At 39.4% G+C, this 72,089-nt stretch overlaps 2 protein-coding genes and 1 pseudogene across 2 annotated transcripts; 2 read left to right on the top strand and 1 right to left on the bottom strand.

Moving 5' to 3' along the window:
- Positions 1-15,847: 15,847 nt before the first annotated feature.
- Positions 15,848-21,246, bottom strand: LOC128224542 (interferon-induced protein 44-like; annotated as a pseudogene).
- Positions 21,206-31,479, top strand: LOC128223520 (interferon-induced protein 44-like). The gene is made up of 7 exons (XM_052932798.1): positions 21,206-21,333; positions 22,843-23,421; positions 23,790-23,878; positions 24,156-24,353; positions 25,783-25,895; positions 27,075-27,304; positions 28,645-31,479. Exons 2-7 carry the CDS (start codon positions 22,887-22,889, stop codon positions 29,022-29,024), a joined length of 1,545 nt encoding a protein of 514 aa, XP_052788758.1. The 5' UTR covers positions 21,206-21,333; positions 22,843-22,886; the 3' UTR covers positions 29,025-31,479.
- A 4,269-nt stretch (positions 31,480-35,748) lies between these two features.
- On the top strand, positions 35,749-65,375 carry LOC128223519 (interferon-induced protein 44-like). The gene is made up of 7 exons (XM_052932797.1): positions 35,749-35,754; positions 38,694-38,724; positions 62,031-62,125; positions 62,521-62,718; positions 63,051-63,194; positions 63,867-64,038; positions 64,283-65,375. The coding sequence occupies exons 1-7, from the start codon at positions 35,749-35,751 to the stop codon at positions 64,618-64,620; spliced, it is 984 nt and encodes a 327-aa protein (XP_052788757.1). The 3' UTR covers positions 64,621-65,375.
- Positions 65,376-72,089: the final 6,714 nt, after the last annotated feature.

The following is a 72,089-nucleotide window of genomic DNA, read 5'->3' as shown; positions in this document are numbered from 1 at the left end:
CCCAAATAGGGGGTCCTGGACGTTGGGGGTCAATTTTGGTCAAGCTCACCCCAAGATGGAAGTTATTGGGCGGTGCTAGGTGATAGCCCTGGATGTCCCCTACATGCCAGTACCCGGTCTTGGGGCGTCACATCGCCTCCTTCTGGTCGTAGCAGCCACCCAAAGTAGGTCCATGTGCTTGTTTTACCCAAATAGGGGGTCCTGGACGTTGGGGGTCAATTTTGGTCAAGCTCACCCCAAGATGGAAGTTATTGGGCGGTGCTAGGTGATAGCCCTGGATGTCCCCTACATGCCAGTACCCGGTCTTGGGGCGTCACATCGCCTCCTTCTGGTCGTAACAGCCACCCAAAGTAGGTCCATGTGCTTGTTTTACCCAAATAGGGGGTCCTGGACGTTGGGGGTCAATTTTGGTCAAGCTCACCCCAAGATGGAAGTTATTGGGCGGTGCTAGGTGATAGCCCTGGATGTCCCCTACATGCCAGTACCCGGTCTTGGGGCGTCACATCGCCTCCTTCTGGTCGTAACAGCCACCCAAAGTAGGTCCATGTGCTTGTTTTACCCAAATAGGGGGTCCTGGACGTTGGGGGTCAATTTTGGTCAAGCTCACCCCAAGATGGAAGTTATTGGGCGGTGCTAGGTGATAGCCCTGGATGTCCCCTACATGCCAGTACCCGGTCTTGGGGCGTCACATCGCCTCCTTCTGGTCGTAACAGCCACCCAAAGTAGGTCCATGTGCTTGTTTTACCCAAATAGGGGGTCCTGGACGTTGGGGGTCAATTTTGGTCAAGCTCACCCCAAGATGGAAGTTATTGGGCGGTGCTAGGTGATAGCCCTGGATGTCCCCTACATGCCAGTACCCGGTCTTGGGGCGTCACATCGCCTCCTTCTGGTCGTAACAGCCACCCAAAGTAGGTCCATGTGCTTGTTTTACCCAAATAGGGGGTCCTGGACGTTGGGGGTCAATTTTGGTCAAGCTCACCCCAAGATGGAAGTTATTGGGCGGTGCTAGGTGATAGCCCTGGATGTCCCCTACATGCCAGTACCCGGTCTTGGGGCGTCACATCGCCTCCTTCTGGTCGTAACAGCCACCCAAAGTAGGTCCATGAGCTTGTTTTACCCAAATAGGGGGTCCTGGACGTTGGGGGTCAATTTTGGTCAAGCTCACCCCAAGATGGAAGTTATTGGGCGGTGCTAGGTGATAGCCCTGGATGTCCCCTACATGCCAGTACCCGGTCTTGGGGCGTCACATCGCCTTCTTCTGGTCGTAACAGCCACCCAAAGTAGGTCCATGTGCTTGTTTTACCCAAATAGGGGGTCCTGGACGTTGGGGGTCAATTTTGGTCAAGCTCACCCCAAGATGGAAGTTATTGGGCGGTGCTAGGTGATAGCCCTGGATGTCCCCTACATGCCAGTACCCGGTCTTGGGGCGTCACATCGCCTCCTTCTGGTCGTAACAGCCACCCAAAGTAGGTCCATGTGCTTGTTTTACCCAAATAGGGGGTCCTGGACGTTGGGGGTCAATTTTGGTCAAGCTCACCCCAAGATGGAAGTTATTGGGCGGTGCTAGGTGATAGCCCTGGATGTCCCCTACATGCCAGTACCCGGTCTTGGGGCGTCACATCGCCTCCTTCTGGTCGTAACAGCCACCCAAAGTAGGTCCATGTGCTTGTTTTACCCAAATAGGGGGTCCTGGACGTTGGGGGTCAATTTTGGTCAAGCTCACCCCAAGATGGAAGTTATTGGGCGGTGCTAGGTGATAGCCCTGGATGTCCCCTACATGCCAGTACCCGGTCTTGGGGCGTCACATCGCCTCCTTCTGGTCGTAACAGCCACCCAAAGTAGGTCCATGTGCTTGTTTTACCCAAATAGGGGGTCCTGGACGTTGGGGGTCAATTTTGGTCAAGCTCACCCCAAGATGGAAGTTATTGGGCGGTGCTAGGTGATAGCCCTGGATGTCCCCTACATGCCAGTACCCGGTCTTGGGGCGTCACATCGCCTCCTTCTGGTCGTAACAGCCACCCAAAGTAGGTCCATGTGCTTGTTTTACCCAAATAGGGGGTCCTGGACGTTGGGGGTCAATTTTGGTCAAGCTCACCCCAAGATGGAAGTTATTGGGCGGTGCTAGGTGATAGCCCTGGATGTCCCCTACATGCCAGTACCCGGTCTTGGGGCGTCACATCGCCTCCTTCTGGTCGTAACAGCCACCCAAAGTAGGTCCATGTGCTTGTTTTACCCAAATAGGGGGTCCTGGACGTTGGGGGTCAATTTTGGTCAAGCTCACCCCAAGATGGAAGTTATTGGGCGGTGCTAGGTGATAGCCCTGGATGTCCCCTACATGCCAGTACCCGGTCTTGGGGCGTCACATCGCCTCCTTCTGGTCGTAACAGCCACCCAAAGTAGGTCCATGTGCTTGTTTTACCCAAATAGGGGGTCCTGGACGTTGGGGGTCAATTTTGGTCAAGCTCACCCCAAGATGGAAGTTATTGGGCGGTGCTAGGTGATAGCCCTGGATGTCCCCTACATGCCAGTACCGGTCTTGGGGCGTCACATCGCCTCCTTCTGGTCGTAACAGCCACCCAAAGTAGGTCCATGTGCTTGTTTTACCCAAATAGGGGGTCCTGGACGTTGGGGGTCAATTTTGGTCAAGCTCACCCCAAGATGGAAGTTATTGGGCGGTGCTAGGTGATAGCCCTGGATGTCCCCTACATGCCAGTACCCGGTCTTGGGGCGTCACATCGCCTCCTTCTGGTCGTAACAGCCACCCAAAGTAGGTCCATGTGCTTGTTTTACCCAAATAGGGGTCCTGGACGTTGGGGTCAATTTTGGTCAAGCTCACCCCAAGATGGAAGTTATTGGGCGGTGCTAGGTGATAGCCCTGGATGTCCCCTACATGCCAGTACCCGGTCTTGGGGCGTCACATCGCCTCCTTCTGGTCGTAACAGCCACCCAAAGTAGGTCCATGTGCTTGTTTTACCCAAATAGGGGGTCCTGGACGTTGGGGGTCAATTTTGGTCAAGCTCACCCCAAGATGGAAGTTATTGGGCGGTGCTAGGTGATAGCCCTGGATGTCCCCTACATGCCAGTACCCGGTCTTGGGGCGTCACATCGCCTCCTTCTGGTCGTAACAGCCACCCAAAGTAGGTCCATGTGCTTGTTTTACCCAAATAGGGGGTCCTGGACGTTGGGGGTCAATTTTGGTCAAGCTCACCCCAAGATGGAAGTTATTGGGCGGTGCTAGGTGATAGCCCTGGATGTCCCCTACATGCCAGTACCCGGTCTTGGGGCGTCACATCGCCTCCTTCTGGTCGTAACAGCCACCCAAAGTAGGTCCATGTGCTTGTTTTACCCAAATAGGGGGTCCTGGACGTTGGGGTCAATTTTGGTCAAGCTCACCCCAGATGGAAGTTATTGGGCGGTGCTAGGTGATAGCCCTGGATGTCCCCTACATGCCAGTACCCGGTCTTGGGGCGTCACATCGCCTCCTTCTGGTCGTAACAGCCACCCAAAGTAGGTCCATGTGCTTGTTTTACCCAAATAGGGGGTCCTGGACGTTGGGGGTCAATTTTGGTCAAGCTCACCCCAAGATGGAAGTTATTGGGCGGTGCTAGGTGATAGCCCTGGATGTCCCCTACATGCCAGTACCCGGTCTTGGGGCGTCACATCGCCTCCTTCTGGTCGTAACAGCCACCCAAAGTAGGTCCATGTGCTTGTTTTACCCAAATAGGGGGTCCTGGACGTTGGGGGTCAATTTTGGTCAAGCTCACCCAAGATGGAAGTTATTGGGCGGTGCTAGGTGATAGCCCTGGATGTCCCCTACATGCCAGTACCCGGTCTTGGGGCGTCACATCGCCTCCTTCTGGTCGTAACAGCCACCCAAAGTAGGTCCATGTGCTTGTTTTACCCAAATAGGGGTCCTGGACGTTGGGGGTCAATTTTGGTCAAGCTCACCCCAAGATGGAAGTTATTGGGCGGTGCTAGGTGATAGCCCTGGATGTCCCCTACATGCCAGTACCCGGTCTTGGGGCGTCACATCGCCTCCTTCTGGTCGTAACAGCCACCCAAAGTAGGTCCATGTGCTTGTTTTACCCAAATAGGGGGTCCTGGACGTTGGGGGTCAATTTTGGTCAAGCTCACCCCAAGATGGAAGTTATTGGGCGGTGCTAGGTGATAGCCCTGGATGTCCCCTACATGCCAGTACCCGGTCTTGGGGCGTCACATCGCCTCCTTCTGGTCGTAACAGCCACCCAAAGTAGGTCCATGTGCTTGTTTTACCCAAATAGGGGGCCTGGACGTTGGGGGTCAATTTTGGTCAAGCTCACCCCAAGATGGAAGTTATTGGGCGGTGCTAGGTGATAGCCCTGGATGTCCCCTACATGCCAGTACCCGTCTTGGGGCGTCACATCGCCTCCTTCTGGTCGTAACAGCCACCCAAAGTAGGTCCATGTGCTTGTTTTACCCAAATAGGGGGTCCTGGACGTTGGGGTCAATTTTGGTCAAGCTCACCCCAAGATGGAAGTTATTGGGCGGTGCTAGGTGATAGCCCTGGATGTCCCCTACATGCCAGTACCCGGTCTTGGGGCGTCACATCGCCTCCTTCTGGTCGTAACAGCCACCCAAAGTAGGTCCATGTGCTTGTTTTACCCAAATAGGGGGTCCTGGACGTTGGGGGTCAATTTTGGTCAAGCTCACCCCAAGATGGAAGTTATTGGGCGGTGCTAGGTGATAGCCCTGGATGTCCCCTACATGCCAGTACCCGGTCTTGGGGCGTCACATCGCCTCCTTCTGGTCGTAACAGCCACCCAAAGTAGGTCCATGTGCTTGTTTTACCCAAATAGGGGGTCCTGGACGTTGGGGGTCAATTTTGGTCAAGCTCACCCCAAGATGGAAGTTATTGGGCGGTGCTAGGTGATAGCCCTGGATGTCCCCTACATGCCAGTACCCGTCTTGGGGCGTCACATCGCCTCCTTCTGGTCGTAACAGCCACCCAAAGTAGGTCCATGTGCTTGTTTTACCCAAATAGGGGGTCCTGGACGTTGGGGGTCAATTTTGGTCAAGCTCACCCCAAGATGGAAGTTATTGGGCGGTGCTAGGTGATAGCCCTGGATGTCCCCTACATGCCAGTACCCGGTCTTGGGGCGTCACATCGCCTCCTTCTGGTCGTAACAGCCACCCAAAGTAGGTCCATGTGCTTGTTTTACCCAAATAGGGGGTCCTGGACGTTGGGGGTCAATTTTGGTCAAGCTCACCCCAAGATGGAAGTTATTGGGCGGTGCTAGGTGATAGCCCTGGATGTCCCCTACATGCCAGTACCCGGTCTTGGGGCGTCACATCGCCTCCTTCTGGTCGTAACAGCCACCCAAAGTAGGTCCATGTGCTTGTTTTACCCAAATAGGGGTCCTGGACGTTGGGGGTCAATTTTGGTCAAGCTCACCCCAAGATGGAAGTTATTGGGCGGTGCTAGGTGATAGCCCTGGATGTCCCCTACATGCCAGTACCCGGTCTTGGGGCGTCACATCGCCTCCTTCTGGTCGTAACAGCCACCCAAAGTAGGTCCATGTGCTTGTTTTACCCAAATAGGGGGTCCTGGACGTTGGGGGTCAATTTTGGTCAAGCTCACCCCAAGATGGAAGTTATTGGGCGGTGCTAGGTGATAGCCCTGGATGTCCCCTACATGCCAGTACCCGGTCTTGGGGCGTCACATCGCCTCCTTCTGGTCGTAACAGCCACCCAAAGTAGGTCCATGTGCTTGTTTTACCCAAATAGGGGGTCCTGGACGTTGGGGGTCAATTTTGGTCAAGCTCACCCCAAGATGGAAGTTATTGGGCGGTGCTAGGTGATAGCCCTGGATGTCCCCTACATGCCAGTACCCGGTCTTGGGGCGTCACATCGCCTCCTTCTGGTCGTAACAGCCACCCAAAGTAGGTCCATGTGCTTGTTTTACCCAAATAGGGGGTCCTGGACGTTGGGGGTCAATTTTGGTCAAGCTCACCCCAAGATGGAAGTTATTGGGCGGTGCTAGGTGATAGCCCTGGATGTCCCCTACATGCCAGTACCCGGTCTTGGGGCGTCACATCGCCTCCTTCTGGTCGTAACAGCCACCCAAAGTAGGTCCATGTGCTTGTTTTACCCAAATAGGGGGTCCTGGACGTTGGGGGTCAATTTTGGTCAAGCTCACCCCAAGATGGAAGTTATTGGGCGGTGCTAGGTGATAGCCCTGGATGTCCCCTACATGCCAGTACCCGGTCTTGGGGCGTCACATCGCCTCCTTCTGGTCGTAACAGCCACCCAAAGTAGGTCCATGTGCTTGTTTTACCCAAATAGGGGGTCCTGGACGTTGGGGGTCAATTTTGGTCAAGCTCACCCCAAGATGGAAGTTATTGGGCGGTGCTAGGTGATAGCCCTGGATGTCCCCTACATGCCAGTACCCGGTCTTGGGGCGTCACATCGCCTCCTTCTGGTCGTAACAGCCACCCAAAGTAGGTCCATGTGCTTGTTTTACCCAAATAGGGGGTCCTGGACGTTGGGGGTCAATTTTGGTCAAGCTCACCCCAAGATGGAAGTTATTGGGCGGTGCTAGGTGATAGCCCTGGATGTCCCCTACATGCCAGTACCCGGTCTTGGGGCGTCACATCGCCTCCTTCTGGTCGTAACAGCCACCCAAAGTAGGTCCATGTGCTTGTTTTACCCAAATAGGGGGTCCTGGACGTTGGGGGTCAATTTTGGTCAAGCTCACCCCAAGATGGAAGTTATTGGGCGGTGCTAGGTGATAGCCCTGGATGTCCCCTACATGCCAGTACCCGGTCTTGGGGCGTCACATCGCCTCCTTCTGGTCGTAACAGCCACCCAAAGTAGGTCCATGTGCTTGTTTTACCCAAATAGGGGGTCCTGGACGTTGGGGGTCAATTTTGGTCAAGCTCACCCCAAGATGGAAGTTATTGGGCGGTGCTAGGTGATAGCCCTGGATGTCCCCTACATGCCAGTACCCGGTCTTGGGGCGTCACATCGCCTCCTTCTGGTCGTAACAGCCACCCAAAGTAGGTCCATGTGCTTGTTTTACCCAAATAGGGGGTCCTGGACGTTGGGGGTCAATTTTGGTCAAGCTCACCCCAAGATGGAAGTTATTGGGCGGTGCTAGGTGATAGCCCTGGATGTCCCCTACATGCCAGTACCCGGTCTTGGGGCGTCACATCGCCTCCTTCTGGTCGTAACAGCCACCCAAAGTAGGTCCATGTGCTTGTTTTACCCAAATAGGGGGTCCTGGACGTTGGGGGTCAATTTTGGTCAAGCTCACCCCAAGATGGAAGTTATTGGGCGGTGCTAGGTGATAGCCCTGGATGTCCCCTACATGCCAGTACCCGGTCTTGGGGCGTCACATCGCCTCCTTCTGGTCGTAACAGCCACCCAAAGTAGGTCCATGTGCTTGTTTTACCCAAATAGGGGGTCCTGGACGTTGGGGGTCAATTTTGGTCAAGCTCACCCCAAGATGGAAGTTATTGGGCGGTGCTAGGTGATAGCCCTGGATGTCCCCTACATGCCAGTACCCGGTCTTGGGGCGTCACATCGCCTCCTTCTGGTCGTAACAGCCACCCAAAGTAGGTCCATGTGCTTGTTTTACCCAAATAGGGGGTCCTGGACGTTGGGGGTCAATTTTGGTCAAGCTCACCCCAAGATGGAAGTTATTGGGCGGTGCTAGGTGATAGCCCTGGATGTCCCCTACATGCCAGTACCCGGTCTTGGGGCGTCACATCGCCTCCTTCTGGTCGTAACAGCCACCCAAAGTAGGTCCATGTGCTTGTTTTACCCAAATAGGGGGTCCTGGACGTTGGGGGTCAATTTTGGTCAAGCTCACCCCAAGATGGAAGTTATTGGGCGGTGCTAGGTGATAGCCCTGGATGTCCCCTACATGCCAGTACCCGGTCTTGGGGCGTCACATCGCCTCCTTCTGGTCGTAACAGCCACCCAAAGTAGGTCCATGTGCTTGTTTTACCCAAATAGGGGGTCCTGGACGTTGGGGGTCAATTTTGGTCAAGCTCACCCCAAGATGGAAGTTATTGGGCGGTGCTAGGTGATAGCCCTGGATGTCCCCTACATGCCAGTACCCGGTCTTGGGGCGTCACATCGCCTCCTTCTGGTCGTAACAGCCACCCAAAGTAGGTCCATGTGCTTGTTTTACCCAAATAGGGGGTCCTGGACGTTGGGGGTCAATTTTGGTCAAGCTCACCCCAAGATGGAAGTTATTGGGCGGTGCTAGGTGATAGCCCTGGATGTCCCCTACATGCCAGTACCCGGTCTTGGGGCGTCACATCGCCTCCTTCTGGTCGTAACAGCCACCCAAAGTAGGTCCATGTGCTTGTTTTACCCAAATAGGGGGTCCTGGACGTTGGGGGTCAATTTTGGTCAAGCTCACCCCAAGATGGAAGTTATTGGGCGGTGCTAGGTGATAGCCCTGGATGTCCCCTACATGCCAGTACCCGGTCTTGGGGCGTCACATCGCCTCCTTCTGGTCGTAACAGCCACCCAAAGTAGGTCCATGTGCTTGTTTTACCCAAATAGGGGGTCCTGGACGTTGGGGGTCAATTTTGGTCAAGCTCACCCCAAGATGGAAGTTATTGGGCGGTGCTAGGTGATAGCCCTGGATGTCCCCTACATGCCAGTACCCGGTCTTGGGGCGTCACATCGCCTCCTTCTGGTCGTAACAGCCACCCAAAGTAGGTCCATGTGCTTGTTTTACCCAAATAGGGGGTCCTGGACGTTGGGGGTCAATTTTGGTCAAGCTCACCCCAAGATGGAAGTTATTGGGCGGTGCTAGGTGATAGCCCTGGATGTCCCCTACATGCCAGTACCCGGTCTTGGGGCGTCACATCGCCTCCTTCTGGTCGTAGCAGCCACCCAAAGTAGGTCCATGTGCTTGTTTTACCCAAATAGGGGGTCCTGGACGTTGGGGGTCAATTTTGGTCAAGCTCACCCCAAGATGGAAGTTATTGGGCGGTGCTAGGTGATAGCCCTGGATGTCCCCTACATGCCAGTACCCGGTCTTGGGGCGTCACATCGCCTCCTTCTGGTCGTAACAGCCACCCAAAGTAGGTCCATGTGCTTGTTTTACCCAAATAGGGGGCATGGACGTTGGGGGTCAATTTTGGTCAAGCTCACCCCAAGATGGAAGTTATTGGGCGGTGCTAGGTGATAGCCCTGGATGTCCCCTACATGCCAGTACCCGGTCTTGGGGCGTCACATCGCCTCCTTCTGGTCGTAACAGCCACCCAAAGTAGGTCCATGTGCTTGTTTTACCCAAATAGGGGGTCCTGGACGTTGGGGGTCAATTTTGGTCAAGCTCACCCCAAGATGGAAGTTATTGGGCGGTGCTAGGTGATAGCCCTGGATGTCCCCTACATGCCAGTACCCGGTCTTGGGGCGTCACATCGCCTCCTTCTGGTCGTAACAGCCACCCAAAGTAGGTCCATGTGCTTGTTTTACCCAAATAGGGGGTCCTGGACGTTGGGGGTCAATTTTGGTCAAGCTCACCCCAAGATGGAAGTTATTGGGCGGTGCTAGGTGATAGCCCTGGATGTCCCCTACATGCCAGTACCCGGTCTTGGGGCGTCACATCGCCTCCTTCTGGTCGTAACAGCCACCCAAAGTAGGTCCATGTGCTTGTTTTACCCAAATAGGGGGTCCTGGACGTTGGGGGTCAATTTTGGTCAAGCTCACCCCAAGATGGAAGTTATTGGGCGGTGCTAGGTGATAGCCCTGGATGTCCCCTACATGCCAGTACCCGGTCTTGGGGCGTCACATCGCCTCCTTCTGGTCGTAACAGCCACCCAAAGTAGGTCCATGTGCTTGTTTTACCCAAATAGGGGGTCCTGGACGTTGGGGGTCAATTTTGGTCAAGCTCACCCCAAGATGGAAGTTATTGGGCGGTGCTAGGTGATAGCCCTGGATGTCCCCTACATGCCAGTACCCGGTCTTGGGGCGTCACATCGCCTCCTTCTGGTCGTAACAGCCACCCAAAGTAGGTCCATGTGCTTGTTTTACCCAAATAGGGGGTCCTGGACGTTGGGGGTCAATTTTGGTCAAGCTCACCCCAAGATGGAAGTTATTGGGCGGTGCTAGGTGATAGCCCTGGATGTCCCCTACATGCCAGTACCCGGTCTTGGGGCGTCACATCGCCTCCTTCTGGTCGTAACAGCCACCCAAAGTAGGTCCATGTGCTTGTTTTACCCAAATAGGGGGTCCTGGACGTTGGGGGTCAATTTTGGTCAAGCTCACCCCAAGATGGAAGTTATTGGGCGGTGCTAGGTGATAGCCCTGGATGTCCCCTACATGCCAGTACCCGGTCTTGGGGCGTCACATCGCCTCCTTCTGGTCGTAACAGCCACCCAAAGTAGGTCCATGTGCTTGTTTTACCCAAATAGGGGGTCCTGGACGTTGGGGGTCAATTTTGGTCAAGCTCACCCCAAGATGGAAGTTATTGGGCGGTGCTAGGTGATAGCCCTGGATGTCCCCTACATGCCAGTACCCGGTCTTGGGGCGTCACATCGCCTCCTTCTGGTCGTAACAGCCACCCAAAGTAGGTCCATGTGCTTGTTTTACCCAAATAGGGGGTCATGGACGTTGGGGGTCAATTTTGGTCAAGCTCACCCCAAGATGGAAGTTATTGGGGGGTGCTAGGTGATAGCCCTGGATGTCCCCTACATGCCAGTACCCGGTCTTGGGGCGTCACATCGCCTCCTTCTGGTCGTAACAGCCACCCAAAGTAGGTCCATGTGCTTGTTTTACCCAAATAGGGGGTCCTGGACGTTGGGGGTCAATTTTGGTCAAGCTCACCCCAAGATGGAAGTTATTGGGCGGTGCTAGGTGATAGCCCTGGATGTCCCCTACATGCCAGTACCCGGTCTTGGGGCGTCACATCGCCTCCTTCTGGTCGTAACAGCCACCCAAAGTAGGTCCATGTGCTTGTTTTACCCAAATAGGGGGTCCTGGACGTTGGGGGTCAATTTTGGTCAAGCTCACCCCAAGATGGAAGTTATTGGGCGGTGCTAGGTGATAGCCCTGGATGTCCCCTACATGCCAGTACCCGGTCTTGGGGCGTCACATCGCCTCCTTCTGGTCGTAACAGCCACCCAAAGTAGGTCCATGTGCTTGTTTTACCCAAATAGGGGGTCCTGGACGTTGGGGGTCAATTTTGGTCAAGCTCACCCCAAGATGGAAGTTATTGGGCGGTGCTAGGTGATAGCCCTGGATGTCCCCTACATGCCAGTACCCGGTCTTGGGGCGTCACATCGCCTCCTTCTGGTCGTAACAGCCACCCAAAGTAGGTCCATGTGCTTGTTTTACCCAAATAGGGGGTCCTGGACGTTGGGGGTCAATTTTGGTCAAGCTCACCCCAAGATGGAAGTTATTGGGCGGTGCTAGGTGATAGCCCTGGATGTCCCCTACATGCCAGTACCCGGTCTTGGGGCGTCACATCGCCTCCTTCTGGTCGTAACAGCCACCCAAAGTAGGTCCATGTGCTTGTTTTACCCAAATAGGGGGCATGGACGTTGGGGGTCAATTTTGGTCAAGCTCACCCCAAGATGGAAGTTATTGGGCGGTGCTAGGTGATAGCCCTGGATGTCCCCTACATGCCAGTACCCGGTCTTGGGGCGTCACATCGCCTCCTTCTGGTCGTAACAGCCACCCAAAGTAGGTCCATGTGCTTGTTTTACCCAAATAGGGGGTCCTGGACGTTGGGGGTCAATTTTGGTCAAGCTCACCCCAAGATGGAAGTTATTGGGCGGTGCTAGGTGATAGCCCTGGATGTCCCCTACATGCCAGTACCCGGTCTTGGGGCGTCACATCGCCTCCTTCTGGTCGTAACAGCCACCCAAAGTAGGTCCATGTGCTTGTTTTACCCAAATAGGGGGTCCTGGACGTTGGGGGTCAATTTTGGTCAAGCTCACCCCAAGATGGAAGTTATTGGGCGGTGCTAGGTGATAGCCCTGGATGTCCCCTACATGCCAGTACCCGGTCTTGGGGCGTCACATCGCCTCCTTCTGGTCGTAACAGCCACCCAAAGTAGGTCCATGTGCTTGTTTTACCCAAATAGGGGGTCCTGGACGTTGGGGGTCAATTTTGGTCAAGCTCACCCCAAGATGGAAGTTATTGGGCGGTGCTAGGTGATAGCCCTGGATGTCCCCTACATGCCAGTACCCGGTCTTGGGGCGTCACATCGCCTCCTTCTGGTCGTAACAGCCACCCAAAGTAGGTCCATGTGCTTGTTTTACCCAAATAGGGGGTCCTGGACGTTGGGGGTCAATTTTGGTCAAGCTCACCCCAAGATGGAAGTTATTGGGCGGTGCTAGGTGATAGCCCTGGATGTCCCCTACATGCCAGTACCCGGTCTTGGGGCGTCACATCGCCTCCTTCTGGTCGTAACAGCCACCCAAAGTAGGTCCATGTGCTTGTTTTACCCAAATAGGGGGTCCTGGACGTTGGGGGTCAATTTTGGTCAAGCTCACCCCAAGATGGAAGTTATTGGGCGGTGCTAGGTGATAGCCCTGGATGTCCCCTACATGCCAGTACCCGGTCTTGGGGCGTCACATCGCCTCCTTCTGGTCGTAACAGCCACCCAAAGTAGGTCCATGTGCTTGTTTTACCCAAATAGGGGGTCCTGGACGTTGGGGGTCAATTTTGGTCAAGCTCACCCCAAGATGGAAGTTATTGGGCGGTGCTAGGTGATAGCCCTGGATGTCCCCTACATGCCAGTACCCGGTCTTGGGGCGTCACATCGCCTCCTTCTGGTCGTAACAGCCACCCAAAGTAGGTCCATGTGCTTGTTTTACCCAAATAGGGGGTCCTGGACGTTGGGGGTCAATTTTGGTCAAGCTCACCCCAAGATGGAAGTTATTGGGCGGTGCTAGGTGATAGCCCTGGATGTCCCCTACATGCCAGTACCCGGTCTTGGGGCGTCACATCGCCTCCTTCTGGTCGTAACAGCCACCCAAAGTAGGTCCATGTGCTTGTTTTACCCAAATAGGGGGTCCTGGACGTTGGGGGTCAATTTTGGTCAAGCTCACCCCAAGATGGAAGTTATTGGGCGGTGCTAGGTGATAGCCCTGGATGTCCCCTACATGCCAGTACCCGGTCTTGGGGCGTCACATCGCCTCCTTCTGGTCGTAACAGCCACCCAAAGTAGGTCCATGTGCTTGTTTTACCCAAATAGGGGGTCCTGGACGTTGGGGGTCAATTTTGGTCAAGCTCACCCCAAGATGGAAGTTATTGGGCGGTGCTAGGTGATAGCCCTGGATGTCCCCTACATGCCAGTACCCGGTCTTGGGGCGTCACATCGCCTCCTTCTGGTCGTAACAGCCACCCAAAGTAGGTCCATGTGCTTGTTTTACCCAAATAGGGGGTCCTGGACGTTGGGGGTCAATTTTGGTCAAGCTCACCCCAAGATGGAAGTTATTGGGCGGTGCTAGTTGATAGCCCTGGATGTCCCCTACATGCCAGTACCCGGTCTTGGGGCGTCACATCGCCTCCTTCTGGTCGTAACAGCCACCCAAGTTCCGTGATGTTTGGTTTCAATTGGTTAGGCTGTGGTGGCCTGTACGTCAAAACAGAGATTGATCATGATTGTATGTTTATTTAATTTTTCTTTAATATTCATTTAATATTACATTTATTGCATCATACAGAATGTCCAGTCCTCGTTTATTGGTTACAAATACATCTATACAGCGATCTATGTTATTGATATCAAACCAGACTTGTTGTCTTCTTTAATTGATATTCTTTCATCATTTTATTTATTGCATTAAACTGAATTACGTCCAATTCTTATTCAGCGTTCACCAATAAATGTGTTTTATGTTTCCTTTTACTTCCACAATCTGGTGCATTTCAAGAATTTTCAGTGCAAATTTTATTACGGTTATTATTAAATTCCTTATTGGCTGCTGACTTAATGTATTTGGCAATTTTCTCTATTTCGTCGTATCTATTTCCGTAAGTCAACGCAAACACTTATTGGCTGCTAGCTATTGGCTGCTGGCTTAGCGTTAGCGCTAATGCCGAGTGAATAAACCGGCAAAACCGTCATATCTTTGGTACAGATTTCGACATGTTTTCATCAAAATTGCGGAGAGCGACACCTTCAGATCAAGGGCGATTAGTCATGATTTAAGGTCAGGCAGCATGAATATTATCGACAATATTCAACTGGAAGCAGAGTGATGTTCCTTTATAGAGTGTATACACTTCGATTTTGTAAATACTTTGAAAAAATAATGTCAAAATAGTTGATTGACAAAACGATAATTGCTCAGGACTCATTTTCGCTGACGACGTCACATATATATATATATATATATATATATATATAATTGTTTGCTCCTGATCTTACACCTGTACTGGACTTGTATAATGTTTCCCGCCAGTAAAGATCCGCATACTCCACGAGTGTATCAATTCTAGCTCTAGTATATAAGGAATGCTAGTTTGTATTTGTGACATGCACCGTCTCCGTGGCCTTGTGGTTAAGGCGTAAGCCTACGGAGCGGGAGGTCGTGGGTTTGATCCCGCGTCATACCGAAATACGTTAAAAGCTGGTACAAGTAGCTCCCTTGGCGCTTGGCATTTAAAGGGTAGTGCTTAGGGTAGTGCTTGGAAAAGTGGTGTACTCAGAACTGGTTCAACCCAGGAAAGTTGTATCCCGTGAATCGGTGCTTTACAACAGCCAAAGTGTCAATGTCGAGATACAATAGCCAATGTGTCAATGGCGAGATACAATAGCCAATGTGTCAATGTCGAGACACAATAGCCAATGTGTCAATGGCGAGATACAATAGCCAATGTGTCAATGGCGAGATACAATAGCCAAAGTGTCAATGGCGAGATATAATAGCCAAAGTGTCAATGTCGAGACACAATAGCCAATATGTCAATGTTGAGATACAATAGGCAAAGTGTCAATGTCGAGACACAATAGCCAATGTGGCAATGGCGAGATACAATAGCCAAAGTGTCAATGTCGAGATACAATAGCCAATGTGTCAATGTCGAGATACAATAGCCAATGTGTCAATGTCGAGATACAATAGCCAATGTGTCAATGGCGAGATACAATAGCCAATGTGTCAATGGCGTGATACAATAGCCAATGTGTCAATGGCGAGATACAATAGCCAATGTGTCAATGGCGAGATACAATAGCCAAAGTGTCAATGGCGAGATATAATAGCCAAAGTGTCAATGTCGAGACACAATAGCCAATATGTCAATGTTGAGATATAATAGCCAAAGTGTCAATGTCGAGATACAATAGCCAAAGTGTCACTGGCGATATACAATAGCCAATGTGTCAATGTCGAGACACAATAGCCAATGTGTCAATGGCAAGATACAATAGCCAAATTGTCAATGGCGAGATACAATAGCCAAAGTGTCAATGTCGAGACACAATAGCCAATGTGTCAATGGCGAGATATAATAGCCATAGTGTAAATGTGTAAATGTCGAGATACAATAGCTAATGTGTCAATGGCGAGATACAATAGCCAAAGTGTCAATGTGTAAATGTCGAGATACAATAGCTAATGTGTCAATGTCGAGATACAATAGCCAAACTGTCAATGGCGAGATACAATAGCCAAAGTGTCAATGTCGAGACACAATAGCCAATGTGTCAATGGCGAGATACAATAGCCAAAGTGTCAATGTCGAGACACAATAGCTAAAGTGTCAATGTCGAGATAAAATAGCCAATTTGTCAATGGCGAAATGTCAAAGTCCTACAGTCTAGGTAAATATACGCTATTTATATAGATCAAAGGTCAAAGTTTAAATAAAAATAAGAAAACACCACCACACTAGGGATGAATTCAGTTCAATGGTTTGGAGCTAAAGATTAAAATGGAAATTTAACAGCTGCAGCTTTAAATAAAATAATACAGTCAAAAATTATTGCTGAAGCTATATTTATAGTTAAAGCTATAATATAAAACAATCTGTGTTATTATACAGCTGTAGCATTATTTGTGCTACCAAAACTAAATAGTATTCGATAACTCAATGTTGTCATAATAACTTTAAGCCACCCAGACCGCCATACTTAACAACTCATCCCTGTCAAATGCACCTATCAATGTCCTGCCCAACTCGGATTGTGTTTTGGATGGAAATTAATCAGAAGGAGAGGGGAATTCACAATATTGACATTGGCAAAATGATTTTGAACATAAGTTTTCCTCTAATATCACTGATTCATTTGTAAAACAGCATTATAACAAATAGAAAAGACCTTAAACTTAATGTTCCTTCCATATTTTTGTCAGAATATTCATGGAAGTATATATATTTCAAACAACGATGCAACTGGTTGGTACAAATGAGATACTTCTGCATCTAGCTTACAGTTTAAGTAACGAATTAATCAAAGGTTGTACATAACGTGACATACCTTTTCATTGCCATTCTGCTGTCAAAAAGTCACCGTTTGATATACTTGAAATCAATCACCCGAAATCAACTGATTGATAACAACAGCAACCGTATATTGAGTTAATTTGTTGCAATACTGTCTACACATTTTGAAACATTTGGTGTATTTAAAAATATTCACGGATATATCAGTTATATAAACAACAATATATTGAACAACCTTACAAGACATTAAATACGTCTTCATGAACATGACATATCTGACACTAGCTTTCATTAACAGGAATAGAATCAGGTGTATGCCATCTAACGGCGAATGTCTTTATCTTACATAAGATTAGAAATTGCAGCTGGTACATTACATTTACCTGACTAGAAAGGGCTGAAACAAATGTTGATATACCTTAATTGTAGCCAAGTCAAATTGTTCTGTTTGTTGGTAGGAGTACGTGTTTAATGTCTATGCTTTAATTTTAACACAAGATAACAATGACAAATGATTAAATTAAAACAAATGTGACTTTAATAGAGGTACACTGTCCTTCAAGTGTCCCATTAAAGGCATATATATATAAAACGTGTATAGTTAACCGTAGTAACCGCCTTCATTGTTTTAGATTGTCTCTGATGCAGAATCTAAGTCGCATGACTGAGTTCGATTTTCTGACTTGGAATTTGACATCTTCAATCGTCTGGCTGATACCGTTCTGCTCTGTGTCATCTGAACGTTTTCCAGGTAATCCTCAGCAAAGTACGCCATCTGTCGGAGCGCGAGAAGTGCCAAAATGTTGACGTCATCATCGAGCATCATTTCGCGGTTGTAGTTCTTCACCGGAAGCACGTGGTTCTCCGGAAGTCCGAGTAGCTTGGACGCTTTCTTTACCTTCTCTTCTATCTTCGTACTGACAAACGACTTCGATACTTCACTGCTTACGTCATTATCCACCAGGTCTACCTTCGTTAGAAGAATTACCTGCGGAATTTCTGTTAGAATAAAAAGCATTTTGATAGCACACATGGCACAATGTGATCATTTTATCCTGATAAAACATTTTAAATACTTAAATTCTTAAGTATGACCTTATCTCAAACATGTTTTCTTTCATAGTATGTTCAAGTGGGCTTCCTATTTGGATGGTTTTAACAGTACGTCTGACATCATGCGGAAAATTCACGGTACCTTGCTGTTATCATAATTCCATTAAGAAGGTGTTGAAACGACTCAAACATATGATAGCTAGTAACTCCATCGCGTTTTAAGAACATTTTACGATGATATACCAGTTGTTTAGTTTCTGTCTCTTATAATTATTCAAAAATGACCACATGTATTATATTGTATCGAATGTTGTTGTATTTATAAATGTAAATGAGACTTTATCAAATGTAGATTGATTTTGTTTACAGACAAATTGAGTAAATTGGTAATCAGGAGCAAATTGTAAAAAAGTCTTGGATAAATTGTCCACAGGTTATATTATGGCTAGTTTACACATTTAGATATATTAACTGCCATGCATTCATGATACCTTTCTGATTTCCAAGTTTCCTCAGCATTTTCAATTTAAAAAGCATTTCCGGGGTGATATCCGATGTGGAGTCCAATGTCGTAGAATCCAGGACAAAAAACGAGGCAGTGAACTTTGTCCTCTGTCTTTGGATTTTGTATGAAGTCAGGATCACTTACTTGCAGTGGTAATGATGGATTGAACTGTAAAATGGAAATAAGGGCTTTGAATGTTTGAAAATAAAGTGTTATAAAACTAATAGTTCGATATATCTTATATTTACTTTCTGCATAATCGGATACTACTCTCTGCTATATAACGCACATTACCATTTGAAATGTGACCAACAAATCTCGTTTTATGCGGATAAGAACGTCTGCATATATTATGCCTACAAGTGTATCTAGAATATTAACATATATTGTTCCTGATATAACGACCTCCACTTTATGTTTGCAAAACCCGGATTTCGCACACTCACAACTAATTTTAAGTAGTGTATTGCCTTTAATTGAATACAATCTTATTGCATGAAACATATAAGCAATGCAAAAGCTTACACAATTTTCGAAACCAACATTATAAAATCAAATATGCAAAGGGATTGGGCCATGTTTTTCCTACATCAGTAACGAGCCGCTTCCCTTATAATAATATGTACTGCGATTAGCATTGAAAAATACCGAACGAAAATATTTATAACACTGAAGAATAGGGAATTTACAACATTTCTCCTTACTTCGATTTTGGATATCGTTACAACGTTATGGGGACCATTTATTCAGTAGAAACATAAACAGGTTGCAATTGTCTCACCTCGTACATTTCCGGCATGTGTCCATCTAACAGGAAGTTGGTCTCCATGGCCTCAAGTCCTTGATTGTCCTCAAGCCCCGGGGTGTCACACAACCGGAAGTGCAGACGCCCACCTTTTTTCGTTCGCACAGTGAACGGCTTGTACTAGAGTGTTCAAAACAGAATGACTTTATGACAACGCGTTCCCTCACTTAATCAACGATATTACCATCCATTCATTTCCAAAGTTACAACGTCGTTCGACTGTTTCGACAGCTTAGGTGTTAGGTAATTAAACACCATGAGCAATTTTTTTTTACAATGTCATGTTCAAAGATTTTGTTTTAGAGAACAATTAAATAAACAATCAAGACTGTAATCAAAAGTTGTTGAGCAAGCTGAGTTTTCGTTATGTAGAAGATGCATACTTTTATTTGTTTGAAATATTAATTTATTTATTCATGCTCATATTTATTTTAAATTGTTCAGTTTTCCCTTGCGGAAAATATATATTGAATTAAATGAATGATTGAAATGAAGGCTTTGGCAAAAATTGTCTTCAAGTTTATACCGAGGTTGTGACGCTATGAATGCTATCTCCGACAATGGACCTCTGTGTGATCCTGCCCCGAAACACGGAGGTCACAGTATTACAGAAGCTTGACTTTCCAGAACCGACAGGACCAAGCAGCAAGATCCGAAATTCCGATACCTTCGAATCTTCCGGTGGGCTCAACGCCTCTATCTCCTCTTGAAGCTCAGAAAGAAACTGTTGAGAAATATACGATGGAAAGGCTTATTTTAGTTTTAAATGTATTCTTTTTAGGAAATATGCTACATGTAGTCTGCCATCTTGCCATGGTTCGGTGGACTTAATTGTCAAATACAAACATCCTTTAGATATTGTTAAAATGAAGGATTTGGGACAAAGAACGAATTTATTTTTCGAAGAAAACATCATTTGACTGAAAGGCAACAAAGCAGGGATTCCCATAATATATCACGCCCCCAACATAAATGAATCAGGGAAAATTGGACTAGGACTGGTCACGGGTTTATCCCATATATATATTGACTTCACTGCTATTTACCCAATATGAAATCACACCTTTTGGTTCCACTCCGGAGATTTTCTCCATGGTTGTGCAGGTAGTTCTGCAGGAGGTGGTTTTCTTTTTCCATCTTTAACATAAAATTATTTAAAACAATTAAAAAAATATAACCCCTTAATACTAAATAAAAATTAACGTTTACGTAAAACAAAGTTTTGCATTATATATTTAAACTTCATTGCCATATTTAGCAAGAAAAACAATATCAATTAACCACTGCTTCTGTTTTTCTCTTCTTTTAAATCGCATTTTTACATGCTCTATATGGACTTCATAAATCGCTGCTTAATTAAACAGATTATAGTAAACCAGAATGTTTACCGATATTTATCGTGAAAATACTTACATGCCACTTTGTATACTTCAAGCTCCGTTACGTTGAGGTTTCCGTTATGAATGCCGTTGGCCGTAATACCTTGATTGTCGTAACTGTGCCCAAACTGAGCCATGTTCCCATTCAGGGCAAAGTAGCCGCTGCCTTGGCAGACTGTTTTGGTAAACGTTTGAAGGTCATAACCTCCTCCAAAGGTGGGGCCATAAGACGAATTCCCATTTAGACTGTAAGCATATTTTTTGTTCGGAAATTTCATTTGTTTTATGTTCCCAGAAAACCGCGTTTGAAACAAAAATGCACTTGCATCCTGAATCCAGTTCCCACTTTGGTTCCAACTTTGGCCTGCATACCCTCCGTAGATAGACCCCTGCGGGTTATACAGGACGGTGACGGTTGGTCCCTGATTGTCACATTTCTGGTGGAACGTCGTCGGGTCACAGCCGTCGCGCGTGATGCTATACAGCAACGTGAACGTCTTCGGACCGGACCCTATCCACTGCTCTAGTTGATCCATGTCTGAGTCTATCAACTTGCCCGCCATTTGGACTTTAGTAGGGGGTAATGTACTCTGGATTAGAAAAGGATCTTGAATCTTACCTGTTCGATATAGCATGTGCACTCATGTATATTTCAATATGATCAATTTATTAAATAGATAGATCTTGAATATAACATTTTAAGCATTCGTTAAATAATGAATAAAATATGACATAAACATTCAACTTTTTGTTGGATTTAAGAATATTTAATCGATTTATAGAATTTTCATCTAACGCGAGTTACCACTCCGATTACGCTACGTACAGGCTAATTGTAATTAATATTCACTGATAATATGCACACGTTCTATTAAGTATTTATTGCTCCTTTGATGAAATAAAATAGTGCAACTTTTGCATACAAAGAAACATTATAATAAATAAAACTACGAGTAGACTGACCTTATATATGTATATCAAGTAACCGTCCTCTTTATTGACACTAGCCTAGCATATGCCGATTTTCAGAAAATCGAAATGAAAAGTAGACTGACCAGGAAGTAAACACTGGATAATCGTTTATGTTTACATTTGAGGATAAATGCTTCTAGTTCACGACACGTTGAAAGAAAAGGAAGTCAATTTGACCTTTATTAATAACGAAAGATTTCAGGCAGCGGCATATTAAGGTAAACGACATACATGTATTGCATTAATACATTAACTTTATGTACGAAAGGTGACACTAGTACATATATTCAATTTCAATACAAAACATGGAGTGCATTTCAAAAAGAGAAACTATGCGGCAATTACATATTTGTATATTTTAAAAACAAAGAAGTGTAGATGTGATAGCTCAACATAATTAAATAGCTTATGAAAAGCTTAAAGGATAGCATACATGACGTGAATTATGTGAAACGCATACAGGTGACATTAAATATCCATGCTACTAGTTTTAAGATCGTACTGTTTGATACCATCGGATAACAAAAATGTAGATAATTGTTCAAATGCGCACTAAAATAACACAAACGGCATGCAAAGTATATCAATATCATATATTCATGTCATTAATTAAAATTATGGTCGGCCTAAAACTGTGTTCGACCACTTGTTCCGGCTTAGATTTTTTTAAACGAATAAATTATATAAAATGATCCTGAACGACGAAAATATTTAACTGATGCAAATCATTGCATAAAACTATTTATGATATAAATATTTATTGCATAATGGATATAGGATTATAGCTTAGATTATATTACCCTTTGTGACGTATTTAAATATAAATGTTACGATTTTAAGACGTACAATAAATACACACTATGTAATAACATTTGACTTAGATATATTTGTCGAAACTGTTGATTGCTGCGCATATGGTTGAGCATAGGTTTTTATTATTGTCTGCATTAAGTTTGGCCAGACCGCCTGTTTTATACAACTATTATTGATAAAGAAATAAGGAATATTTGAATAGAAAAGTAAGTTTTGAAAAGCAATTATCATTTGGTTGACTTCTTTGATTGTTGTACATATAATTCAAATAATTTGACATGGGATTATATGCATATCAAATCGGGAGCAAATTTCTAATTAAATCGACCAGTTATTAATATACGACATAGGAAAGAGAAGTATATTTATGATTAATTGAACGGTAGTTATTTCTACTTTAAACCAGAAACCAATAATTTGTAAAGCAATGATTTGGCAAAGTAGATGAACATTGTTATTATCTTTTGAGAATAAGCTAGCCTAGGCACGTAACAAATATAGTTCTCAAAGGAATTGACTGAATGCCAAGTGTATAACATAAACATTATTAGCACGGGTAGTGTTTCACAATAGCCAAATGTCCTTATTCTCAAATGTTATAGTAGTTTGTCGGTTTAATCAAATATCATTCAATTTATCATCAACTGTTTGATAAATATCGAAACAGAGCGTTATTTTGGAGTTACTTTACATCAGCCGGAATACTGAGGTGTTAAGTACCATTAAAATATCTTTTCTCAAAACAAATTAGACGTAAAAAACGAATTTATACATAAAGGTAACCTACGATCAACATTCGTCACAAAAAGTAATGCTTTATGCCGTTTCTTTTAAATAAAGTAATGCCGTGTGTTTTCCTTCTAACTCACTGATTTTGTATCTTAAAAAATCATCTTCATTAACGTGTAATACAGGAGGTCAATGAGGGGATAAGATTACTACAAATAAAAGGAGCATTATGGACGGGAAACTCTCTGTAAATGACCAGAAACAATTGGAGGATTGGATAGAACTTGGTCCCCGGCGGTTCGCCCTACTCTATAGCATCACACGAGATGGTTGCTCCTCATTTGCATTCCACCAACGGTGTGACTACCAGGGTCCAACAGTCACCGTCTTATACAACGAACAAGGCTCCGTCTATGGTGGTTACACCTCGGCCAGTTGGTCAGGAATCAATGCCTCAACAAGAGACGACAGGGCATTTCTGTTCCAGCTTAGATATTCTGGCGACCATGCAGTTAGAAAATTCTCTACAAAGAATGCTTCTTACAGTATATATTGTAGTTCAACGAATGGGCCAATGTTTGGTGGAAATACAGGATATGATCTGGACTGTTTCTCTGGCACCATTAAACCATCTGGTGAATATTTCAAACTAAACGGACGCTCTACCTTTGGATCCAATTACTCCATGCTAGGAGTGTCATCATGGAATGATATCAACAATGGAAATTTACAAGTTACAGGTTTAGAGGTATATAGCGTTGGAGGTAAGTACTGCTGCTACTGCTTATGATAAAAATGACAAATAAAATGCAAGCCGTTGCTGCCGTTGTTGTTGCTACTGTAAGTGGTGTTGCTGGTGGTGGTGGTGGTGCTGCTGATCTTAGTGCTGTTGTTATTGCTGTTGTTGCTGCTGCTGCTGCTGCTGCTGATGATGATGATGATGATGCTGATGATGATGATGATGATGATGATGATGATGACGATGATGATGATTTGAATATTAATCTTCAAATATCCTATAAACATTATTTACTTCTCAATGCTTGTAACTTGCAAACACATACAAAGAAGTTGCTTTGCTGTGTGACATTAATATAAATCGCTATAGTTTACTGTTTCCACTGCCTACTAGTTCAGCCATCAAGAACCACAAGCGTATCAGTAGGAACAGATGACAAGGAGCCGTCACCATGGGGACAGCAACAGGAGTTCAACGAGGAGGTATGGAGTCCGTTTCGTTTTTAAAATACCAAAAGTGTTTCTCTTCAGAATAACCTATAGGAACCCTTTTAAAAAACAAACAAACAACTAGATAGCATCTTACATCGGTCAACACCTAGGTTACATTTATTTATTGGAAAAGCTAGAAGGGTTATCATAAGTTGATGGAGACTCGCAACGTAGCAGTATACCACATACATATATCCTAAAGTATATATTAATATATCTTTATAAATAATTGTATCGACACTTCTAATAAAATTCGAATTTATTTCAGCTAAAACAGGAACTGTTGCAAGAAATAGCGTCGTTGAAGCCATGTCCTGAACTAGAACTCAAGGATTACAGGGTGTTGCTTGTCGGTCCTGTAGGAGCTGGAAAATCAAGTTTTGTCAACACCGTGTACTCCGCATTTAAAGGCAGAATTGTTCAGAGAGCGGCCTGTGGCGAACAAGGACATAGCTTTACAAAATGTGTAAGTGATATAGTATTCTTTATTTTTTACTTATGTATCAAGTTGATTATTTAACTTGAATATAATAATGTGTTTCATATTTTGTTATCAGTGAAATAACAGCAGTGAAAATATCAATTTGAAGAACTTGTTTTAAAATCAATTTGTAGTTACTTTCCTTTGATAAAAACTGACTGCCTCACTTTTGAATCATTAAATAAATTAATGTCAAAACAATTATTTGAATTAAAAATGATCACATATGTAAAATAAAGATTGTTTAGATATAAACACAACTTACAGTTTATTAGGGAAATGGCGATCCCATTTTTCAAACATTTTTTTTGTAGCTGAATATTTGAGTGATCATAGAAAAGGTATGTTTTCGCTCGTGGCTTCAACACTCGTTAAAATATGTTTTTTAATGACGCTGGTGAAAACTTTTGGTCAAAATTAATAACCCCGCCGTTACCTAAACTTACTGTATCTTTATATAATATTGTCCTAAGTAGATTTATGTTTTCCGAAAATCCACGACAATCCCATTTCCAGTGGATTCGTAATATTAAGGAAATATTGATTTAATGCGGGCATATTAACATTTGGCAGAGTCATGACTTTTTAAACAGATCATGGTTAAAGAAAACTGTTTATCAAAAATTGTCCGATCTCTTCATTAATGAATGGTTTTCTACTATAAATACCTATAGAAAATGTATAAATTATAGATTGTATAAAGAAAAGTTTGAATTTGAAAATTATCTTGTACAGACACCTTACAAACTCTTGCGATATATGATAAAATTTAGAACTAGAAATAACAAATTACCTGTGGAAATTGGAAGCTGAAATAATGTAGAATACAACGATAGAAAATGTTTATTTTGTAATGATAATAGCATAGGAGATGAATATCATTATTTGTTGGAATGTCAAGAATTTGTTGGTAAATAAAAAAGTTGTCTTGATAATAAATATATTAGACATCCAAATACTATTAAATTTAAACAAGTTATGCAAATAAGACCTGATTCACGGTATACATTTTGAAAAACTCTGTAAGCTTATTAATGAGATAATGGTTAGATTCTCATAATGATACATACATTGATGCATTTTGTTTCCCTTTAAATGCCTCCTCCAATAAAAAGGTATAATGTTAATATTAAATGACACTGGATTGAATTTATTTATTCTTATAGATTATGTCTTAAAATGTCGTGAAAATTTAGTTTCACATCCGAAATAAATATGCCTTACTGCATGTTCACGTGTTGATCAAATGTCGTAAACATCTCCAAATATGGTGGTTGTGACAAGGGTGGATTAGGATAATATAACCTTATGTAAAACAACTAGCGCAAGTAAACAAGATTGTAAGCCTGTATGTTATTAAACACATGTTTTAATACAGTTTGATAAAGATATGAACAAAATTTGTATTTGGTAGTACCAGACCTTCCCTGTGCCTACAAAGAAGAATGGTTCGCTCCATATCCGCCTGTGTGACACTCGAGGTCTGGAGCCAGATCTGGGAATCAACATTAAAGAGTTTGACTACCTATGAACGGTCGCATGCCCGAAAACTATGTGGTGAAGGCTTTATTATCTTATTATATTCAATCGAGTTTATTGTTTTAAAATTCAACCAACATTTGTTTCCTTTTTAAAAGACCCATTTAACTAGCAGTTGCCCCTATAAAGTCAAAATCAACGGCATGGCTCTATACATAACTGTTGCAATATTTAACTTAGAGACACTAGCTCGTAAGACACATTCTTCATGTCAGTTAATGCCTTTGGTCATAAAAAAGCGTGAAAATAACAAACCAGAACATCAATCTGGTTACTCGACATTTTAATAAGTATTAAAAACTAAGGGTACAAGCGCATTAGCCAAAAACCTAACGATGTCCATGTGTAAAAGCGCAAGGGAAATGTCCAATATTTCCTGATCGAGATTCACAAAACGTGCAAATGAACAGAAAGACTGCAATCAAACAACACAGACAGACCAATCATGCACCAAGCCATGTTTATGAGCAAATGTCTGGGTCTCCGTATTTATTAAGTCGTGACGGCGTCACGGCGGGGTCAAGCCATAATGCAGCCAATGGATGCGGGCAAACCTTGATGAAATCAAATAAACAAACATCCGTATTGGGACGGTCGGTGGAACAGGAGCTCACTGGGAGTTGAATCCGGTTTAATCTATATACACTCTTTGATTCCATGCAGGATTAATTCTAAAATGTTTGACAACCGGGCTTGATAGTAGTTTTTACAGTGTTTGAGTACCCAACCTCACATTTTAATTACTTACGATAAACGTTTCAACATATACCTATTTTAAAGATGCACTCTTACTCCCAAATAAGATTTAACACAATTTATAATATTGTTTTATTATTCCAAAAAAAGATAAGGAAATGTCGAAAACAATGGTTTTTATGAAGGATACAGAGTTTAATTGGAAAGAAATGAGCACAAAACACAGTATTTCTACCTTATGAGACTATAGTATACCACAGTAAATATTTTAGCATTCACCAATCATTTAATATTTTTGCGCTTTCTGCTATAAAATACACGGTTACAATCTTGTTATCAGTAATTAATATTTACCATAAATGCATTATTTAGTAAGTAGTTAAAGGTTTATCAGTCAAAATGTATGTTTGTTATACATATGTATTCATTGATTTTGAATAAGAGTGTCTCTTTAAGAATTTAGATGTAAAGAATTAAAAGTTATGTATCATATTTATATTCATGTATCGCATTTATATTTTACAGTCAATTAAATTTCAGTTTCATGCGGAGCCTTCCGTCTCTGCTATTTTCGAAGAAGCCGAGCTTAGCGGACAAGGTTCATTGTGTGGTATTTGTCATTGATGCGTCAACTTTGGATACACTCACCTCAGCTGTGGTGAACAAAATGAAGGAGTTCGTAGAACTTGCTGCTAGAGATAGTAAGTATTAATGTACTTTGGTTTGGTATGCCCTCATCTCATTGAAAAATGTATTTGGTAGTATAGCATATAGCTAGCAATACGGGATACTGTATACTTGTGATACTTTAGTAAACGGGTCATATCTAGCTTTACAGTTAGTACTGCCGTTGAATCCGTCAAGCATCCCCGTTTTCTGAATCCCTACTTAGATTAAGCACAATGACACAAATTCACAACTACAATAACCACATTACAATCAAAGTTTCTGTACGTTTGTTTGGTAGGTGGATATTGTAGACATGCCTTGACCAATAACATTTTAAACTGAACGAACATTTACCGTCCCAGACAGGACAACATTCACCAAAAAACGGTTGTTTACAATGAAAGTTTTCCATACTTATATTATTTTAACAGTCTATTCGGTGCAAATATCGAGCTAAAAATCACACAAAACCAATAAAACCAGCGAGAGATGATATTTTGTTATATAGTATGATGTATAAAACAGTAAAATTGCGGTCGTTCGAACAGGTGGACGTTCGAGATGGGAGCTTGGTCCCGAACATTTTTCCTTCTATTTTCATATGAAATATACTGGCGTTGCATCGAAACCTAAATAAGTCGAGGAGTAGAGCTCAATAGCCGCTCCCAAATACCTAATCATGCACAAAACCATATGGCTCCATCGAGGTCATAATAACACACTTTTTCCCGAACACGTGTTCCCAAATTAACACATATTTGCTAGGTGTTCGCAAGTTGTAAAAAATTGCAATGACAGTTGAAAGGAAATTTGATAAGATGCGAAAACCGTTTAACACTGTTTACACATGACCGATGATAGTTGATAAGGGCATTTGAGAAGATAATTATGAGTTTAAAGACAGACATGATGCGCTAATCATCAATCTTTGATTTCCCGAAACTTAAAATCTGACTAATGTCATAATTTGTACTGTCATATTTAAAGGTTGTTTAGAAAAAGTGCTGTTTGTTAAAAAATAAACATAACTATTTATTCATTCATAATTGTCTTGTTTTCTTTTACATTTAGTATACGACAGCCTTTGAACATATGAGCGATTTCCATAACGCAACACATAATCGGTGCCGTAGTAAACAGTCAGTTTGACGACTAAAGACTTAAAATACACTGGAAGATAGTTCATAACAGACTGGAAAATTGAAACTCGGGTCGCTCGAAACATCGGTTCTCTCGAGGTCTCAGCTCGGACCCGGCGTTCTCGAGCGATCGCATCTTTACTGTAGTATGTTTTACATGGTTATCTACTGTAAACGTATGCACGTGTACTGTATGTTACTAATGTTTACTATGTATCAAAGTTCTTTTACAGACATAAAACAAGCTATGCTGATTACGAAGGTGGATGTTATTGACTACTACGTGAAAGAAAGTCCACTGCATGCATTGAATAGCAAAAAGGTAGAAGACGCTGTTTCTAAAGCTTCTAAAATGTTTGGCTTTCCGAGGTACAGTATTCTGCCTGTTAAGAATTATGAGGAAGAGGCGGAGGTACGAGAAGAAGTGGATATTTTGGCTCTTCTTGCTTTGCGCAAATTATTGCACTTCGCAGAGGACTATATGGATGGCATTTTGAACGACAGGGGCATTTTCCGGAACATTTCATCTTCTCTGAGTGCGATTAATTGGCACTGGAGACTGAAGCTGCATCAGGATCTGCCTGACCTTGAGAAGCACTCTGACTCTGATTGAAATGATGCTATATATATATCTGCCTGACCCTGAGGGGAACTCTGACTCTGATTGAAATGATACTATGTTCCATCGTTTTGATCGCCATGCATTATAACTTATTATAATTATTTATTGAATTCCTTGAAACTTGTATTGAAATAGTCCTGAGGTAAACAGGAACAATCGTAAGGATGTTGTTTAAAGTTTATACTATTGGCACTGATACAGCAATTGACACTTGACCTGCGAAGAGGAATGATGTTATTATCAATCCTTGATAAACACACCTAGTTTTTTTACAGTATATAATTATGCACTGTGTTGTTTGTGGAGTTTTGTGCAGTTGTTCCATCTTTCTTGGTTGTTATTTTTTTTGTGTTCTATGTCTTTGGTGTTTACCCTGTGCCATTAAACGGGGTTTATGTTTAAACGTTTGGCTACTGAGCCTGTACTTTTTCATATATATATTGAAAAAAGGAGACATGAATATTTCCTACTTATGAAGGTCAATCATTAAACTCGCACAATTCATAAAGAAAGTACGCGAATGAATCATCGAAGAGGACTCGTGTATGCGGTTTAATATGTTTGCGGGAAACAGAAAAAAGCAGAACATGAAGTTAAGATTTATTTTATCATTACAGCAGTAACATTTTTGTTTCATTTTAATAGTAGTCGATGCAACATAAGTAGCTGTTAAGCGGATCACATATTTTATTGCGGTATTTATGCTTTAAAATACGTTTGACTATTCCTAATAATATATTTATAACGGTATTTTTGGAAAGCAATCCTTATGAAAAAAAGTAAAGCAAGCATATATTTACTTGATGCATATTCTTGGCAGCTGTGTTTCTTATCGACCACGACATAAGTCAGTATCCTGCTAAACTTGTCGAGATTTGAAGAAATCCAGTAAATCATTTAAGTAGTAGGAACAAAGAATCGGTGATAAGCTCTCTGCCATAAACCAAGGTTACTCACAAAGAAATGTGACACAAAACATAATGAGGGAGTTAAAATTGAATATTTTTAGACAACATAATTCACTACTTAGATATCCTGGTTTTGTTATTCGCAGACGAATTATTACTAGGTGTTCATGCATTTTCATTCATAATATATTCATTTGTACCTGTTCTATATCATTTCTTATGTCTATTTGTATTGACATTCAACAATGTGAATACTTTAGTGAAATAATGGCAGCATGTATTTCAGTATAATATTAATTTGTCTGTGTGCACTTATGAATGTCTTATGTCCAATGTCGTGCTAGCACAACATTCATTTTTGAGATCCCAATGACATGTCGTGCCAGCACGACATTCATTTTTTAATGTCCAATGTCCAATGTCTTGCTAGCATAACATCCGATTATAAATATCCAATGCCGTGCTAGCGTGACATTCAGTTTTGAAATCCTGTCCAATGTCCAATGTCGTATGTTTAGCTAACTTCACACAGCTAATAATAAACTATAAGACTGAATAGCAGAGAAGTTTTTCTCAACAAACCGGAAATAGAAAAATTGACAGCAATAATATTGCGTGAGGAGTACCCCAAGGGTAGCTTCGTAAATTACACCCAATTCAAAAAGGGGGTTATTAAAAATAAATTAAAAAAACTAATAAAATTCGTGATCATAGAAAAATATATACTGTAGAATTCTTTTTCTTTTTGGAACTGCTAAAGTATAACAGTCCGTTTATTAGATAATAAAAGCAACAATGTCACAGGTAATAAAGTAATACATAGACAAAGATTTAAAAAAAATATATACACTCAAAGTATCTATTGAATGTACTTAAGGTTTTTTATAAAGTCATTTAGGAATCGGTAATTGACATTTTGTATTCGTAGGTATGTTTCTAAAGCAATCAGATCGTAATATAAATAAGACAATATGTTTATGGGCTTCATTCTCCGGTCGCATATGAAGTATGTTTTATAAATACAGTAACATATTTGACTTAAAACAATATTCACACAGTTGTATTCTTTTTGGTGTATCTTATATCCTATTACAATATATTTGATATCATTAAACATTTTCTTTATACCACATTTTTTAAATAAGGCATTTATCGTCGACCAAACATTTGATAATGAAGAACAATGGATAAAAAAATGTTGATAATCTTCAACTTCCTTGCAACACATACACAGGGGACTGTCTCTCAATTTCCATGTAAATAAATTTAAGTTAGTCGCCACTAAATTATTTAATAATTTAATTTTGAATTGTTTAACTTTGTTGTCAACGATAGATTCATGAACTATATAATACCATGATTTCCACTCGATACTTTCTTGTACACGTTTATTCCAGTATCTATGGATATACGGTGTTTCGAAAATTTGCCGGACAAAGAGCTGATATATTTCCTTGTTTGTCATTTCGTTAATTAGTTTGTTCCCAAACCTTATTAAAAGTTTTGAATTGACATTAGTATTTATTGATTCATTTGATTTCACAGATATTTTCCATTGGATCGGAATGGCTTTTTTAACTATATTTAGTTCCGCTATCCAATTAGTTTTGTTTTTAAGTTTATCTAGAATCAGATTGGTGTCTATAGTGCCAGTATTTGAAAGTATGTCGTTTACGAATATTAAATCCGATTCAATCCAATTCTTAAACAGTAAGCTTTTATTATTATGTTTTATAAATTTATTGCCCCAGATAATTTCTTTTCTAATATCATAAAAGGTATTGGGTATTTTAGTTTGGTTGGCATTCAGTTGTTTAAAATGAATCCACGTTGAAAGTAGTTGATTATAAAATTTGGTTAGTTTATATGTGATAGGTTGTAAAGATTTGATAGATTCTATGTTCATGTAAAAGATGAGGAAATTCTTTCCGAACTGGTCAAGCAGTACAGATGGTATAATTTTCCAGTTAGCATTAGTTTTGCTTATAAGATGTGTTGCCCATTTTAATTTCATAGTTTTAGAGAAAAGTCCAAAGTCTGGCATATCTAAACCACCCTCAAGTTTATTTCCAATAATTGTTGTGCGCTTTATTTTGTCTCTTTTTCCGTTCCATAAAAATTCGAAGATCATCGAGTTAATTGTCTTAATAATGAAATCGGGTGTAACTATATTTTGGGCTAAGTATACTAGTTTTGGAAAAAGTAATGACTTTATAACAGTTATCTTCCCAAAAAAGGTGAGTTTTCGTTTACTCCATGAATTAATAAGTTGTTTACATTTTTCGATTTTTTCAGTCCAACTTAAATTTACACATTTATCTTTATCATTGCCAAAGAAAACCCCCAGAGATTTTATGTACTCAGTTGTAAAATTAATACCATGAATCAATTTGATACTTTTGTATTTTGATCTACCTATCCAAAGACCATGCGTTTTTGTCCGATTAAGTTTAAGACCTGAATGTTTTCCAAAGGTATCTATTATTTCAAGAACAATAGGTATTTCATTTTGGTTTTTAAGAAATAATGTTGTGTCATCAGCAAGCTGTGTAACTTTTATATGTTTTTCCTGTATCTTTATACCTTCGTACATTTCACAACTTTTTAATTTCATTGATAGAACTTCAACAACTATTATAAAAAGCAAAGCAGATAGAGGACATCCTTGACGGACTCCACGATGTAGATAGAATGAGTCAGATATCCATCCATTATTTGAAATTTTTGATGTTATATTGCAGTAAAGGGTTTTAACCCATTTGATAAAAGATTCTTTAAAGCCAAATTTAGTCAAAATATTAAGCATGAACGGCCATTCAACTGTGTCAAAGGCTTTTTTAAAATCTAAAAATAGTATTGCTCTTGATTGAGAATATCAGTATAGTCTATTACGTCTTCTATTAATCTAATATTAAAACATATATTTCTATGTTTTATGTACCCTTGCTGATCAAGGCTTATAATACTCGGAAGAACCAATTGAAGACGATTTGCTAGAATTTTTGCTGCGAGTTTATAATCTATGTTTAAAAGAGATATCGGACGCCAATTCTCAAGATTTTCTGGATCGTCTTTTTTATACAGTAATGAAAACAAACCTTGTTTCTGAGTATAAGACAGTTCGCCTTTATTGTAACTTTCATTTAGTGCCAAAACTACTAAATTACCAATAATATCCCAAAAGGCTCTATAAAATTCGACAGTTAGACCATCTAGGCCAGGGCTTTTGTTTAGCTTCATGTCATTAAGAGCTGCTGTTGCTTCTTGGAGTGTTATTTTACCTTCGCATTTGTCGGCTAAATCAGATTTTAAAGTAGACTGAATGTTGATACTATTTAAATAATGCTCATATTCTACATTATCATTTAAAACACTTGTATATAAATCATTGTAAAATTTTACTTCTGCGTTTAATATTTCCTCAGTTTGAATGATTCTGTCTCCGTTTATTTTTAAGGAATTTATAACTTTTCTGCTTTGGCGAGATTTTTCTAGATTCAGAAATAATTTAGAATTAGTTTCGCCCTTTTCAATGAAGTCAACTTTAGAACGTAGCTGTGCACCTGCGGCTTTGTGTTTATATATATCATTTATTTCTGATTCAACTGAGTTAATTTGGCGTTTAGTGTCTTCATTTTGATTTTGAGTATCATACAGAAGTTTGAGTTCTTTTTCTAAAATGTTCAAATGGTTATGCTGTCTTCTTGAAAATTGTTTAGAGAATTCTATTGTTTTTTCCTTAATTTCAATTTTACAAAATTCCCATTTAACTTGCGGATTAATATTCATTTTGATTAATTGGGTAAGGAGAGTTTTAATTTTGCTTTGGTATTCTTTATTGTCGCGAAGGGAATTGTTGAATTTCCAATAACCCGGACCACGCGTATTTGGTATTTTTATTTTAAGTGAAATTGACATATGGTCTGTTGTTTGTATAATTGCAGGTCGGATGTCAGCTGAGAATATTTGTGGCGTAAAATTATCGTCGATGAGCCAAAAATCTATTCTACTTTTCTCTATATCATGTTTTCGTCTCCATGTAAACTGGCTTTTATTTGCGTTAAATATTTTCCAAATATCACACAAATTGTACGTTTTTATCAGATTTGTTAAACTTTTAACTGTATCAACTTTGAAAGTTTGTAATTTTCTTATTCTATCATTTATGTTTAATGTATCGTTATGATCCCCGCCGATTATTTTTATACCGGAACTTTTCTCTGAGATTATATTTAATAAGTTGGAATAGAAAGTATTTCTTTTTTTTCTATTATTAGGCGAATATAAATTTAGTAGTGTGTATGTTATTCCTTGTATTTCAGTATTAAGTAAAATATATCGGCCGTTTTTGTCACATAATTGGTCTAATATGCTGTATTGAATATCTTTTTTTAATAATATAGAGCAGCCTTTACTATTTGATTCACCATGACTGTGTACTAGTACCCAATCATGAAACTCATCTTTAATAACATGTTCAATATCTAGTGTAAAGTGAGTTTCTTGTAGAAAAGCAATGTCAGCCTTTTGATTTTTGAGCCATTGAATTAAGCGCATACGTTTACCTCTATCTCTTAGACCTTGAACGTTAAGGGATATAAGATGAATTATGTGCTGTTGCATAGCAGAGATTTAGTTATCATGAAAATATAAATATTATATAAAAAAAGTTCGATGGTTAACTCCTTAATAAAACATCCTTATCATTTAAGAAAACGAAAGATAAGAAAGTTAAAGGAACCATACCTTTATCAATTCTAATACACCAAAGTAGGCTAAACTTCTATTGAAGTAAATAACGTGTGTATATAAATTGAACATCAGTATAATATTACAAACATATGATGCATTTGACAAAATATTAACGTAATAAATATATTGTACATCGATAGTTAGCAATAACAACCAACATCATGGAAGTACCACAATAACTACAGAGTAAATGATCAAAGTAATGCTTGGCTGAGTAAACGGTACAATTGTTGGAAATTAAGGCAAAACAAAATAAGCGTGTGTTTCCCAAAACCGTCGGTGTTTAATATTACAAACTAATAAGTTATTTATGTCGATAGAATACATTCGCCAGTGGTATAGCAATGTCATTTATTTAAGTTACAGGCATTTACACCAGTTTATTATTGAACTGTGTTTTTATATAAAATAGCGAAACCAGGGTTGTGCAATATATGTTTAAAACGACATGTAAGTTGTTTTAACGGCAATATTAGGGTGTGCAATATGAACTTTAAGATGAAAAAAACACCAGTTTCTTATTAAACTGTGTGTGGGTTTTTAATAAATTATATCTATTTAGGGTTGTGCAGTATGTACAAACCATAACGACAACTCCGTATTGACTGGGCGTAAGTTCCGTATGTAAGCGTATTAACATTGCGAAACAAACAAAAGTAACGACGTATATCAAACAAAAGATAAACGTAGCTATGTTATACAACAACAATTTGATGCAACATAGATTGTTATGATAGAATACGCCTAACGCGTATGGATAAATCATATAAAATCGCAAATCAAAATCATAATCCATAAACAGGATAGTGTCAGTCATCGTAATATAGTGTGGTCCAAGAAAGAAAACAGTTATTTTTTCTTCTTTGACTTTTTGCCATTGTTTGTTTGTGATCGGTCGTGCATGATTTCTACAGGTGTGGGAGGCGACCTCTCCGGTGCATGGCCTACTTTTCCTTTGTTTGGAGTTGCGGTATTGTTTTCTGCACTCGACATGTTTATAAAGCGATCAATTGAGAGTTGACCGCTACAGCTACTGGACCTCGCATTTCTCGAGGATGCCGGTTTGTTTAGACTGGTATCCGATATGCGCCCTCTGTTAACCTGATCGGTGTCTTGTGGCTTTTGGGGGCTGCTGCCCTGACTTTGTGGCATTGAGACTGATTCGGAATCCGATTCTTTATCAGTTTCAGAGCCAGAATCAGAGTCATTTAAATCTGGACAGTCTGTTTGCTTGTGGCCAATATTTGTACAGTTCCTACACACCCAGTCGTTGGGACAGTCACTGAATTTGTGACCAATTTGCGTACATTTGGAGCAAATAATGTCGCTTTTGGTGCCAGTCAATTTGTTTTGACCGCTATGTAAGACACGGCCTTTAAATTGAGCGAATTCCATGAAACTAGGAAGAGGCTCATGAAGGGTCGACGCTTTAACAATCAAAAGTCTGTCGCCGGTGTCACAATTAGTGAGTTTGCCATCAATCCTTAGTTTCTCGCGAATGACACGAATTATTTCGATACCATGGAGCGTTAATTTTCTGGTTATTATCCCATCATCGGCTGACAGCGGGATATTTTTAACACGAACTCTGATTGTGTTTTCTCCATCGAGTCTACCAGGATTTGTAGACAGTACACTGACAGTTTTACCCCTTATGGGCACCCCGTCGGACATCAATATTACTTTGTCCTCCAGACTATCGAGATATATTCTCCACATGGCACCAACTCTTTGTAGCCCACATATATGAGAAGCATTTACCTTTCGGCCTATTGCTTTATACAACTCTTCATGCTTTAACCATTCAGTTTGGGTCGGCTTTCTATTCCCAAATAGATCTCTCTCTCTGAGAAATACCAGAGGTACATCATGTCCGCCATTTAAACTCATGACTGTCTTATCAACCTCACTATAATTCGTGTTTTCGGCCATAACAAGATTGTTTCACATAAAACAAACAGTACCTTGAATTTTCCAAGTTGAAATAGTATCCTTTTAATCCAGTACACATAACATTTGATGCTAGATAGTTATTGTTTTATCAATATTTATACGGACCGAAATAAACACTGTCTTGACTGTGTCGCTTACGTCCTTCCATTGAAGTACAGGTTTTACTTGTATACTGTAGAATTCATTCCTTATGCGTGATTTGGCATGTCGATGTATTCAAGTGATATTAACAAGTTAGGTATATAGGTTAAATATACCACTCGTTTGGAGTGAGCCTTTGCAGCACAGTGGATACTACTTTGGGCTTCAATTTTGGCGACACGGGTTCGAAAACGGTCTCCGACAAAAAAAAAATACAATTTGGTACTTTTTTAAAATTATGATATCAAAACGTAACACATACTATTAAATAATTGTCCTGAGAATCGTGACAGAAAAACAATCTGGTGTACAGTCCCTTTAAAAATGCATATTGCATGTTGATTACGTAATGCTAATTACCAAAAAGTGTTACTATAATATATTATACAAAACATGTTTCCTTTGACAAACTTAAACTTCCGTGACTTAAACATTTCCTTCCTAATGTATCATTGCCTTTCTATTGTGGCATTGCTTTTCTTTTGTTTTAAAATGTTCATACTTCTACTACATGTGGCTTGAGTCTAGACAAAAATGTTAATTTCCATTTCAAAACCTTACACATTTCTTTTTAATTTCTTAAAAATACTTCTTGTCATTTCTTCCCTTTAGACTTAAACAATTCTGTAATTTCGGCTATTACCAATACCAACAATGCAAATATTGATATTGTGTTATGTATGTTCTGTATATTATATGTTCTAAAGTACGTATGTTCAACAGCTTATAATATGATCACTGTTTTTAAGTCATTACTTTGTGTCCACTTACGTTTAAATTACTATGTATGCTATTTTATTCTATGTTTGGACTTGAAGAGCATGTTTATTTCAGAATCATGGTTTTCTTTTTCACTCTTAGCACCATGCACACTTCTTAAACAGCTTTCTTATTCCCTTATGCATGCCTATACATCTTCTACGCCACACAACAAGGAAAATTACATTATTAATAGTGATCACACTTCTTTTTTTAAGCTCATAGATAACCAACTTCTTTCAGTTTATAAATATTAAATGTATTTTTTTTAATTGTGCTTAAATCAGTTAAATAAGCAAACATTTTTGTGCTATGTTTTTCAGTTAGAAACAATGGCTTTGTAACACTAACTTGTTTCTCAGATTATAAGCAAAAGGTGTACATTGTTTTAAGCAGATCTCCCAAATTTATTTTTGGATAAACCTTTGGTGCTACTCTTGTTAAAGTCAACATTATATCAAAGTACTTCAAAATCACAACGTTGCGAATTTTGCCCAGACTTGACCAAATCATTTTGGCATATTTCACATTTCAGCTATCCGCCACTCAAAAAGAAAAACACCATTGTGGTCATGTTGTATTTTATAAATGTGTATATATTGATACAGTTCATGAATAAAGTTATTTTATACAATTGTGGTTTCTGTCATATGTATACCATCAATTGTTATTGAATTTACAACGGCTTTCATTTCATTTCCAAACAACGTAACTTCATTTCACTGCCCTCTACAGTCAATATTAGCCCTTACTTTATTTACTTCGTTCTGACTCGACATATGTACATGCATAACCAATAGTTGTCCCGCGCTAACATCCAATTGCTGCATCTTGCAGCAACTTTTGTACTTGTGAATATAATTGCTGCATAAAGGAGTGTGCGCGTTATCGCCTGGATCGAAACATACACTACTGACTGGTGCCCTGTGCTTTATATTTCTGACTCGTACGCTCGTGAATATATGACGGTTTTACAAGTGCATGCTTCCACTGACAAAGGCAAATAACCACTGCGCCTGACCAGCGACCAGTTTATATGAAAAACAAGTGAATAAATTAGAAGATAACCGTTTTATTTTTATAAAGCATGTTATGCAGCGATTGTCCAACTATTCACGGACATGAAAGCGGTTGTGTTACAACATAGATTAAAGCAAGTTCATCGGAATTAGTTGTTGGTAAGTATTCACTTTTCTTACAATCTGAGTATTTATCTATATACCCCTGTCCATTGAAAATTGTAAACAGATATTCTTATTTACGCGTCTTATAATATTAATATGTCAATATTTAGCATGTATCTGTCGTTTTTTTTAGAATAGAACAATACTACATTTTCAGGAGTGTTCGTTTTTGGGTGCGTTCATGATATAATAACGCAGGAGGGCACGCTAGCAAATAAATGTTACACACCAGACAGAGTCCTAGTATTTGCATTGTAAATATTTTTAACCATGATTTTAACCCAGAACAACCAAAGAAATGTTACCGACACGTTTTGTTTATATAAGTAACCGATCAGTATAACGTCGAATTTGTTTACGAGCTTATGTAACCTTATGTTACTTAACCTATGATAAGCTGATTGGTTCTCTGCATATAAATGCGAGTTTCAGCTCGAATTTTAAGAGTTAATGTGAAAATTATTATTTTAAACATTGTGAAATTTGTTTTGCAATATATAAAGGCAATGAAACACTTGTTTGGGTTCGATTTCGGACAAGTTTAGTATTTGCAATGTACTTCAAAATTAAGACAGGCGCTCCTCTAGCGACTTTTATCATTTTATTTGCTACAAAATGTTTGTTCATTTGTCATTTCTGAGTAACAAGTACACTCACCATGGTAGGCTGTAGATTAGTTCGGGATTTGAAAGATAAGAAAACGATGAGTTTTTTTTGTTTGGATTGAATACGTTTTAATACTTGTATATATGTATCAGTATTCAAATTTGTATAACATGCAACAGCTGTCTGAAAGAAACTAATATCATTTTAGGCAACATAGCTTTAGTTCAATTGTCCAAGTGTCAAGACTCAAATTCAAACATATTTTGCATGTCGATCGCTCTCACACATCGAAGTCACCGACTGCGCCTTTGGTAGCGAGTGTTGTATACATATTCGTATCACGTGGAACTGATTAATGAATAGGCGGGTTATACACCCGCAACGTACCAATATGTGTTCACATGGCAATGATGTCGTTTCAATCAGTCAAGTCAATCGGATAATAAATATAAACTTAGCTAAGCTAAATTCAAGGCACTTTGTAGTTTTCAAACGTATTGTTCTAATCTGCTGAGAGCGTAAATAGACTTTCTTTTCAATGGAATAAGGCATTGAAATCTAGCTATGTTAAACTAATTGACAAAGATGTTTATTGAAATTTGTTTGAAAACAGTATTTCATCAAATTGGTGAAATATTGCGTGTTCATACACCATCTCATCCCATTGACATTTCTATGGAATACTTATTATGTTAACCACAAATTATGACAATGAGAAAACTTATTCAAGAAAAAGTCAATTACAGAAAACAATTTTTCCTTTGCCTTCATTGAAGTCAGGGCAGTAGACCGAATATCGCTGTTTTATTTTCAGAGGGTTTCGTGATGAGATTATCTTTATTGTATCGGTAATAATTTCTTTCTTAATATTTCCCTGTAGCTTTAAGCCTCAACTTTTTTTGTAGTCTCTTACTTCGACCATTCCTGTAGTTTCTAACTTCGACCATCCCTGTAGTTTCTTACTTCGACCATCCCTGTTGTTTCTTACTTCGACCATCCATGTAGTTTCTTACTTCGACCATCCCTGTAGTTTGTTACTTCGACCATCCTTGTTGTTTCTTACTTCGACCATCCCTGTAGTTTGTTACTTCGACCATCCCTGTAGTTTGTTACTTCGACCATCCCTGAAGATTCTTACTTCGACCATCCCTGTTGTTTCTTACTTCGACCATCCCTGTAGTTTCTTACTTCGACCATCCCTGTTGTTTCTTACTTCGACCATCCCTGTAGTTTCTTACTTCGACCATCCCTGTTGTTTCTTACTTCGACCATCCCTGTAGTTTCTTACTTCGACCATCCCTGTAGTTTCTTACTTCGACCATCCCTGTTGTTTCTTACTTCGACCATCCCTGTAGTTTCTTACTTCGACCATCCCTGTAGTTTCTTACTTCGACCATCCCTGTAGTTTCTTACTTCGACCATCCCTGTTGTTTCTTACATCGACCATCCCTGTTGTTTCTTACTTCGACCATCCCTGTAGTTTGTTACTTCGACCATCCCTGTAGTTTGTTACTTCGACCATCCCTGTTGTTTCTTACTTCGACCATCCCTGTTGTTTCTTACATCGACCATCCCTGTTGTTTCTTACTTCGACCATCCCTGTAGTTTGTTACTTCGACCATCCCTGTAGTTTCTTACTTCGACCATCCCTGTAGTTTCTTACTTCGACCTTCCCAGGTTTTTACTTCGATCATCCCTGTTGTTTCTTACTTCGACCATCCCTGTAGTTTCTTACTTCGACCATCCCTGTAGTTTCTTATTTCGACCATCCCTGTAGTTTGTCACTTATACCATCCTTGTAGTTTTCTTATTCCACCATCCTTATAGTTTCTTACTTCGAGAATCCTTGTAGTTTCTTACTTTGACCATCCTTGTAGTTGCTTATTTGAAATAATCCTTGAAGTTTGTTATTTCGACCATTCCTGTAGTTTCTTACTTCGACCATCCCTGTAGTTTCTTACTTCGACCATCCCTGTAGTTTGTTACTTCGACCATCCCTGTAGTTTCTTACTTCGACCATCCCTGTAGTTTGTTACTTCGACCATCCTTGTTATTTCTTACTTCGACCATCCCTGTAGTTTCTTACTTCGACCATCCCTGTAGTTTCTAACTTCGACCATTCCTGTAGTTTGTTACTTCGACCATCCCTGTAGTTTCTTACTTCGACCATCCCTGTAGTTTCTTACTTCGACCATCCCTGTAGTTTCTTATTTCGACCATCCCTGTAGTTTGTCACTTATACCATCCTTGTAGTTTTCTTATTCCACCATCCTTATAGTTTCTTACTTCGAGAATCCTTGTAGTTTCTTACTTTGACCATCCTTGTAGTTGCTTATTTGAAATAATCCTTGAAGTTTGTTATTTCGACCATTCCTGTAGTTTCTTACTTCGACCATCCCTGTAGTTTCTTACTTCGACCATCCCTGTAGTTTCTTACTTCGACCATCCCTGTAGTTTCTTACTTCGACCATCCCTGTAGTTTGTTACTTCGACCATCCTTGTTATTTCTTACTTCGACCATCCCTGTAGTTTCTTACTTCGACCATCCCTGTAGTTTCTTACTTCGACAATTCCTGTAGTTTGTTACTTCGACCATCCCTGTAGTTTCTTACTTCGACCATCCCTGTAGTTTCTTACTTCGACCATCCCTGTAGTTTCTTACTTCGACCATCCCTGTAGTTTCTTACTTCGACCATCCCTGTAGTTTCTTACTTCGACCATCCCTGTAGTTTGTTACTTCGACCATCCTTGTTATTTCTTACTTCGACCATCCCTGTAGTTTCTTACTTCGACCATCCCTGTAGTTTCTTACTTCGACCATTCCTGTAGTTTGTTACTTCGACCATCCCTGTAGTTTCTTACTTTGACCATCCCTGTAGTTTCTTACTTCGACCATCCCTGTAGTTTCTTACTTCGACCATCCCTGTAGTTTCTTATTTCGACCATCCCTGTAGTTTGTCACTTATACCATCCTTGTAGTTTTCTTATTCCACCATCCTTATAGTTTCTTACTTCGATAATCCTTGTAGTTTCTTACTTTGACCATCCTTGTAGTTGCTTATTTGAAATAATCTTTGAAGTTTGTTATTTCGACCATTCCTGTAGTTTCTTACTTCGACCATCCCTGTAGTTTCTTACTTCGACCATCCCTGTAGTTTCTACCATCCCTATAGTTTCTTACTTTGACCATCCCTGTAGTTTCTGACTTCGACAATCCCTGTAGTTTCTTACTTCGACCATCCCTGTAGTTTTTTACTTCGACCATCCTTGTTATTTCTTACTTCGACCATCCCTGTAGTTTCTTACTTCGAGCATCCCTGAAGTTTCTTACTTCGACCATCCCTGTTGTTCCTTACTTCGACCATCCCTGTAGTTTCTTACTTCGACCATCCTGTTGTTTCTTACTTCGACCCTCCCTGTAGTTTCTTACTTCGACAATCCCTGTAGTTTCTGACTTCGACAATCCCTGTAGTTTCTTACTTCGACCATCCCTGTAGTTTCTTACTTCGACAATCCCTGTAGTTTCTTACTTCGACCATCCCTGTAGTTTCTTACTTCGACCATCCTTGTTATTTCTTACTTCGACCATCCCTGTAGTTTCTTACTTCGACCATCCTTGTTATTTGTTACTTCGACCATCCCTGTAGTTTCTTACTTCGACCATCCCTGTAGTTTCTTACTTCGACAATCCCTGTAGTCTCTTACTTCGACCATCCTTAATATTTCTTACTTCGACCATCCCTGTTGTTCCTTACTTTGACCATCCCTGTTGTTCCTTACTTCGACCATCCCTGTAGTTTCTTACTTCGACCATCCCTGTAGTTTCTTACTTCGACCATCCCTGTAGTTTCTTACTTCGACCATTCCTGTTGTTTCTTACTTCGACCATCCCTGTAGTTTCTTACTTCGACCATCCCTGTAGTTTCTTACTTCGACCATCCCTGAAGTTTCTTACTTCGACCATCCCTGTTGTTTGTTACTTCGACCATCCCTGTAGTCTCTTACTTCGACCATCCTTGTTATTTCTTACTTCGACCATCCCTGTAGTTTCTTACTTCGACCATCCCTGTAGTTTGTTAATTCGACAATCCCTGTAGTTTCTTACTTCGACCATCCCTGTAGTTTCTTACTTCCACAATCCCTGTAGTTTCTTACTTCGACCATCCCTGTAGTTTCTGAATTCGACCATCCCTGTTGTTTCTTACTTCGACCATTCCTGTAGTTTGTTACTTCGACCATCCCTGTAGTCTCTTATTTCTACCATCCTTGTTATTTCTCACTTCGACCATCCCTGTAGTTTCTTACTTCGACCATCCCTGTAGTTTCTTACTTCGACCATCCCTGTAGTTTCTTACTTCGACCATCCCTGTAGTTTCTGACTTCGACAATCCCTGTAGTTTCTTACTTCGACCATCCCTGTAGTTTCTTACTTCGACCATCCCTGTAGTTTCTTACTTCGACCATCCCTGTAGTTTCTTACTTCGACCATCCCTGTAGTTTCTTACTTCGACCATCCCTGTAGTTTGTTACTTCGACCATCCCTGTTGTTTCTTACTTCGACCATCCCTGTAGTTTCTTACTTCGACCATCCCTGTAGTTTCTAACTTCGACAATTCCTGTAGTTTGTTACTTCGACCATCCCTGTAGTTTCTTACTTCGACCATCCCTGTAGTTTCTTACTTCGACCATCCCTGTAGTTTCTTACTTCGACCATCCCTGTAGTTTCTTACTTCGACCATCCCTGTAGTTTCTTACTTCGACCATCCCTGTAGTTTGTTACTTCGACCATCCTTGTTATTTCTTACTTCGACCATCCCTGTAGTTTCTTACTTCGACCATCCCTGTAGTTTCTTACTTCGACCATTCCTGTAGTTTGTTACTTCGACCATCCCTGTAGTTTCTTACTTCGACCATCCCTGTAGTTTCTTACTTCGACCATCCCTGTAGTTTCTTACTTCGACCATCCCTGTAGTTTCTTACTTCGACCATCCCTGTAGTTTGTCACCTATACCATCCTTGTAGTTTTCTTATTCCACCATCCTTATAGTTTCTTACTTCGATAATCCTTGTAGTTTCTTACTTTGACCATCCTTGTAGTTGCTTATTTGAAATAATCTTTGAAGTTTGTTATTTCGACCATTCCTGTAGTTTCTTACTTCGACCATCCCTGTAGTTTCTTACTTCGACCATCCCTGTAGTTTCTACCATCCCTATAGTTTCTTACTTTGACCATCCCTGTAGTTTCTGACTTCGACAATCCCTTTAGTTTCTTACTTCGACCATCCCTGTAGTTTTTTACTTCGACCATCCTTGTTATTTCTTACTTCGACCATCCCTGTAGTTTCTTACTTCGAGCATCCCTGAAGTTTCTTACTTCGACCATCCCTGTTGTTCCTTACTTCGACCATCCCTGTAGTTTCTTACTTCGACCATCCTGTTGTTTCTTACTTCGACCCTCCCTGTAGTTTCTTACTTCGACAATCCCTGTAGTTTCTGACTTCGACAATCCCTGTAGTTTCTTACTTCGACCATCCCTGTAGTTTCTTACTTCGACAATCCCTGTAGTTTCTTACTTCGACCATCCCTGTAGTTTCTTACTTCGACCATCCCTGTAGTTTCTTACTTCGACAATCCCTGTAGTTTCTTACTTCGACCATCCCTGTAGTTTCTTACTTCGACCATCCCTGTAGTTTCTTACTTCGACCATCCCTGTAGTTTCTTACTTCGACCATCCCTGTAGTTTCTTACTTCGACCATCCTTGTTATTTCTTACTTCGACCATCCCTGTTGTTCCTTACTTCGACCATCCCTGTTGTTCCTTACTTCGACCATCCCTGTAGTTTCTTACTTCGACCATCCCTGTAGTTTCTTACTTCGACCATCCCTGCAGTTTCTTACTTCGACCATTCCTGTTGTTTCTTACTTCGACCATCCCTATAGTTTCTTACTTCGACCATCCCTGAAGTTTCTTACTTCGACCATCCCTGAAGTTTCTTACTTCGACCATCCCTGTTGTTTGTTACTTCGACCATCCCTGTAGTCTCTTACTTCGACCATCCTTGTTATTTCTTACTTCGACCATCCCTGTAGTTTCTTACTTCGACCATCCCTGTAGTTTGTTAATTCGACAATCCCTGTAGTTTCTTACTTCGACCATCCCTGTAGTTTCTTACTTCCACAATCCCTGTAGTTTCTTACTTCGACCATCCCTGTAGTTTCTGAATTCGACCATCCCTGTTGTTTCTTACTTCGACCATTCCTGTAGTTTGTTACTTCGACCATCCCTGTAGTCTCTTATTTCTACCATCCTTGTTATTTCTCACTTCGACCATCCCTGTAATTTCTTACTTCGACCATCCCTGTAGTTTCTTACTTCGACCATCCCTGTAGTTTCTTACTTCGACCATCCCTGTAGTTTCTGACTTCGACAATCCCTGTAGTTTCTTACTTCGACCATACCTGTAGTTTCTTACTTCGACCATCCCTATAGTTTCTTACTTTGACCATCCCTGTAGTTTCTGACTTCGACAATCCCTGTAGTTTCTTACTTCGACCATCCCTGTAGTTTTTTACTTCTTACTTCGACCATCCCTGTTGTTTCTTACTTCGACCATCCTTGTTATTTGTTACTTCGACCATCCCTGTAGTTTCTTACTTCGACCATTCCTGTAGTTTCTTACTTCGACAATCCCTGAAGTTTCTTACTTCGACCTTCCTTGTTATTTCTTACTTCGACCATCCCTGTTGTTTCTTACTTTGACCATCCCTGTTGTTTCTTACTTCGACCATCCATGTAGTTTCTTACTTCGACCATCCCTGTAGTTTTTTACTTCGACCATCCTTGTTATTTCTTACTTCGACCATCCCTGTAGTTTCTTATTTCGTTCATCCCTGAAGTTTCTTACTTCGACCATCCCTGTTGTTCCTTACTTCGACCATCCCTGTAGTTTCTTACTTCGACCATCCTGTTGTTTCTTACTTCGACCCTCCCTGTAGTTTCTTACTTCGACAATCCCTGTAGTTTCTGACTTCGACAATCCCTATAGTTTCTTACTTCGACCATCCCTGTAGATTCTTACTTCGACAATCCCTGTAGTTTCTTACTTCGACCATCCCTGTAGTTTCTTACTTCGACCATCCTTGTTATTTCTTACTTCGACCATCCCTGTAGTTTCTTACTTCGACCATCCTTGTTATTTGTTACTTCGACCATCCCTGTAGTTTCTTACTTCGACCATCCCTGTAGTTTCTTACTTCGACAATCCCTGTAGTCTCTTACTTCGACCATCCTTAATATTTCTTACTTCGACCATCCCTGTTGTTCCTTACTTTGACCATCCCTGTTGTTCCTTACTTCGACCATCCCTGTAGTTTCTTACTTCGACCATCCCTGTAGTTTCTTACTTCGACCATCCCTGTAGTTTCTTACTTCGACCATCCCTGTAGTTTCTTACTTCGACAATCCCTGTAGTCTCTTACTTCGACCATCCTTAATATTTCTTACTTCGACCATCCCTGTTGTTCCTTACTTTGACCATCCCTGTTGTTCCTTACTTCGACCATCCCTGTAGTTTCTTACTTCGACCATCCCTGTAGTTTCTTACTTCGACCATCCCTGTAGTTTCTTACTTCGACCATTCCTGTTGTTTCTTACTTCGACCATCCCTGTAGTCTCTTACTTCGACCATCCCTGTAGTTTCTTACTTCGACCATCCCTGAAGTTTCTTACTTCGACCATCCCTGTTGTTTGTTACTTCGACCATCCCTGTAGTCTCTTACTTCGACCATCCTTGTTATTTCTTACTTCGACCATCCCTGTAGTTTCTTACTTCGACCATCCCTGTAGTTTGTTAATTCGACAATCCCTGTAGTTTCTTACTTCGACCATCCCTGTAGTTTCTTACTTCCACAATCCCTGTAGTTTCTTACTTCGACCATCCCTGTAGTTTCTGAATTCGACCATCCCTGTTGTTTCTTACTTCGACCATTCCTGTAGTTTGTTACTTCGACCATCCCTGTAGTCTCTTATTTCTACCATCCTTGTTATTTCTCACTTCGACCATCCCTGTAGTTTCTTACTTCGACCATCCCTGTAGTTTCTTACTTCGACCATCCCTGTAGTTTCTTACTTCGACCATCCCTGTAGTTTCTGACTTCGACAATCCCTGTAGTTTCTTACTTCGACCATCCCTGTAGTTTCTTACTTCGACCATCCCTGTAGTTTCTTACTTCGACCATCCCTGTAGTTTCTTACTTCGACCATCCCTGTAGTTTCTTACTTCGACCATCCCTGTAGTTTGTTACTTCGACCATCCTTGTTATTTCTTACTTCGACCATCCCTGTAGTTTCTTACTTCGACCATCCCTGTAGTTTCTTACTTCGACCATCCCTGTAGTTTGTTACTTCGACCATCCCTGTAGTTTCTTACTTCGACCATCCCTGTAGTTTCTTACTTCGACCATCCCTGTAGTTTCTTACTTCGACCATCCCTGTAGTTTCTTACTTCGACCATCCCTGTAGTTTCTTACTTCGACCATCCCTGTAGTTTGTTACTTCGACCATCCTTGTTATTTCTTACTTCGACCATCCCTGTAGTTTCTTACTTCGACCATCCCTGTAGTTTCTTACTTCGACCATCCCTGTAGTTTGTTACTTCGACCATCCCTGTAGTTTCTTACTTCGACCATCCCTGTAGTTTCTTACTTCGACCATCCCTGTAGTTTCTTACTTCGACCATCCCTGTAGTTTCTTACTTCGACCATCCCTGTAGTTTGTCACTTATACCATCCTTGTAGTTTTCTTATTCCACCATCCTTATAGTTTCTTACTTCGAGAATCCTTGTAGTTTCTTACTTTGACCATCCTTGTAGTTGCTTATTTGAAATAATCCTTGAAGTTTGTTATTTCGACCATTCCTGTAGTTTCTTACTTCGACCATCCCTGTAGTTTCTTACTTCGACCATCCCTGTAGTTTCTACCATCCCTATAGTTTCTTACTTTGACCATCCCTGTAGTTTCTGACTTCGACAATCCCTTTAGTTTCTTACTTCGACCATCCCTGTAGTTTTTTACTTCGACCATCCTTGTTATTTCTTACTTCGACCATCCCTGTAGTTTCTTACTTCGACCATCCCTGAAGTTTCTTACTTCGACCATCCCTGTTGTTCCTTACTTCGACCATCCCTGTAGTTTCTTACTTCGACCATCCTGTTGTTTCTTACTTCGACCCTCCCTGTAGTTTCTTACTTCGACAATCCCTGTAGTTTCTGACTTCGACAATCCCTGTAGTTTCTTACTTCGACCATCCCTGTAGTTTCTTACTTCGACAATCCCTGTAGTTTCTTACTTCGACCATCCCTGTAGTTTCTTACTTCGACCATCCCTGTAGTTTCTTACTTCGACCATCCCTGTAGTTTCTTACTTCGACCATCCCTGTAGTTTCTTACTTCGACCATCCCTGTAGTTTCTTACTTCGACCATCCCTGTAGTTTCTTACTTCGACCATCCCTGTAGTTTCTTACTTCGACCATCCTTAATATTTCTTACTTCGACCATCCCTGTTGTTCCTTACTTTGACCATCCCTGTTGTTCCTTACTTCGACCATCCCTGTAGTTTCTTACTTCGACCATCCCTGTAGTTTCTTACTTCGACCATCTCTGCAGTTTCTTACTTCGACCATTCCTGTTGTTTCTTACTTCGACCATCCCTGTAGTTTCTTACTTCGACCATCCCTGTAGTTTCTTACTTCGACCATCCCTGAAGTTTCTTACTTCGACCATCCCTGTTGTTTGTTACTTCGACCATCCCTGTAGTCTCTTACTTCGACCATCCTTGTTATTTCTTACTTCGACCATCCCTGTAGTTTCTTACTTCGACCATCCCTGTAGTTTCTTACTTCGACCATCCCTGTAGTTTCTTACTTCGACCATCCCTGTAGTTTCTTACTTCCACAATCCCTGTAGTTTCTTACTTCGACCATCCCTGTAGTTTCTGAATTCGACCATCCCTGTTGTTTCTTACTTCGACCATTCCTGTAGTTTGTTACTTCGACCATCCCTGTTGTCTCTTATTTCTACCATCCTTGTTATTTCTCACTTCGACCATCCCTGTAATTTCTTACTTCGACCATCCCTGTAGTTTCTTACTTCGACCATCCCTGTAGTTTCTTACTTCGACCATCCCTGTAGTTTCTTACTTCGACCATCCCTGTAGTTTCTTACTTCGACCATCCCTGTAGTTTCTTACTTCGACCATCCCTGTAGTTTCTTACTTTGACCATCCCTGTAGTTTCTGACTTCGACAATCCCTGTAGTTTCTTACTTCGACCATCCCTGTAGTTTTTTACTTCTTACTTCGACCATCCCTGTTGTTTCTTACTTCGACCATCCTTGTTATTTGTTACTTCGACCATCCCTGTAGTTTCTTACTTCGACAATCCCTGTAGTCTCTTACTTCGACCATCCTTAATATTTCTTACTTCGACCATCCCTGTTGTTCCTTACTTTGACCATCCCTGTTGTTCCTTACTTCGACCATCCCTGTAGTTTCTTACTTCGACCATCCCTGTAGTTTCTTACTTCGACCATCTCTGCAGTTTCTTACTTCGACCATTCCTGTTGTTTCTTACTTCGACCATCCCTGTAGTTTCTTACTTCGACCATTCCTGTAGTTTCTTACTTCGACAATCCCTGAAGTTTCTTACTTCGACCATCCTTGTTATTTCTTACTTCGACCATCCCTGTTGTTTCTTACTTTGACCATCCCTGTTGTTTCTTACTTCGACCATCCCTGTAGTTTCTTACTTCGACCATCCCTGTAGTTTCTTACTTCGACCCTCCCTATAGTTTCTTACCTCGACAATCCCTGTAGTTTCTTACTTCGACCATCCCTGTAGTTTCTTACTTCGACAATCCCTGTAGTTTCTTAATTCGACCATCCCTGTAGTTTCTTACTTGACCATCCCTGTAGTTTCTTACTTCGACCATCCCTGTAGTTTCTTACTTCGACCATCCCTATAGTTTCTTACTTCGACCATCCCTGTAGTTTCTTACTTCAACCATCCCTGTTGTTTCTTACTTCGACCATCCCTGTAGTTTCTTACTTCGACCATCCCTGTAGTCTCTTACTTCGACCATCCTTGTTATTTCTTACTTCGACCATCCCTGTAGTTTCTGACTTCGACCATCCCTGTAGTTTCTTACTTCGACCATCCCTGTTATTTCTTACTTCGACCATCCCTGTAGTTTCTTACTTCGACCATCCCTGTAGTTTCTTACTTCGACCACTCCTGTTTTTTTCTTTCTTTGACTATCCCTGTAGTTTCTTACTTTGACCATCCCTGTAGTTTTACTTTGACCATCCCTGTAGTTTCTGACTTCGACCATCCATGAAGTTTCTTACTTCGACGATCCCTATAGTCTCTTACTTAGACCATCCCTGTAGTTTCTTACTTCGACCATCCCTGATATTTCTTACTTCGACCATCCCTGTAGTTTCTGACTTCGACCATCCCTGTTGTTTCTTACTTCGACCATTCCTGTAGTTTGTTACTTCGACCATCCCTGTAGTCTCTTATTTCGACCATCCTTGATATTTTTTACTTTGACCATCCCTGTAATTTTTTACTTTGACGATCTCTGTAGTTTCTTACTTCGACAATCCCTGTAGTTTCTTACTTCGACCATCCCTGTAGTACTGACTTCGACAATCCCTGTAGTTTCTTACTTCGACCATCCCTGTAGTTTCTTACTTCGACAATCCCTGTAGTTTCTTAATTCGACCATCCCTGTAGTTTCTTACTTTGAGCATCCCTGTAGTTTCTTACTTCGACCATCCCTGAAGTTTCTTACTTCGACGATCCCTATAGTCTCTTACTTCGACCATCCCTGTAGTTTCTTACTTCGACCATCCCTGTAGTTTCTTACTTCGACCATCCCTGTAGTTTCTGACTTCGACCATCCCTGTTGTTTCTTACTTCGACCATTCCTGTAGTTTGTTACTTCGACCATCCCTGTAGTCTCTTATTTCGACCATCCTTGTTATTTCTTACTTCGACCATCCCTGTAGTTTCTTACTTCGACCATCCCTGTAGTTTCTTACTTCGACCATCCCTGTAGTTTCTTACTTCGACCATCCCTGTTGTTTCTGACTTCGACCATCCCTGTAGTTTCTTACTTCGACAATCCCTGTAGTTTCTTACTTCGACAATCCCTGTAGTTTCTTACTTCGACCATCCCTGTAGTTTCTTACTTTGACCATCCCTGTAGTTTCTTGCTTCGACAATCCCTGTAGTTTCTTACTTCGACCAACCTTGTAGTTTCTTACTTTGACCATCCCTGTTATTTCTTACTTCGATTATCCCTGTAGTTTCTTACTTCGACAATCCCTGTAGTTTCTTACTTCGACCATCCTTGTTATTTCTTACTTCGACCATCCCTGTAGTTTCTGACTTCGACCATCCCTGTTGTTTCTTACTTCGACCATCCCTGTAGTTTCTTACTTCGACCATCCCTGCAGTTTCTTACTTCGACTATTCCTGTTGTTTCTTTCTTTGACAATTCCTGTAATTTCTTACTTTGACCATCATTGTAGTTTTTTACTTTGACCATCATTGTAGTTTCTTACTGTGACCATCCCTGTAGTTTCTTACTTCGACCATCCCTGTAGTTTCTTACTTCGACCATCCCTGTAGTCTCTTACTTTGACCATCATTGTAGTTTCTTACTTTGACCATCCCTGTAGTTTCTTACTTTGACCATCCCTGTAGTTTCTTACTTCGACAATCCCTGTAGTCTCTTACTTCGACCATCCTTGTTATTTCTTACTTCGACCATCCCTGTAGTTTCTTACTTCGACCATCCCTGTAGTTTCTTACTTCGACCATCCCTGTAGTCTCTTACTTTGACCATCCCTGTAGTTTCTGACTTCGACCATCCCTATAGTCTCTTACTTCGACTATTCCTGTTGTTTCTTTCTTTGACAATTCCTGTAATTTCTTACTTTGACCATCATTGTAGTTTTTTACTTTGACCATCATTGTAGTTTCTTACTTCGATCATCCCTGTAGTTTCTTACTTCGACCATCCCTGTAGTTTCTTACTTTGACCATCATTGTAGTTTCTTACTTTAACCATCATTGTAGTTTCTTACTTTGACCATCCCTGTAGTTTTTTACTTTGACCATCCCTGTAGTTTCTGACTTCGACCATCCCTGTAGTTTCTTACTTCGACCATCCCTGTAGTTTCTTACTTCGACCATCCCTGTAGTTTCTGACTTCGACCATCCCTGTAGTTTCTTACTTCGACCATCCCTGTAGTTTCTTACTTTGACCATCCCTGTAGTTTCTTACTTTGACCATCCCTGTAGTTTGTTACTTCGACCATCCCTGTAGTTTCTTACTTCGACGATCCCTGTAGTTTCTGACTTCGACAATTCCTTTAGTTTCTTACTTCGACCATCCCTGTTGTTTGTTACTTCGACCATCCCTGTAGTTTCTTACTTTGACCATCCCTGTTGTTTGTTACTTCGATCATCCCTGTTGTTTCTTACTTCGACCATTCCTGTTGTTTCTTACTTTGACCATCCCTGTAGTTTCTTACTTTGACCATCCCTGTAGTTTGTTACTTCGACCATCCCTGTAGTTTCTTACTTCGACCATCCCTGTTGTTTCTTACTTCGACCATCCCTGTAGTTTCTTACTTCGACCATTCCTGTAGTTTCTTACTTTGACCATCCCTGTAGTTTCTTACTTTGACCATCCCTGTAGTTTGTTACTTTGACCATCCCTGTAATTTCTTACTTCGACCATCCCTGTAGTTTCTTACTTCGACCATCCCTGTAGTTTCTTACTTCGACCATTTCTGTAGTTTTTTACTTCGACCATCCCTGTAGTTTTTTACTTCGACCATCCCTGTAGTTTCTTACTTCGACAATCCCTGTAGTTTCTTACTTTGACCATCCCTGTAGTTTCTTACTTTGACCATCCCTGTAGTTTGTTACTTCGACCCTCCCTGTAGTTTGTTACTTCGACCCTCCCTGTAGTTTCTTACTTCGACGATCCCTGTAGCTTCTAACTTCGACCATTCCTTTTGTTTCGTACTTCGACAGTCCCTGTAGTGTTTTTTTTTCGACCAACAGAGAGGCGTGGAAAACGAGCAGAGCTACTGGCACAAACTCTTCCTAAAGGCGTGAAGCTCTTTTGAAGGTATATTATGGTATCAATTAACTTATCATAAAACTTTAACAAACACTCAGCGACATAATTATCAAGTTTAGAGGATAAGATTGTTTACTCTCGCAATCAAGCGAAATCCATTCTATGAGCGCAGTTCAATTTACATGTACACTCTTTTATGTGTCCCAACGGTTCCTGTTAAAATACCTGCCCATCACCGGCGATATGCCGCGTGCATGGTTTCGGAAGTCGTAAGCGTTAGTAACAGATGAACGCGGTGGTGACGTGCATCACTGCGTTGGCTACCGCGAAATATATCGCCGTGATTTTCCGCTCTAACGCAATCTCTCCGGCGGTAGCTACGCAGAATACGATTTTTATAGAAGAGTTTGAACGTGATTAATTTCAAGAGGATAGCATATGATCGCAATTACTTTTAGTTTTCTACAGTTTAAGGGAATATTTGAATTCGTCTTTTCGTTTATATCAATCTAATGCTCTTGTTTTGTTTTAGTTTGCGTTTCAACAGTTTGATAAAATATTATCTTGAATTAATCAGATGGTCGCTAACAATAGATTGTAGCATTGCTTATAAATGTTTATATTTGAAAACGTTACCTAGTTGAAATATCTCTTTATTTATATGACATGCCTAGAGAAAGATCACATACATGTAAATAAATTTAGATAAATTGTGTTTAAGAAAAATATATAAAAAATAGACTATGCAATATGAACTAAGATATTATAATTTTATTAAAAAAAACCCGTTTTATATATTTTACTTACAAGAAAGTTTTCTATGTTGCAAATTGAAATTAAAAGCTGTCTTTGTTGACATTAGTAGTATGTAAATGTAAATACTATAGTAAGTTTTTACTATGAAGGTTATAGTAAATTCATCCTTGCGTGTGCAGGATTAGCTCAACGTAGAGTCAGGAGGTATGCTATCCTCGTCTTAGATTTGTCGGAAACCCCTGATATGCCCATTCTAAAATTAAATTCCCTCTGTACTCTTATCATACAGGGCCTGCAATCACATTGTCGTTAAAGTACGATCCTGGTACTTGCATTTTAACCTATACACTTGAGTTCCGCGCCTTTGTAAATATTTTGTGTTCATTTTTTTTTGTCCTAGCTTTGAGGGAAAACATGAGGAGAATCATTCCTGGAAGCCCTGCCCAAAGCAAACCTCATTTATTTATTTTAAATCATAAACCGTCCTGTCAGAAAGACAGACTTAAGTTGTTTGCATAATGTTTTATAATGATTTGCATTGTCGACAAATACATATATACAGATGGCATGTAAAATAACCCGGAAACCCGCTCAGAAAACGCCACGCTCTTATTTCTGTTAGTCATAATATTATTATATTCATAGTTATAGGCCCTCATACACACTTATTTTCAAACTATCAAGGTGCAGAGTTACTGAAACCAGAGTTACGGGCCTTGTGGCCTTGGAGTATCTAAAACCTTTTATAACCGAGGTTAACATTTTTGCATTACGACGAAAATCGAACGATCGGACACAAATGCAATAATAATAATTTCACGTTTTGTTCGAGATCGAGCTAAAATGGTACAGAAGAAGTGGCTTTTTAATAATTTAATAAAATCACGTCGCCGCCTACCGACATATGCTAGTGGAAAGTTTAAACACATCCTTTTTTCATGTCTATGCCCATTTGTGATAAACGTATGGATAACAGTTGTTCGTCGTCATTGAAACGTGTTTTTGTGATAATAATCTTACCGCTTATTAGATACAGATGATTGTGCTTTGGTTTCGTGCCTAGTGGCGAGCTATTGCGCCCGCCACTCGCTCGGATAGTATGACACTAGAGATATCTTCTTCACCCAAGTTACACATTCCGTGTCTCAAGTACTAGTTCTGAACTACTTAAACAACGGGGCCGATACCAAGTGAACAAAGACACATGAAAACAGAGCAGAAAAAATATAATAATATACTAGTAGTACTATACTAGTATTCATTCCTAAAGATACAATGTATCACGTTATTGTCCTTCACGGTAAACATGAAATTATAATCTATATTTATTTCATACTTTAAGTGAGAATCGTTGTATCCTTTCTTGTTTTCAATGCTTCTGATATTGAAGAGCATCTAGTACTGAATGGTTTAAATGATACTGACGTGTACATGACAAAAATATTTATTTTATTATATGATTCGGCGTATGGCATGAGTTTTGTCGCAGATGTAAACACAAAATAAATGTCCAGGAAACTAAAATAATTATTTTCAGAAATGTGATATTTTGCCAAGTAATCTACAGTTTACTTTAATGGGGAAGTCTTGAAATAATTGGTTTCTGTCTTATTGTTATAGGTTTTGTTTTCTCTTTGGGTTGTTCTTTTATTTATACAGATTGAATTCTTCCTGGTTAAGCACAAAAAGCTATTTTTAAACACAAATATTTTCCTGATGTAACCGTGAAAAATCGACTCGACCTTTTTGGCAAGCTGATTTTACCCATTGTGAACTACTTTAGTGAAGTTTTGGGGTTTTCATATGGTAAATTTATAACGAACGTATATAAACACAGTATTGCAAATGCATATTCTTCATGTTAAACGTTGTTCTTACAGTGATATCGTTTATTGTGTACTCGGTTGATTTAATTTAAACTATAGCATATATATATATATATATACTTGAAGTATTATAAAAAAAAAAGAAGTTTTAAAAACGGATGCAGTTTTGCTTCTACATAAAGTGTCATGGGTATCATTATTTTAACATCGTTTGTTATCATTAAGATTTTATGAAGTATGGCCAGCTTAGGGGGTTGGTAATGCAAATGTTCTTAAAAGTATTTTTAAACAACGTTTGTGTTATACAATGTACAAAACTGGAATGCTGGAATTGAATGCAGCACTTTTTTTTAAATCCGTTGTTTCCTTTAGCTTTTAGTACTATTGAAATTATAACCTATGCAATAATTTTACTATATATGTCTAGGTTACTTCTTTCATTATATAAACTGTCTATTGTATCCCACTTACAATCTGAGCACTTGAGCTATCTTTAAAAACTAGCTGTTCTAAAAAATAATCTCATCTGACACTAGACGTAGTGCTATTCATATCACGTTTTGAAAATCGTCTAGCATTTGCTTTCTAGGTTTCAATCTGAAAGAATTTATTAAATTTAAGGATTTCTTCTGGTAAGGGTAAGCATTTTACTTTTTACTTTTATAACTATACTATATAGTATTTTGCATTAGTTATGCAGGGAGTAAATGTTATGTTTAAGGTCATATTGCTTATCATTATCAGTTCATCTTCTCACATTTTTTTAAACGGAATATCTAATTACTAATTATCTAATTAATTAATCTCAGTGTATACTTTTTACTGATTATGGCACAAAATGCATACTCTCAAAAATTATTTGCATTCTAAATGCTAAAAGTAAAACAAACATGATGTGAACGATATGTAATAGATTTGTTTGACATTTAATTATACGTTTGCTACCACCAAACATAACGTTTTACCGATAAATGTGAATGATGTATGTTATATAATTATTTATTGTTTTCTTCTTTTTTTTTCAAGTTTTATTCTGAAAATATTCAGGTTGATAATATGTTTGTTTAACTTATAATATCATGTAGCGAGAAGAATGTATATGTTTAAGTTGCTTTAATAAATATTTTGAATCTTGATAAAATTTCCAGAAAGAATGTATCATTGAAAAGCCTTGAATAATTCCTGGAACATGTTTGCGTAGCTCACTTACGTAACTTATTTCATTTAACAATATATCTTACATAAAAATGATATTATGAAGCACCAAAAAAATATCTTATTTATCTAAAATATGATTTCTTTGAAAAGACTCAACACTCTTCAAAACGAGAATATTACACATTTCATACCAAATAAAATATTTTGCTTATCTTGCTACTGTTATAAGGGAACTAAAGATTTTTTGGGAAATAGGGGCCCGGGTTTTGAAAGCGAACATAAATTTACAGAATGTTGTATACTGATCCTAAATGACCAAACATACGACCACAACTCTTACGTGCAGACATACGCAGACATATTGTAGATAGAAATAAACGTTTAAAAGCACCTAAAATAATCTTCAGTTGAATTTAGCAGTGGCCCACATATCTTTTGTTACAGTGTTTTATTAACCGGCATTCCAAATATAGCCTCGTGGTGATTTAATCATATTTCGTGTGATTTATCACCAAATATCCGGTAGAATATAGAAAGATAAAGCCCCCTTTCTGCAAACCGTTTCTTGTTTTACGAAGTCCACGTGAAAAACAAGGTTATAGGGTGATTACTATAAGAAAGAAATACCATGCGGGTACTTTTTTTCTTTGGGCGTGAGCAATATCTCGAGCATGGCCATTTATTTGGATCTTCTAATCTGGGTTGGGAGAAATAGTACCCTTTAAACATTATACAATTTGTGCAAATAAATGTTTTAACTGTATAGTAATATCAAAATGCTAGAGTTACCTTTTTATATACGTGTATTTGTTTTGTAAAGGGTTCCTAAAATTACATTTCTCCATCCCTTACTAGACTTTGTCGAAACTTAGAAACGTGTTCTTGTATCATGTATCAACTCGCATAACATATACTTGTTCACCTATATTTAAATAATAAATGAGTCAATATAATGTAATGCAATAATAAACCTTTTTGTGATCTTTTACACCAAATGATATTCAAAAACGTGATTAAAATATGATTAGAATGATGGCATTGTGTATGCTTTTGTTATGAGCTTAAGACGAAAATTAATGTAGCTGCATATCCTTTCATTAAACACATTTATCAAGGGGCGTGACATATCATATATCAAGAATTGCATATAAATGAGTGTCACAGACTAATTTTTATGTTTTATTGCTAAAAAACATAGCCTAACTGACCCATAATGCTTATATTTGACATGACTATTTTATTCGTTCTATTGTTTGTAATGTAAACAGTCGAATGGCATTCGGGAACATTGTTAAAACCTCATACAATGGCGTAAGTATGAAAACAATGAAAGTAGTGCAGAAGGAGAAAAAAATCTAGACGCGATTATCAGCGGTCTTATAAAGTCTTTAAAGCGGTATTTATTTTCTGATTGTTTATTTCATTACAATAATAAGTTTTACGTTATGATACTGTTTAATATCAAGGCATGTATTCCTGATTAAAAATATCATTATTAAATTTGTCAGAAAAGGGTAGACTTGAGAATCGCGTATGAATATAATTCTAGCATTTGAGTAAACTGAAACAATCGTGTGTAACATTTCAGAGCAGAACTAAATATAAATTCTTTTAAATCCTACCATTTATAGTGGGTTTTCGCTTACCAGAGCACGAAGTGATCAAGGTAAGCTATTGTGATCGTTCTTTATCCGTCCGTCAGTCCGTCCGTCTGTCCGTCCGACCGCCCGTCAACAATTTCATAAAATTCAATGAAACTTCACAGAAAGTTTCATTGGGTGTCCCTTTACAAAAAACAACAAGGGGTATCGATTGATTAACAACAACAAAGTGGCCGACTTCCTGCTTTGCTTTAAAAAGCATCTCCGCTGAAACTACCAATCCAAATTCAATAAAACTTTACAGGAAGCTTCGTTGGGTCACCCTCAACAAAAAAAAACACAAAGGGACACGATTGATCAACACTAACAACAACATCAACAACAACAAAATGGCCAACTTCCTGTTTAGTTTTACAAAAACATCTCCTCTTAACCAACCAGTCCAAATTCAATGAAACTTTACAGGAAGCATTGTTGGGTAACCTTCTAAAAAAATAAAACAAGGGGTCGCGATTGATCAACAACAACAACAACAACAACAATCTGACTAACTTCCTGTTTTGCTTTTAAAAGCATCTCCTCTGAAAAATACCAGGCCATATTCACTGAAACCTCACAGGAAGGTTCATTGCATGACCCTCTACAAAAATGCAACATTGCCTCGTGATTGATCAACCACAACAACAACATAAAGGCCGACATACTGTTTTGCTTTAAAAAAATATCTGAAACTACCTGGCCAAATTCAAAGAAACCTTGCACTGCATGACCCATTACAAAAATAAAACAAAGCATTGTCATAAAAAAGATATGTTTAAATTGCATCATTTTATTAATGCTTTATCGCATGTTGTGGCCCTTTGCTTAGGTGAGCGTTTTAGGGCCGTCATGGCCCTATGGTTTTAAATGCAGTGATTTGAAAGCTATTGGAGTTGCTATTGACTGGGAGCGCTAGGGTTAGAACACAAGTTGTGAATAAGGAATAATGGGAAGTGATATATTTTATTTCGCCTACATTATTTGGTGGCACATGTGATTTTCACGTACAAAATGTCAAAAGTTGTTTATGCTCATTGGTCTGGCACAGTTACCTTTTCTCTTTTCCAAACCGTGCGCTTTTCCTTATCGGACAAAAACTTTTACCGTTACACCGTATTTCAACGCCTGAATGATTTCGCGCTTTAGTTGTTTCAATTGGAATGGCCTTTCAGTATAACTGTCGAACCCCGTTGGCTCGAACTCGCTTGGCTCGAATTTCTCGTTTGTTCGAATTAAATGTAAAGGACCGAATTATTTATACTGAAAGTAAACAATCCCGCTTGACTCGAATTTTCGAGGCTCGAGGTATTTTCGCCGGTCCCTGTGAGTTCGAGCCATCGGGGTTCGACTATATTATTATCATGTAAATCATTGTTTCAATTCGAAATACTTCTCTACTGTCTTCATTTGTTCCCGCTTAAAAAATGCTTTTTGTCATTTTGTTTCGTGATTGTTATGAAACTTGCTTGATACGAGCTGTGATTGTTAATGATTACGTGCTGCTTAATAACATTTCTCATCTTTATTTGTAAGTTAATTTGTCTAAATGCTTAATGCCTACATGCAATAGCTTTGTGCCTTTTTGACTACCGCATTTGATAATGTGTACAACATTCAGTTGTCTTTAAGTTTAAGTGTTTAGAGTTAAGTTAGTAAATTACTGGGTGTCACATGAATTTAGTCGAAGGGAAAATACTAGTATTAGTATGTCCATAACATAGGGTTGATGTTTAGTTTTAAAATGTTAATACAATGTTGATCCACCACATAAGCAATTATTTTAATATATTTAAAGGTGCAACAAATGAGCCTTATTGCACTTATCCATTTTTACATGAAAATGCACTGTTTATTATTCCGGTTCATGAGCTTTGTATTTCTTTACGTTTAACAGCAAAATCATTTAACAAAACAGAAATCTGCAATTGAAACGATCATTATGGACGGCGGAATCCTCTCTCAAAGTGACAAAAAGCAATTGGAGGATTGGATAGGACTCGGTCGTCGGCAGTTCACCCTTCTTTACAGCATCTCAAAAGATGGTTGCTCCGCGTCAACGTTCCACCAAAAATGTGACTACCAGGGACCAACTGTCAACGTGTTTTATAACCAACAAGGTTCCGTATACGGTGGTTACACATCGGCTAGTTGGTCAAGCATTGGAACAACCACAAGAGACGACAAGGCATTTCTGTTTCAGCTTCAATTTTCTGGTAGCCAAAAGCCAAAAAAGTTTCCAATAGCAAATCCTACATACAGTATAACTTGTAATTCATCGTATGGTCCAATGTTTGGTGGGAATGCAGGGTATGACCTTAATAGCTTTTCTGGAACCATAAACAAATCAGGGGCGTATTACCAACTCAACGGAGGCTGTACCTTTGGAACAAACTACACCATGTCAGGAGTATCATCATGGAACGAGATACACAATGGGAATTTGCAAGTTACTGAATTAGAAGTATACAGCGTCTGTGATGAGTTTAGAAATAAACAATAGTAAATACATACTACTGTTTCAATTACTACAACTACAACTTCAACTATCACTACTCCTACTTCTACTACTACTACGTCTACTACTACTACTACTACTACTACTACTACTACTACTACTACTACTACTACTACTACTACTACTACTACTACTACTACTACTACTACTACTACTACTACTACTACTCCTTCTGCTACTACTACTGCCTATTCTACTACTGCTGTTACTACTACTACTACAACTACTACTGCTACTACTACTACTACTACTACTACTACTACTACTACTACTACTACTACTACTACTACTACTACTACTACTACTACTACTACTACTACTACTACTACTACTACTACTCCTTCTGCTACTACTACTGCCTATTCTACTACTGCCTATTCTACTACTGCTGTTACTACTACTACTACTACTACTACTACTACTACTACTACTACTACTACTACTACTACTACTACTACTACTACTACTACTACTACTACTACTACTACAGTACTCTTACTGCTTATAAAATAATAACAACAGCGACAAAATGGTAAATGAACAATTCAAAATTTAGCTCTTTGTAAGAAGATGAATGCTAGATAGATCGGCTCCATGCTTGTCCCTAACGACATTGTTGTTGCTTTTTGTATTAATTGCAGTTCAGCCACCCACTTCCACAACCGCATCGACAGGAACAGGACCTGACGACAATGAAGTCGCAGCGTGGGGAAGACATGAAGAATTTGGCGATGGGGTAATAAAAAAAAAACATCAATATGCACTCTAAGAGAAATTAGATTGAATAATTTGTGATATTGTTATGTTTATTAATACAATACTTGAAAAATATATCATGGCACAATAATAATGTTTTTGGAATAATAATATCCCAATGAATCAGAAAGACGAAATTAAAATGTTGTGAAATATTGTGTATATGTTGCTGATTTTGCAGAAGAACTTCTGGTTTGGGTCCAGTAAAACATTAATTTTATTCTCAATGAAATTATTGGTAAAAAATGGCTAAGTAATGATTGTTAAGATAAGAACTTTAAACGGATTAAGTATTGGTATACACATGACTTATATTTAAAATTTAAGGTTAAATTGCAATTATTTTAACTCTGTTTCCTGTTTGATTATTTGTAGTTGCGACAAAAACTTTTACAAGAAATCGCTTCAATGCAGCCATACTCGGAACTAAAACTCAAGGAATACAGAGTCTTGCTGATCGGCCCAGTCGGCGCTGGAAAGTCTAGCTTTGTAAACACCGTGTGCTCCGCATTTAAGAGCAGAATTGTTCAGAGAGCGGGTTGCGGAAAAGAACGACATAGCTTTACGAAATCTGTATGTGCTGCTTTTGATTCACGGAATGATACTATTTTGTGGAAAAAATGCAAATGTTTGGTTTGATTTAAATCTCAAAATGTTATAGATATGTTTTGCTGCATAAAATTGCTGGTCCGAATTGATCAAAAACAAGTTCAGACTTTTTTTCATACCAGCAAATATACTTTTGTTCATTTACAAATAGCATGAACAAGGCGTACAGGTTTAATGAGAAACAAAATATAATATAAACGTCATTTCAACAAAAATACTAGCATGAATTTATATTGTTGTTATCAAGTGCGTATTCGGTAAGCATCACTAAACCTTTAATATACTACATTTGACAGTACCAAGCATACAATGTGAAGACAAAAAAGAATGCATCTCTCCATTTCCGCCTTTGTGACACTCGCGGTCTGGAGCCAGATCTTGGAATCAACATGAAAGAGTTCGACTACATTGTGAACGGTCACATGCCCGAGAAATACGAGGTACTATAATTTGAGATACGAAGCTTAAACATCGCAAATCCTAGCCTAACAGGATAGGGTTTGATGTGCACAATTTGAAATTTGACAATAAATGTTGTTTTATGCACTATAGGAAATACTGCATTCATTGTTGGTTGTCGTAATGACGCGCAGTTATAGGCAGTCAATGTCAGATAGTTCTCGAGACACATTGCTGATTTAAAATAGTTTTGTTTTAATATGTTGTTATTTATATATCTTATTTTGACAGTGCCCTTCTAAAATTCAAATATATCGATCTGGCGCGTGATCTGTCATACTGAGGATGGAGAAACATATTTTTTCAGGCTCAAAACATACCCAAAGCATGTTTTTATAAAAAAAAACTTATTTATATTATCTTCATAAGGCTTATGTAAGTTTTGAGTGACTACGTGAATGTACAACTGAAAAAGTTCATCATTTTTAATATAACATTGGGTGTACGTATAGCTCGATTTTCGCAGTTTACAATAACTTATGCAATGGAAACTACCCCGGAGCCAAAATGTAACGATGATTCTGCTTCGAGACAATAGCTAGCAAGTCTTTCTATAACGAATAAAACATAACATATACTTTACCGTTTAGGAATGTCAGCTAAACAGTAGCTCACTATATGTATGTATAACTTGAAAAAAACAATCCTTTTAGTTCAATGCGGAGACATCCATTGCACTGGAAGATAAAGCGTTCGTTCTGAAACCATCGTTAGCAGAGAAGGTACATTGTGTCGTTTTTGTTATTGATGCTTCAACTTTGGATAAACTCGACCTAGGTGTGATGGAAACAATGAGGGAGTTCGTCAGAATTACCGCACGTGGAAGTAGGTGCAAATCATAAGTAGCATTATTTTTGTTTTTATTTCTTTAAACATTTATTTATTCATTGCTGGAGGTTTTACAATTTTGTAAACAAAAAATGGTCTTGATAGCTTTTGATTTCTTAAGATTCTCAATCCGATCATGATATAAATGAAGACATTTTGAAAGGTACGTTTTTATTAAGACGTTGAAGATTGGCCAATACTTTTTAAATATATGCACTGATTGCATATCTTGTATTGTTAGACACAAAACAGGCATTGCTTCTTACCAAGATCGATATTGCCGATAACAACGTGAAGGAAAATCCTCAACGTGCTTTACATAGTCGAACGATACAAGAGGTCGTGGAGAAGGCTTCGACAAAATTTGGCCTTCCGAAGTACAGCATTCTGCCTGTAAAGAATTATGAGGAGGAAACGGAGGTACGAGAAGAAGTGGATATTTTGGCTCTTCTTGCTTTACAGAAAATATTGCACTTCGCTGAGGATTATATGGATGGCATTCGGGACATTTGCTCGGAAAGTTTGGTGTGCTCCGATAGCGACGAGTCTGAGGCTGAAGCAGCTTCGGATTTCGCCTAATTCAAACCGAAGACATTCTAAACATATATATACACATAATCGCATACATGTATTGCTTTGACTCTTAACAAAGAGACATTATGTCAATATAGCATTGAAGTACTTTAAACAGGTCATTAGGTCTTGGACTGTCCATTTAGTGTCCATCCGTGTTGTCTTTAACACAAACTGTCATTTATTAGACTGACCTTCGTTGTAAACTATCCTTATGTAATTTAATAATGTATGTCACATACCTATTTTTATATATCATATTTTAAAATTGCATATACTTACTCGACAGTTACATTTTATATTGCTGACGGGAAAAATGTATGTCGTTTCTGATCCATCCTTCTTCGACTGTGCAGCATTTAAGGTATTCTTTATAAATAATTTAATATTTGAACTTAATTGAAACGATAAAAACGTTATCTGTGATGAGTTGCAACAATTTTTATTTACTTTATCCTTTCATTGTGTGAAAATAATATTTAAATATTATGCAAAGCTTAAATGAAAATATGCCGTATTGCTGAAATGTATAAATAAAGATTGTATATTGAAATTGTTCATTGTCAGTGGACTGTTAACATGCATTTTCTCAATATTTGAACTAGAACTATTGTTTTGTCTTGTTAAACAGTAATCGAATCATGCGTATTATAAAAACAGCGATGCGGAAGGTGTATTTTAGGTAACAATATGTCCCTTTGCATGCTCACCAAATATATTATTTTGGAATATTCAAAAATGTGTAAAACAGAACATTAAACTTTTATTTTGACTAGTGTTTAAGAACAAGACCTTCCTATATGGTTCGCGACCCCTTTTCGGCCGGAAACGGAGGTTTTTCCTGTGTTACTTTTGACACAAGATAGCTATTGCAATAAAAGTTTACACACAGACAGGTTGGCTCTTCCTTAAACAAATGTGTTAATTGTTTTGAATAACAGCAAGGGATTTCAAATATTCCCACGTGCAAAGTACCACTATAATTTTGCCAAAATAAGCACCCTACTGTACCAATTATTCGCCCACCTCATAATTTCGCTGTTCTTACGAGGTTTTTCATATATTTTATTCTAAACTATATCTTCAAACGTTTTAATATTATTTCAGTCAAGAAACCGTTTTAAACGAAACAATATCAAGATTTATAATATGTTTACTTCCATATATGATTAAAATGCCACCTCACCTGTTTTTGGTAAGTCTTCTTTTTGCAGAACATTTAAAAAGCTACTGGGATTCCTTCATGAAACATGATCAACATCATGTATGCTTATTTATAAACTTCCAGTAGTTTTATTATAAATAGATAACCTTGAACTCGATGAGCTTACGACAGTGCGGCCCGAACTGGGGTAATTTCTGAAAATATATTTCAACGAAAATATAATCGATTTTTTTATTTATTTGTTTATTCATTCATTCATTCTTTCATTCATTCATTCATTCATTCATTCATTCATTCATTCATTCATTCATTCATTCATTCATTCATTCATTCATTCATTCATTCATTCATTCATTCATTCATTCATTCATTCATTCATTCATTTATTCATTCATGCATTCATTTATTCATTCATTCATTCATTCATCCAATCAATCAATGAATCCATCAATTAATCATTTATTCATGCATTCATGCATTCATGCATTCATTCATTTATTCATTCATTCATTCAATCAATCAGTGAAACATCCACGCATCCAAGCATGCATTCGATTAAACAATCTATGATAATTCCAATCAATAATCGTGAAATCATCAATCGATAGTTCACCAATTTAGCTAACCTTAAATCATCCATTTCACTAGAAACAAGTTTAACTTAACAATGGTAATTTAACAATGAACAACACCTATAAAAACATTGTTTTAAAATTAACAATTAACAGTATATTGTGTTCCTCTACTCCTTCAGTACTTTTTGTTCCTCACACCAGTCAGATCCATCCCTCAAACTTTCCGACACCCTGACCATTTCTTCCAAGTTCAAGCACCTGTCGTGGAACCACGTGTTACTTATATCACAGCCGTACAAAAATACACCTGCCCTTTCAAGGTGTCTTGTTGTCTCTACCTCTTTCTTTCTTTCTCTTCTCGTCTAATATGTTTGGCCTCTTCCTCTCGTTTCCTTTTTTCCACGGCGTTTCTTTTCCTTTCTTCAGATTTCATTTTTCTCTCCATTGCCTCTTTCTCTTTTTGCAGTTTTCTCTCGGCCATGTCCTGTTTTCTTTTTTCTTTTTCCTCCAGGATGCGTTTTTGTTCAAGTTCCCTTTCCTTCAATATCGAACGATTCATACCAGTATTAATAATTTGTATATTTATGTGCGTACATAGAACAATGATATATTCTAATTGTTCTTATATCATTTAATATATTTCTTCTAAACACTTCTGTAATTCAGTACAGGAACAATATATATAGTGCATGCCGTCATAATTGTATATCACTTGTTTATCAAAAAGCGATGTAAAGTACAAAATAATTTTACCTGGAGCTCATTCAACATTTCCTCCTCTGTCAGTATGCGAGCTTGCTTTTCCGCCGTTTCGCCTGCATCGGTGACATTCTAGGGGGTACGAGGATGTGGCCTAACGATTCGGGTATAAGCTCCTGCGCTACTAGTGGATTTACCCTGAAGACTCCACAGGTTGGGCACGTCTCCGCCGATGTCCCAGTTACACCTGGTAAATGAAGGGCTTAATTAACACCACTCTGTCTTTGAAACAATGTTTTTTTTACAAAGACAACTATATTCAATGTGAGTCACGCCAAACTAAATTATACAATTGTTTACACAATTGGTAATAGTATAAGACATTAGTTACCTTGGGCGAAAAGTGGATCTACTAGTTAAGACCTGTCTGAACGCTTCTCTGATTGAAGCAGGGCTGGCTTGGTCAATTGCATGGTGCAAAACTATTGGAAATTTTGCCTTACCCAAAGTTACAGTACTGGCAATGTGCCAAATATTCTTCGCCAGCTTTGAAAATCGAACCTTCAATGGACCAATAACCTGGAACAGAAAATGAATCAATAGTTTAGCAATCCAGGTACTATATTCAAGGTAAATGGATAATATGCTTGGTAATATAGATCAGATAAAAATACCTTTACATCCAGCGGCTGTAGTATTTGGGTCGTGTGGACGGGCAGTCCTAGCAACACCACATCATTTTCAATGGCGGCCTTGATCGTGTGCAAATTAATATGGGCATCATGGTTGTCCATGATCAACAGGACTGGTCGTACGCTCCCACATTTTGCCAAGAATATTTTTATAAACCATTGATGGTAGAGGTCTGTGTTAATGAAACCTGACCCACTGACCACGAACAAACAAGAGTCAGGAATCCCATCATGATAGTGTCGATGAGGATGTGACCCATTTAAAGGATAAATTATAAACCAGTGAATAAGTCATAATATATAAATATACATTTTTGTCGCGTATTATACTTACAAAATAACACACACGATCTAGTGTGTTGCATGAGGATTCATAACACTGCACATGTAACAACGTACACAGATAATAAAGAAATTCGTACCGGAAATATAACCAAAGGAGGTAATATGCGACCACTTGCAGACACATGACTGAAATGTGTAAAACAGCATAATTAATTTTGTCACCTGCTCAGACTTATCGCGAAGATCGTAATCGTCCAACAGTTGCCCATAAAGATCGAAAAAGTCGTCAATAGTCTGTTGGGTTGACATCGACTTTCTCGCCTTGTCCAGAGTCTCTGCCCTCTTCTCCGTTATGTCTGGATGCCGTGCAAACGTCTGTCGGAAGTACTTGTCCGATGGACCATCCTTCATATTGAACAATGTAGCCCGGCCTTAATAAAAAAAAAAACATGCGTAATTTAATTTTAAAGTGTGCTTAAGAATACGTGTACGCATGGCAAGTCACCGTTATACATGTGATGTTGGTCAAATGAAAGCATGATGCATAGTTTAAACTTTCGTCCACTTTTACGTACCTGAATCAACAATGATGTCCCGTATGTAACACCTAGCAATGTTTCGTGTATGCGGTAGACACTGGTTAGCCATATAGATCAGATACGTTACCAAAGCCCGCTCTTCGACATCAGTCAGCATTCTACTTTGACCGGTTTGCGTTCCTTTCTTCTTCTGACCAACGCCATCCCTAAATGTAAATCTTGGAACACCGTACTGTGCGGCTGCCGCCCTCTGACTTAATACATTTCGACGCACGGCCGAAATAGCCAGAGCAAGTGCTTCGTGACTGTATGTTTTGTAAGGCATTCTAAAAAATGTTTAAATCAAACTTACATTTAGAAATTCAACCACTCCGCAAGTAAGCGACTATTCATCTTGGCTGCCGCTCAAATTAGTTAAAAGCCCATTAGAACACATACAAAGAGGGACAATTCATGTACGTACAAAATATAATAATAAATTCAATTTGAGTTGACTCCCTTGGACGAAAAAGTTGGCGATAACTTCACCGTTTTTACCATCTTCTTTATTGTCCCGTTTTTAGGTTTCACCATTTTCTTGCAAATTGAACTTAAAATACAGTAATTTATGGTATTTGATTTGACGGCATCCCCCGCGTGCTGTTTAAAAGATCAGAAGTATAATAATGTTTATTTGGGTAGAATTCCACAAACTACTTACATTGGAACGCAGAAAACAGCTGATATCTGTCAAAAAAGGTGCTGCAATGAAACGCCGGACTGGTTTGTTCAAAATATATCGTTTTGACTGGTTTTAACTGGGTGGGCGAAAAAGTGGTACGGGCGAATAATAGGTCGCTAACCAGTACATTGTTCTGCTGTAAGGCATAAAAGGGCAACGTTACATTTTCTTTAATTTATAAATGCATGTTTTACGGACAAATATTCGATTTCAACATTTGTTAATGACAGGAACTACCACTATTATTATGCAAACCTTTGTTAAGCTGTAAAACTTATCTTTGATGCTACGCATAGTTTAGTTTATTTCAAATGCATAAAAGCAATAGGCCCATGAGCATACAAAAAGTATGCATATATACACATATCATAACAATTCATAAATCAGTGGTCAAATACAATTTCATAGATACAATTTTTTACATTAACTTACACTATATTATTTTATAATTCAAACTATAATATATGTAATACTATTATACTATCACAGTGAGAAGACAATGGCTGCTATATAAATATAAACTTATTACTTATGTTAAATATAAACAAACGTATTTTTTAATTAAAAAGTTTTATGTACGTTATACATGATACATCGATAATTTTCTACATGTAGCTTTCCTATCCCTGGCAATAAGTTCAACAAATTTCAGTACATTTGGTCTTTTGCAATAATATTTACTGATGTATTGTTTTCTTAAATCATTATACAATGTACATTTTAACAAGAAATGAAACTCATCTTCGAGAATATTACACATTTGACATTTTCGTTGATTAACAGGTATAAATTCAGGCTTATGCCATTTACCGGCCTCGATTTCTAGTCTATGTGATGAAAGTCTTAACCTCGTTAAGGCTTTCCAACATTTTACAATATTTTCATCACACAAGTAAGATTGTAACTTAATTCTGCAAACAGCACATATGATTTTGCTCTGGATGAGTTATTCATATATGCAAACCAGTTTTGTACATAAACATATTGCAGTCTCTGCTTTATTCATATATAAATTTATCAACATCACTAACATTTTGAAATAACCAAACTTCACTAAATCCTAATGTTTGTAAAATAGCTCCAACGCTCTTTACCCATGATTTACAATTAGGCAGTCTCTCTAAGCATCTACACAATATGTTATAAATTGTCATTACGTGTTTGATCATCACCCCCAGACTTCACAGACATAATTTAGCACTGGTTATATAAGTTTATCGAATTATGACAATTAGTGGCTTATTGATCTACCAGATAACTTAATTAGATCTGAATTAAGCTTATATAATGCCTTCATAGCTTGTTCTGACAAGGTTTCAAAAGTTTAACTGAATGTACCACCAGGTGTAAATACAATGCCTAGATAAATTAACTCTTTACAATCTTTAGTTTTTGTCCTTGGTACATAAATTTAATATTTCTTCTAACATTGCCACCTTTTTCAATATCATCACCTTTGTTTTCTTTATATTAACACATAAGTTTCTACCTGTTACAATAACTTTCTGGCAGTACTTATCCATTTTGTAACCCACTTTCAGATTCTGATAAAATAACAATATCATCAGCATATAGTAACAGGAACATTTTTAACATCTCTAAATTAACCCCTTCAAAACCATAAAACATAAAGTGTTAATAAAAAACATAAAAAAGGTGAGCACACAAGGAAAGTCATCACTTAATTCATTTTTATATCGGACCCTTGATCCAGCATTTTCATACATTGACTTAACTATTTCTAATATATTTCCTCTAACACCAAGATTTATGAGTTAAAACCACATGTTATCTCTCACTTTATAATCAAAAGTCAATAAAGGTTGCAAATGATATCTCTTATTGTTTGAGAAATGCTCAATGATACCATGTAACACAAATATATTGTCAACAGTTCTTATCTGCTTTCTAAAGCCAGACTGTGCCTCTATATACAAACATGATATGTTTCAGCCCAAGAACTTAATCTATCATTTATTATTTTTTTAAAGCAATTCCGAATTGGACGAAGTAATTCCTCTATAATTAATTACATTTTCGACATCACCATTTTAATGCAACGGAACTAGAAATCCAAAACTGTTCAACTCACACCATATTTCAAAAATTCATTTAGCACTAAGTCTGGTCCAGCGGACTTACATCAATTCAGCTATTTACAAGCCTTAACAATCTCCTCACATGAAAATGGTATGTTTAGCTCACCAAACATTACCTGCATTTCACCATCTAAATATCTTTCATTAAAATATAACACATCTTCATCAGGTTGAAAAATACAGAGTCTGGGTCATTTATAGCTTATAAATATGCCAGAAAATCATTGGCTGACAATTTTGAAGGGAACTGCTTCCTAGCTTTTCTTTCTAAAAATCCCCAATAGGCTTTAGCATTTGTCAACTATAGCATTTGTCAATACATTTTTTATTTTCTTGCGAATAGGACTAGGTTGCGAATATATTTTGTAGCGTGAATAATCAGCCATTCATCCTATGCAAAATGCTTTCTTGTTCTTTACGATTGGACTTTATAAGATATATCGGTATATGATATTTTTTTCCTTTCTGACAAGTAGTAGTAGTAGTAGTAATAGTAGTCGCAGTAGTAGTAGTAGTAGTAGTAGTAGTAGTAGTAGTAGTAGTAGTAATAGTAGTAGTAATAGTAGTAGTAGTAGTAGTAGTAGTAGTAGTAGTAGTAGTAGTAGAAGTAGTAGTAGTAGTAGTAGTAGTAGTAGTAGTAGTAGTAGTAGTAGTAGTAGTAGTAGTAGTAGTAGTAGTAGTAGTAGAAGTAGTAGTAGTA

The sequence above is a fragment of the Mya arenaria genome, chromosome 17 (genome assembly GCF_026914265.1).
Source record: "Mya arenaria isolate MELC-2E11 chromosome 17, ASM2691426v1".
Taxonomy (NCBI): domain Eukaryota; kingdom Metazoa; phylum Mollusca; class Bivalvia; order Myida; family Myidae; genus Mya; species Mya arenaria.
The sequence above is the reverse complement of the archived record's forward strand: the minus strand, read 5'-3'. Positions and strand labels throughout refer to the sequence as shown.

Excerpts from the sequence above, each read along its gene's own strand:
- LOC128223520 (XM_052932798.1), top strand. The coding sequence starts at position 22,887 with ATGGACGGGAAACTCTCTGTAAATGACCAGAAACAATTGGAGGATTGG. Across the intron at positions 24,354-25,782 it reads GACATAGCTTTACAAAATGT|TACCAGACCTTCCCTGTGCC; the intron begins GTAAGTGATATA and ends TGTATTTGGTAG. Across the intron at positions 25,896-27,074 it reads ATTAAAGAGTTTGACTACCT|AATTAAAAGTTATGTATCAT; the intron begins ATGAACGGTCGC and ends TTAGATGTAAAG.
- LOC128223519 (XM_052932797.1), top strand. Across the intron at positions 62,719-63,050 it reads GACATAGCTTTACGAAATCT|TACCAAGCATACAATGTGAA; the intron begins GTATGTGCTGCT and ends TACATTTGACAG. Across the intron at positions 63,195-63,866 it reads ACATGCCCGAGAAATACGAG|TTCAATGCGGAGACATCCAT; the intron begins GTACTATAATTT and ends CAATCCTTTTAG.